The 72,089-nt window shown below is 40.0% G+C and overlaps 1 protein-coding gene across 1 annotated transcript; it reads right to left on the reverse strand.

Annotated features, from left to right (window-relative positions):
• Positions 1-27,080: 27,080 nt before the first annotated feature.
• Positions 27,081-51,244, reverse strand: LOC147615022 (uncharacterized). Its single transcript, XM_086780021.1, has 3 exons — positions 50,458-51,244; positions 27,331-27,387; positions 27,081-27,244 (listed from the first exon to the last, which is right to left on the reverse strand). Exons 1-3 carry the CDS (start codon positions 51,242-51,244, stop codon positions 27,081-27,083), a joined length of 1,008 nt encoding a protein of 335 aa, XP_086636147.1.
• Between the last annotated feature and the right edge of the window lie 20,845 nt (positions 51,245-72,089).

Consider the following 72,089-nt stretch of genomic DNA (forward strand, 5'->3'; position numbering starts at 1 on the left):
TATGTAAATGTATGTATGTGGGCTAAATGTTGATTTCTAAAAGTTATAATTGTTAATCGTTTGTGTAGGAGTTGGCCATGAATCGCCCACCAATTAGGCAAGAGGAGAAGTACGCTCACAAACATGGCCTTGTGGCCTTATTTGAGATGCTTGAAGAAGAAGGAGAGACCGTCAATTGGGAGGCATTACCATGATGTAAGATGACCTTCAAACTAATGGTATATGATCAAAACATTCTTGAGTATTAATGTTTAATTTAATTTCTTGTTTATCGATCTGGAAAATTAAAAAACGAGCACAGTTATTTTTGTACTCTATTTTAGACAGAATGATGCTGTCTGTTTGCTGTTGTTGATCCTGTTCATTGCAGGCAGCCAGGCAACAGCCAGGCAACACTATTTTGCCCAAAAAAAAAAAATTCTGGTACAGCGTCGATATATTCCCCGTTATATACACTGGTATATTCACCGGTATATGTGCCGGTATAAGTGCCGGTACTGCCGTCGGTATAGATGCCGGTGAACGTCGGTATAGGGGCAGGTATACACTCCGATATAAGTGCTGGTATAGTAGCGGGTATAGACGCCAGAATAGCCGTCGGTATTAGCATCGGTGAGACGTTGGTATAGACACCGATATAGGCGCCGGTATTGTTCCCCGACACTTATACTGACGTCGTCATTCCTGTGCATATACCGGTGTTTATACCGATGAGACGGGGCTTTTTTAGACCCCGTTCAATGACGTCGGTATAAGCGCCGGTATTAGGCTAACATGTAGTAGTGATTTCTTCTTGGCCTTATCAAGTTTATGCCATGTAGTCATGCAATCGTGAGCAAAGGCTACATGGCATAACTCAAGGATTTAAGACTTCATCTCATCGCCAACGTCATCTAACACCACATTTCCATCCACTACTTGTTTTGGTAGTGGGAATAAGCCAGATTGGGGGTAGAGGGATTTGTGTCGAAGAGGCGAGATGAGCGCGGGTGTGATGTCCCCTCACAACTAGCAATGGGTGGGCGCTTGCGGTGCTGAGGGGAAGAATTATCCGTGGAGTTACCATCATGGCAACTACAATGATTGGAAGTAGCCGAGAGAGCCGTGGTCGGGATTTTTGTGACGTGCCATAGAGTGTCCGAGGGCATGGCCTATGTAGTGGTGGGCACTGTGATGGCTGTGTAAACCCCCAAAGTAGCTTGTGCCATAGCCCTTTTCTTGCAGTTCATCTGTGACATAAAATGGTAAAATTGGTTTGGATGATAGATTATGAGGACTTTCCACATGCTCCCCACTATTAAAGACAAAGGAAACTTCTCTTTTACAAGAGAAGGATAGTGAAAAGATCGAGGGCTTCCCCTCCACTATAACCGCCTACTCGCTGATAACCACTCCTAACTTAACTTAAACAACATTCTACATGGCCTACAATAATTCCCCATATCTCTATGTATAAGCCTAAAACCTTAACCCGGCATGAGGTTACTAAACATGAGAATTCATGAATAAGAGAGCTTACCTCGACATTGTCAAGCTGAAGGAGAGGACAACAATGCAAGACCTACAAAATATAACACGTGAAAAAGTGATTAGCTACACATTTAAACTTCTAAGAATTAATAGCCTATGCGCATAATGCATAAGCCTATGCATAAGGATTATGCATAAGCCTAATAAACGAGGCAATATGTGATATTAGAACATTGTTGAGACCGTCTACAATACTACTTAGACAAGCGCACGGTGGACAATGCCCCCTTTTGGATGATAGCTTTTGAGGACTTTCCACACACTCTTCACTATTAAAGCCAAATGAAACTTCTCTTTTACAAGAGAAGGACAATGAAAAGAGAGAGGGCTCCCCCTCCACTATAACCACCTACTCACCAATAACCACTCCTAACATGACTTAAACATTCTACATGGCCTACAATAATGCCCCATATCTCTATGCATAAGACTAAACCCTAAACCTAGCATGAGGTTGCACAATAAACATGAGGTTACATGAATAATAGACCTTACCTTGACAATGTCAAGCCTAAGGAGAGGACAACAATGCAAGACCTACAAAATATAACATGAGAAAAAGTGATTAGTTACACATTTAAACTTCTAAGCATGCATAGCCTATGCATAAGGGCTTATGCATAAGCCTATTGCATAAGGGATCATACATAAACCCTAAACCCTAAGCCTATGCATGAGTCTATTGCATAAGGCTTATGCATAAGCCTATTGCATAAAGGCTTATGCAGAAGCCTACTAAAATAAGCCTAAACCCTAAGTCTATTGCATAAACCCTAAACCCTAAGACTATGCATAAACCCGAGATCCTAATCCTAATGCATAGGGGCTTATCCATATGCCCATGCATAAGGCTTATGCATAAGCCTATTGCATAAGGGCTTATGCATAAACCCTAAAGCATAAGGGCTTATACAAGAAACCTATGTTGAAGGGCTTATCCATAAGGGTTAATGGATAAGGTCTAATGCATAAGGGCTAGTACAAGAAGCCTATGCATAAGGGCTTATCCATAAGCCTATGCATAAGGGCTTATCCATAAGCCTATGCATAAGCCTATTGCATAAGACTGTATGCATAAAGGCTATGCATAAAGTCTTGTGCATAAGCCTCAACCCTAAGCCTATTGAATAAATCCTAAACCATAAGGGCTTATGCAAGAAGCCTATGCAAGCTCTATACATGCTCTATGCATAAGCTTCATGCAAGCTTGCAAAAAGCATATGCATAAACCTTGGAAGAAGCCTATGCAAGCTCTATGTGTGAGCTTCTTACATAAACTTTATAAAACAAAATAAGCCTATACAGTATGCTTTATCTACCCACCACCCCATCTTGAGGCCTCTTGTATACAAGTTTTTTTTTTAAATAACAAAAGCAGCAAGGGTTTACGGTCCATACCTAGAAGTGAAGAGATTGTGTAAAAATAGGCAAACCTGCAAATACACACAACATAAGCAAAGTAACAAGTAAATTAAACCATTAATAAATCTTGGGAAGGCAAAAGAAATAAGAAATATCTTTGCAAGAAGCCTAAGGTGAAGGGCTTATCTATATAAGGGCTAATGCAAGAAGTCTACACATAAGGGCTTATCCCTAAGCCTATGCATAAGGCTTATGCATAAGCCTATTGCATAAGGGTTTATGCATGAACCTATATTCATAAAGGCTATGCATAAGGGCTTATGCATAAGCCTAACCCCTAATCCTATTGCATGAACCCTAAACCATAAGGGCTTATGCATAAGCCTAACCCCTAATCCTATTGCATGAACCCTAAACCATAAGGGCTTATGCAAGAAGCCTATGAAACCTCTACACATGCTCTATGCATAAGCTTCATGCAAGCTTGCAAGAAACCTATGCATAGACCTTGCAAGAAGCCTATGCCAACTCTATGCATGAGCTTCTTGCATAAACTCTATACAAGGAAAGAAGCGTATACAGTATGCTTTATCTACCTACCTCCCCATCTCGAGGCCTCTCGTATATAAGTAAAAAAGAAAAAAATAACAAAAGCAGCAAGGGTTTATGGTCCATACCTAGAAATGAAGATATTGTGTAAAGATAGGCAAACCTACAAATACATATAACACAAGCAAAGCAACAAGTAAATCAAACCATTAATAGAGCTTGGGAAGGTAAATGAAATTAGCAATCTCTTTGCATAAACTTGAAGGGAAGGGAGAGAAGAGAACCTTCAATTTTTTTAAGAGGATAAGCAAAAACTGGTTTTCAAAAATGCTAATAGTGAGATGCTGCGGTTCTATTAAAAATCCCCAATATCAAAATATTCGTTAAAATAGCCATCAAAATAACCATCGAAATACGCTTCTAAATGTGCGTTAATAGATAATATTTTTGACGTGTATTTCGATGGTTATATCGATGGTTATTTCGACACCTATTTTGACGGCCACTTAAGTTCATTTTTTATTTCTGTTCACATTCAAATTTTGAATTTTTGGTAGCTCAAACCTTTCCATAAAAAACAAGAATATACCGACTAGGCCATGCATGAAGAGGTATAAAAGAAGCTCCACCTCCCCCTCATTTGAACCCAAATTTTCATGCATATTCAACATACATGGAGCCTGTGAGTGAACCTTTCAAGTTTTGGCAATTTAGAGGAGAAAATGTTATGCCCATGCAGTCATTGCAAGTATCAAGTCACCCAATGTCAAAGAATTTGCAAACGAGCATTCAAAAAAATGGGGCATATTTCTAGTAGAGCACTTGCAACATCTACTTGCTGGCCTCAATGTTCACCTAGACAACAATGAGCCGGTGGATATCCAACCTAAGTGGAGAAAAAGAGCAAGGACATAGGTAACTTGGATAGGATTGGAACACGAGAAAGCTTTTACGAACTCGGATCAAGTTCTAGAACATGACATGGCTAACATGATAGATTACCATGAAGTAGAAGACATCAAACGATGTGTGCAACATGCTTCTCAAGAGGAGAAAGAGATACGTAGGCTTGCCCATCAACCATTTTACCATGAAGCACGTGTTTGAGTTCTTCACACTTGCCTCTCTATATCGAACTTGCCTCTCTATATTGAACTTGCAATCAATATATGGGTAGTCTGATAGGAGCGTTTAAAAACTTATGGGGTATGTGTCCCTTTCCCTCTCCGTGTTTCACATGCTTTTATGAAATCCATTGCATCTTTAATGACGGCATCAAAACACGAGATCCATAGATGACGTTATGCATGTGCCGCCTTGCTGATTCTCCAGCATTGAGGCATATCGAAGAGAAGTGGGTGGACTTTGGGGAAGAGCCTCGTCATATTCATCTCGGACTAGCAACGGATGGATTCAATCCATTTGGCTTACGAAGTTCATCATGGAATATAGGCCCGTTTGCCTAGTGAATTATAATATGTCACCAAGGTTAGCAATAAAGAAGGGGCACCTTTTACTTTCTTTGATAGTTCCAAGGAAGTACAAGGTTAAGAACATGGATGTCTACGTGGCTCCATTAGTTGACAAGCTACGGACATTATGGGATGGTATCCAAGTTCATGATGCATCTAAGCATTTTGGAGAAAGGGCTACAACAGTGCAAGGAATACTTATGTTGATCATGCATGATTTCTCAAGCTATGGAGAGTTCTTTGGTAATTTAATTATTCTAAGATTTCTTAACCTAATTTAATTTTACGATTTCAGTAATTTTTTATTATTTGCATATCTCATCATAATGATTAGCATGTTTGGCAGGGCTTTCAATATCTGGTTATAATGCAAGCCCTATATGTGGGCATGGATTAAAGGCCCGGTACTCAACATCTTTGAAGAAGGTTATCTACGAGGGCCTCAAAAAGTATCTCCCCGAAAACCATGAGTTGCGAGAGAGATTTCTAGGGAGGCCTCCTCGTGTGCTAAAGACAAGTGATTTGGAGGAGGGAATGGGAAGTGGATCCAAGTTGTTCATGCCCCAAAATGAAGCGGCTATCCATCTTCCATCTACTCCCATATTGGAGTGATCTTCTAGTCAATAACCCTATGCAAATTTTCAAGAACATAGCCGATATGCTTTCGAAAACCATCATAGGTGCTAAAGAGAGCAAGGCACAAAGGGATGATCTATAAGAGGTGGATAGCATGCATCAGTTATGAGCACGGAGAAGACCTAATGGGAAGGTGATTCTCCCTACAGCACCTTGGGTCTTAACCAAAGAAGAGCAGTGGCGTGTAAAGAAGTGCATTAGTGAGTTTTATACTCCCACTGGTTATATGTGTTTCTTGAATGGAGCATTCACAAAGGATGGAGAGATTAGTGGATTGAAGTCTCATGACTGTGGCACAAAATCTTACAATTTATGTTGCCAATAGCCGTTAAGGATTGCCTTAGCAAAGACATAAGAGCAACAATATACAGGATTAGTGCAGTGGTACACTGTATATCAAAGAAGGGGATTAGAAGAAATATGTTGGAAGCAGCTCATCTAAACTCCATTAAAGTAGTCACAATGGAGGAGAAATTATTTCCAACAAGTTTCTTAACTCAATTGCACCTACTTGCTCATGTGGTTGATGAGGTTGCTATAGCAGGTGTTGTTCATAGTCGATGGATGTTTTTCCTCGAGAGATTTATGAAGACACTAAAAGATTTTGTTCGTCAAAAAGCTCGCTCCTAAGGGCAGTATTGCAATGGGATGGCTTGTTCAAGAATCTCTTGTATACATAGCAAAATTTCTTAGTATGCCAAACCCACATATGCCACGATTGTGGACACAAGAAGCGGATGATCAGCTCATTGGGGAACAGCCTCAAGGACAAGGGCTTCAGAGAGAACAATGGATATGGCATTGCGAGAGAAGATTAATAAATTTCGCATCCTCAACTCAAGTGCTATGGAGAAATGGATCGAGAGGTATAACCTAGCAAGAGGGAAAGAGACCAAGATATTTTGAATTTTAGAAAGAGTCAAACTCAGGGGGTTCAACTCAAAAAATGTTAATGTACCATGTGAGTTCAACAGGAGGGGTTTTTTAATTAGATACATTGAGAAAAATTAACACAATTACATTAACAAGAGGGGTTTTTTAATTCAATTTTAGAAAAAAATCATTTAGTTCATAGGTAAAGAGGGGTTGTTTTATTGGAGGGAAAATTTTAGTTAAGGGGTTTTTAAAATACCTCTTGAATGCACATGATACCTAGGGTTTTCTAGTAGTGCACCCCCCGAGGAATCAAACAACTAGAGCATTGCCCTACCCAGATTCACTTGCTCAACTTCCAAAATTTCCTTCTAGTAGATGGCTTCAAAAAACAATACAATAAGTAAAATAGAGTTGCAAGATTATAAGCGACGAGGAGGAGAAGCTTGCATATGGCTATGATTACCATGTAAATGAGTTTTTATATGTACACAAGAAACCATAAGACATAGTCTTGTATAAGTTTTTGTTCTTGATATAGTTTCATGATCTTTGTTTGCTTACAGTATCGCAAATTTGGTGCACTTTGGTCCCACGGTCACTTTCGCATGGAGAGAATAGATAAGATAACATTTGATTTAAGTGTCAATGAAAATTTCATGCAAGAAAGTCGTTCAAGTGCAAGTGAAGTTGGCTTGCTTGATTACTATGGAATGATACAAGACATTATCAAGGTTGGGTTCAGAAAGTTTTCTATGTTCATTTTTGATGTGAAGTGGTTCAAGGTAGTGACTCAAGGACCACAAGTGACCATGCATAGAGATAAGAGCGGATTTGTTCAAGTAGACTCCACAAAGATATGCACAAACCAAAGGGACACATTTGTGCTACCAAAGCATTGTGAGCAGGTTGTCTTCAAGGTGGACCCGAGAGATCATGTGGTTTGTAATCCAAATTGATCCATGCAGTAAATAAATATTTGAATATGGAAATTTCAGATGAAGTGGAGGTTGAGAAACCCACTCAAGAAGCACAAGAAATAGATATTGATCCAGTTGAACAACTAGAAGAAGGATCAAATGAAGGTATAGTAAATAAAAAATTAATAGCACTAGAACCAAAAGCAAACACAACAACTAATCCAGAATTCAGAGAAGAAATAGAAGAACAACTTTCAACACAACCACCTCTAATGCCTGAAATAGAAAAGGACGATACAGAGGCTACATCTATTGACGAAGATGCAGATGGAGAGGTATTTCTGGAAATAGATGTATTTGGAGCCATGGATGTAGCTGAGGATGAGAGAGTCGATGATGAGCTATAACATCTTATTTCAATTTTATTTACTAAGAAATACTAGTTTATTGTCAATGTTTTATTTTTTTACACACTTAGTATTTTTAAAAAGTCCAAAATATTAAAAAAAATAGATTTCAACGCTTATTCCGATCCTTATTTCGATGCTATTTGCAATGCTTATTTTGATGCTTGCCTTCGACGGCGGTTATTTTGATGATCATTTCAACATGTATATCGATGGGTATTTTGACAACGCGAAAACCGTCGATACCAGGCATCGAAAATGGGTCATTCTTTATTAGTCCTTGGAGCTGTACTTGGAATTGAAAGGGAAGGAGATGAAGATACCTTGACCCATGTACCACTTTCTTGCTTGTCTCTTGCTTGCCTCTCTTGAGCTCTTCACCACGGACCAGGCTCTGATACCATATAAAGAAATCAGGGGAGAGGGGTGAGCTTGAGCTTCTCATGCAAGCTTGTACTTCACACACACATAAGAGAGAATAGACAAGCACACACGAGAGAATAGACAAGCACACACAAGAGAGATGGATGGCTGAATTTTCTTCTATCTTCTTCTTCTCTCAACACAACATAATAGAAAGAGATAAGATTACATACTATAAGTAAAAGTTTAAAGTACTCAACTAAAACATAATGAGGTTATCTATAGTGTGAACCCAAACTAGTGAACCGGTGCTATAACTATGCGAGACTCTAGTAGTTTAAATAAGGCTGCCACACAACCTATCACCCCACTGGTGCCAAATCAACTGTAATCTGCACCAACCACGCTAGTGACATAAGTGCAACGCCTATCCCCTAGGCAAATCATCAATGTCCACCATGCTAGTTATGGTCCTTATCTCAACAAATGAGACTTAACCACCACTAATTTAGACACATGAACAATTTTTTAAAAAATCCTTGTCTAAATGTACCACATTGTAAATGGCCATGTAAAGTGCTATTTCTGGGACCTTCTTGCTAGAAATCCACTTGCCATTCCTCCCAACTTTAAACACTTTTATTTCATTCCATCTCATAAGCTTATCCAGATTTGAAATTAAATTTCCTATGACTGCTCTCTAAGCTATTCTATTACCTTTGATTTAGGGCACTATGGATTCTCAAGTTTTTAATTTGATTCGTCCACTCTTTCACTCTAAAAGACCATTGTCTAACCATCCTGTGACATAATTGTGACCCTTGTTAGGCCTCTTGTTGAGTATCATTTTGGCCCTTGTCTGCCATGTCGCCATGCACTTTTGTTTTCATTTAACCTTCTTGGACACATAATCTATGGTAGTCACAAGAAACAACTAGTCTCAATCATCACATCCCATGGCCTTTGGCAATCCAATGTGCTCTAGCCCACTATTCTACACATCCATAAGTATTCTGCCTATGTACATACCTAGCATCATGGTCATTCCCCTTGACCCTACTGATACATTTTTGTATCTCCATGGGCATCCCTTTTTCATCATTTGTTGATTTGCCCTCATCCTCTTATTTCCACCATGATGGTGGAGAGTCATATAAATCATTATCGTTGAGTAATCAATCATGCTCCTTTTTGCATTCCCATAGTGGGTTCTCTTGCATGATGACTTTATTCTTCTCTTAGAACTTGTGTCTTTCCTCTTCCTCAAGCTTTTCTTGAATAATATGCGAGTCTTATTGGCTTTTTGACCCTTCGTCTCCTTGTTTTCCACCTATAGCACCATGCACTTGCGACGAACATCACTAAGAGGGTTGTCATATGCTATGGGAAAAGTTTTGTGGTTTGATTGTGGTGTGGTTTCCCCTTGCCTCTCCTGAATTCTCCTTTTGATCTCATCATGGTTATTCTTCTTCGAAGTGTAGGTCCTCTTTCTCTTTATCACTATTCTCTAGCCATGCCTGTGTGTCATCAAACCATTGGTCTTCTTAATCTTAAGGTTCAGGTTCCCTCTTCATTGTCAAGATCCTCTAGGGTGTTTTCTTCAAATAGATTCTCTATTTAGGAGGCCCAAACATTGAACCATGTGCTTGTGTCATGTGTCTTGATATCTCATGACCTTCTTCTTTGAGATCTTCAAGGTCATTTTCCTCTTCCCAGCTTTGTTGTGAGGCCTCTTCACTTATCCCCTCTTGCTCGGAGTCTTTATCTTCTTCTTGTAGGCTTGGTTTCTGTTAGAACTCCCCTTGGTCTCTGCAAGAACTCCCCTTACTCATCAAAACATGGTTTCCATATCTCTTCCTTGAGGTCCCCTTCTTGCTCAATGGGAGCTCTTTCTTCTGGTTCTATGTGTATAGGTGGTGCCACATCCTTATCAAGCTTTGCTTGCTCCAAGGACTGTGTGTACTTGATTATGCTTATCTTGGGGCAAAGATATCTTGATAAATTCTTATTTCAAAACCAAACTCCAAGCTTGTTAAGGTAGAGAATAAGAAAATTATATATTTATGCTTTTATGTTAACAAAATAATGGTAAATTCTTTTAGATTATTTATAAGTAGTTAAAAACTACTTTGATTAATTCTAAATGAGAAATAAACTATCTTATCAAATTGGGAAAAGAGGAATAATGGAATTAGCTTAATTTAGTGGGATAATCATAATTAAATTATGGTTAAAATTACGATTTAAATTCATAGTTAAGATTTAAACTTAAAATTAGATTTTCTATCATATTTTTCATAACAATGTTTTATTTTTTTAAGAAAATTAAAAATTATCAGTAATAGGAGCAGTGAAGCTATGAGAAAAATTTTAGAAAATAATACATATCAGCTGGGACATAGACCCCCATGGGACCAGAACTCTCCGTACCCATCTTGACATAGATGGTGCTAGCTCAAGCAAGCTTTTCAGACACAATTGAGATGAAATGGGTGCAAGGAGCCCTAGATTATCTACAAAGATACATGAATGATAGACTCAAGGAAATGAAAAAAGTGCAATCCATCATCAACAAAGAGAAAGATGTTGCTTTGTAGAACATGATGAGCTAGAAGGAAACTCCTGTAGACTACAGGAGGACATACACATAAGGGAAAAAGTAGCCCAGGCGGGAGGACATGCAAAAGAAAATCAAGGAGCTCCAGTAGACCAACAAAGGAATGAAGAAGGAAATGGAGGAGATGAAGGAAAATATGGCCAAGAAAAACTAAGAAACAATGCAAATGCAAGATGAACTAAATCAAGCCTTAGAAAAGCAGGCAAGGGTGGAAGTGGAGACCTAGAACAAGAGGTTCGCCATCATGAAAGGAGAGGAGAAGAAGCTGGGTATCGAACCAAATGGGAAAGGTAAGGAAATTTTACTATGGGACCGGGATCTGCACTGGACAATATCCTGGCAAATGAACTGAGGGAGCATGCTTAGGCAGCCATGAAGAAGTTAGAAGAAAGAGAAAATGATGCGGCGGCCCTATGCATCCTAATAGAAGAGCTAGAAATACTCATTGAAGAATACAAAGAACATCAAAGGCAAGATGACATGACCATCAAAATGGTGAAGAAAGAACCTTGCAATCATTGAAAACAACAAATTTAAACATTAAGAAGAAGGCTAAATAGATGGATACCATGAAGAAAGCCCATACTGAGGAGATAGAATCCAAAGAAAAGATGATTTTGCACTTTGAATGCTGAGCCAAAAGAGGGAAGAGGGCATAAGAAGATATGAAATGAAAATTGCATGAGTAACTAGGGAAAAAGAGCCTAAGTTCATGGAAGCAAACCGCCCTTCAATGCATGTAGAAGTTGGTGAAATCAGCACAATAGGTAGGTGCCATGAAGCCTTCCAACTAGGATGACATCACCAAATTTATGAACTAGTTGAAAGTGCCTAAGGTTGTAGGACAAGGCCAAGGTAGTTCTCAAGCAAGGTCAAGGTAGTTCTCAAGCAACAGCGTAGACGAGGACAAGGTGGAATCCCCTCCCCCAAATCCATAGCCATGCGGGGAAGTAGTGGGCTCTTATCCGAGTAAGGAGGAAATGGCTCATTCAGAGAGCAAGAGTGCTAGTGCCCTCACCAGTGAAGTCATCTAGTAGACAAAGAGAAGGGGGTTCCAAGATCATAACCATCTTCTAGGATTCCACCCTATGGGTGGAAGTGGAGCGGAGGCCACAGAAGAGGGCTAAGAGAACTGGAGTAGACTTTTTTTGAAGATGATGTTATTGCTCTAGAATAGACAAAGCCCCCATGCCTTCGTGGGGCTAGTATGGATAGTAGATGCTATGAAAAGTGCTAAAGAAAAGTATCGAGATGCACAACCCATCAACGTATAGTTCATACAACAGATGAAAGGATAGGGATCAGGCATGCATCGGTCAGAGTAGAAAAAGAGCTTATGAGTCTGGGTATGGCCAAGATCAGCCAATAAAGTTTGTTTTAGGGGGCATTGCTACACAAGTTGAACTAGAAAAAGAAGGATGGAACATGTCGTAACAAGCTTGGACAACATGATCTAGAATCAGAAGCAATTATGATGCAAAAAAAAAAATCAACATTTTCAAAGAACAACAGGAACAAGGGGCTTCATGGCTATGTTGATGGAGTGTCCACCATCGCCAGGTATTGGTAGCCAACTAGCTCGTCTAGTCACCACTGAGGTCACCACCAGACTGTGCTGTTCGTGTAACAAAATATGATGAGTTAACTAACTTTCTTGTTTTGTAACAACCTGAAATGGTTCCTTGTAAATGGGTTAACTAGCTTTCTTGTTTGTGTAACAAATTATGATGAGTTAACTAGCTTTCTTGTTTTGTAACAACTTGAAATGGTTCCTTGTGTAACAAAATATGATGAGTTAACTAGCTTTCTTGTTTTGTAACAACCTAAAATGGTTCCTTGTAAATGGGTAGTAACCGGATAGATGTAAGAAGGAAGGGGATTAATTCCAGATGTATGGATAGAGAGATAGACTAGTCAATAGAGGGAGTTGAGCTCACAAGTTCATGAGTGAAGTCATTGCTAATGTATTGTATGGTTGAGAGTTCAAGCTAATACTGAAGGAATGTCTCATGGGTTGGCCTCTACTTTGCACTGCATAGTTCTTTCTATTCCATGTCTCTTTTGTGTTAATTGTATTACTGTTTGTACGTTAACTCTTATCAGGATCAAGAATCTTGACTGGACTAGGAACTAACTCCTATCAGGAGAATCAGCAATCGTGAAGTGGAATAGGAACTAACCTGTGTGCAGTCTCAACTAACTCCCCTAGCTTAGGCAGATAGGCAGCACAATGCGCCAATGTTGGCTTGTCACATTAGGCATAGTTTCATTAGTCGTCTCTTCCAGAGCCAACTAGGTGGTCTAGAACCATGTAAGTGTTGGTGCTTGACCAAAAACTGACAACCTTCTTCGGCCTTCTATCAGTCTCCATAATAGTCTTCCATAACTCATAAGAGTCAAGGATGGCCCTAAACTTGACCTTCCATAATTTATAAAGTGGTCCCATTAAATTTACCTTCACAAAACAGGCAATTGAGCTCTTGCTATCATTGCATTTCCTATCGACTATGCCATTTCTAACATTATCCCAAGCTTGACAAAGAGTATTGTGACAAAGAGTACTATCTAGAGCCTATGATATGATATCATGTAAGAGAATAGAATAACAACATGATATTGTAGATAAATACTTAAATCAAGAGATGATTGGAGAAATAAAAAATATGAATTATTTTTGCACTATAGATATTGATGGCAGCCTCCTCACCCATGCGCTCAAGACCTCAATATGACTAGTTTATTTGGCACAAGACATAGAAAGGGAAAAAGAGTTCACCAATTCAACAAGGCAAGATTTCAAGCCATGTAATAAGGATTTTTGGGCCTTGTAGTCTATGCCACCACACATGGGACCCCATGGGGGATGTTGCCAATGCTAGTTCAATCTACTACTTCAAGCCTTGCTCTACCATGATCCCAGAAGAAATAGTTAGCTCACCCAATGTCCGACTCAATGGTGGCCTACCCAATTTTAATAGCTCCATATGAAACTTTGATGAGCTTGGGCACCTTCAACAAACAAAAACTATAGTGGTCACCAGCTTCAACTCAGAATGGTTTGTAAGCATATCACAAACCACATCATCACATCCATACTAGGTGTACGATGCAAAATCTAATCACCATGTCTCTTTAGTGAGAGAGGAATGATGGAGAAATACATGCATTAATTTGGTAGAGACTATGAAGGCCCTTTCCTCCAAGATGGCCTATTGAAAGAAGGATCATACGTTGTGGTCAACATGAATGGGAGAGAACCTTGACCTACAAAGTGTGTAAGATGACTACTCCATAATAAAATGCAAGTATTATGGGAAATTTTACTGCTAGAGAGAATTACTACCTCAAAATGAGGATGGAGAAACGGATGGACCTAATGTTGGGCCAGAGGTTGGTAAATCATCAACCCATCAATAAAAAGAAATACCACCAAAGCCCCCAAGGTTGATGACCTTGATTAAAGTGGTCCAACCAATGCAACCAAAGGACCGTGCCATCATAAGACATATGAAGAAGAGAAAAGGCAATGCTATGGGGAAGAAAGAGGGAATTCCCATGAGAAATCTACCAAATCTAAAGGAGGAAGAAAATTTGTCCAAAGAAGTAGAATAAGCAAACAAGCAATAAGCCCCACAAAAGTTAAAGCCAAAGAAGGTCTATCCCAATTGTTAACCAACCTAGCACATTGGCAATGCCCATCGGTGTTAATAATTTCAAGATCCATTACAAGATAACCCCCTTTTTCCCAAATCTACCTTGGCATAGATTTTGGATGATCTTACCCATTTGAAATATCTAGAAACAACTCAACCTCCATGAGATAGAGTTGAGGAGACGTAGTGTTCAATAAGATTGGCAGGCACATGGATGCCAAGGAAGATGTGTGCTTGAGAATGGAAAATGTGTCTTGAGAATGGCCAATGGGATTATTGTGAATTCCAAGGTCATGGTGACTAATGTGTTAGTAATGGTGGTGGTGGCTGCCAAAGAGGCATGGGTGGACTTTTATATGATTTGTCAATATAGGGCTTTTAATCTTATGATAGCTGGATTACCAGTTGGACCTACCAAAAGGATGGTTTTTTATAAGTCAAGGAAGACAAATTCATGGTACCCACCTACAAGATCAATGATTCCAAAATCAAGGAGAAAGAGCATTTTGCCATGGAAGAGGTAAGTAATGGAATGGAAAGTCATAGAGCTCCCAGGTGAAGTGACATGGATTTCCTTTCAAAAGAGATCAAGTGATTTATTATCCAAAAGGACAAGGTGCCTATGCCAAAAAATGTAGAGGGGTTTGCAATTACACAACAAAGAAGGAATGCCTTCGAGGCCAAGGAAGAGATTTCACAATGCAAGAGAAAATTTCATGTCTAGATGATGTCTTAGAAGATAAGATCTTTGTTATGGATTTTCTTGCATGTAGAAAAGATAGGCCCACTAGGGTTACTAATGTAAAGCCAATGAAAGATGCCATACAAAAAAAATAAGATCTTTTTAGGGACTTTTTTGCATGTGCAAAAGTTAGGCCTACTAGGGATAAAGCCAATTGAAAAGTCCACCTAGGAAAAAGAAGAAGAGACAATGACCCCAAACTCACAAGACAATGAATTTCTTGATATTATTTTATAGGATGAGGTAATTGTCAAAGAGCACATAAAATGGCTTGATAATATTTTATAGGAAAATTTATTTGTCAAAGATCTACATGTATGTACAAACAATGAGGGTAATACGAAAGGGACAAGCTGGCAAAGCAAGGAAGTTCATGAACCAAATCTCTAACGTAGTGCCATAGAGCTTAGTAATGAAGGAATCCAAGAAGCTCCTTGAGAGTGGCAAATGCATTTAGGTGACCCTCCAAGCCAAAGGAAAGGTTACAAGGCCTTTGAAAGAAGAAATAGTTAAATAATGGAAGAGGCAGCATGTGAATTGGGAAAATTGGCAGGTGTAAGACTTTGAATGAAGGAGAAGAAGTTGAAAACCAAGAGCCACCCAAATTAAGCTACTATTGGGTACAAGATGAATCTTGTGAACCTGTTCCAACCTATTATCAATGTGGCACACAATGCCCATGACATCTCAGGTTATGGTTGTGGGTTTCTTTGGTGGTAGTAGCAACAAGAAGTGTCGTGGTTACCATACTATTGACAATGAGCACAATATAACTAGGTTTTGGCTCTCAAATCCAAACACTCTATTTCCAAATGATTGTTCCTGCAAATTGGGCACCAAGCTAATTCTCTCCTAGGATACAAGTGTTGATTTCTTGTGGGTTCACGCACATTATTTTCTTTCAGTCACTCTAGCAATGCACTGGTAACCTCATCGATCGTCATTTTACTCACTAGCCTATCAGTGGAAATCCTTAGGATAGTGCCCTTTGATTTACTAGATTTGGTTGAAATAGAACAAGTAGTTGAATGAGTTTCTTGTTCCTCAATCTCCTTCATATTATTGTCCATTTTTATTTCGAGTTTACCACATTCATCAAAAGTTGAGGGGTCCTTTAAGACTAAATAGTCATGAAGTTTCTCGTTCTAAATTCCCAGTTGGAATTTAGGAAAAATTTGATCATCTCTCAACCATTCACTTAGTTTGCAAGTGAGAGTTAAAGTGTTTTGTGCATGATACGTAATCTTGAATAGATTCTCTTTTATTTTGCTCAAGATTACCAAGTTGAATTGTAGCACTCCACTTTGCACCACTTGGTGAAAATCTGGGAATGAACAACATTTTAAGTGTATCGAAGTCAACCTTCTCCTTAGGTTTCAACACACAATACCATTGTCCCGCTCTTCCATCTAGAGTTGGACTCTCGGGCACAAAGTTTAGTAACATCATCGACTTCCCCGTAGGTTTCACATGCTTGCTCAAACATCTCTAGGTGTTGGTGGATGGGATCACCATCCCTCAGAAATTGAATCAACAATTTTGCAATGTGCACTAGCTAACTTGTGTTTCTCTTGGCTCCCTTGCCATTGCAAGATCTTGTGCAAGCCCCCTTCCTATTCCTCTAGCCATGCCTAAAGGGTCGGCATGTGCTGTGTCCAATGGTGTAACTGTAGGAGGGGGTGTGTATGGATAGTATCCATGCGGTGGGGCAACATATTCGTCAGGGTTCTCAACTACTGGTCTAGAACATGCTCCTATATTTGGTCTTATTGGTCAAATCAATGGAACAAAGGATTCTAGGAAATGTGACGGGCTAGTTCTTGGGGCTAGTTCTCGACCACACCTCTTCTAACATGAGGTGGACGAGTGTTTAGACCTCTAATAATATTTACTATGGGATGTATTACTGGTGCCATTGGTATTGTAAAAGCTTGGTTTCTGATTTCTCTTTGTGTTTCTTCAGCTTGGATAGCTTGCATCATGTGGGTGCATTGACCTCAACCAAGAATTGTAGGGCCTTCATCAACTGTTCAAGGTTATGCATTGAAAAGCCTAGGCGATTCAAGTATTTTTCTTCCCCATTATAAGTTGGTGGGTCATCTAATGCTCAGAAGTAATATGGTCTTTAGGTTCTTCTAGTTCTCCCTCTTCTACTGGGTCATACGTTTCATTCTCTGGTTGTGAGATTTGGGCAATTGGTTCTCGTTTCTCTACTAAAGCGGTTTCAGTTACTCAAAGGTTGTGCCTTCAAGCCCAAGTTGATATCGTAGTATAGATATGGATGCAGGCACCCTTGGTAAAGAGAGGAGGGGTTGGGGACTTCCATACTTTTTTGAAATATCTCTAGGGATTACTTAGCACAGGTGCAAGCTGGCCATTCCCGTTCCTCTTCGTTTTGTACTCCTCACCATAATAGGTTTCAGGCTCTTGGGTCATTCTTTCCAAAGAGAAGAATTAGACATTTCTGCATCAGCAACAACCGAGAGTGGTTTTGATCAGCTACTGGAGCTGTGGTCGAGAAGCTCTTAAGTGTATGATTAAAGGTGCTAGAGGTTAGTGGTGACTTGAGAGGACAACTGAAGCAAGTAGCTAGGTCTAATAGGGAGGTTGGGAGGGTATTGAAGTGTCTGGTGGTGTCAGTTGGAGGACTGAGGACTGTTGCTGAGTTGATTAGTGTCCTTGGAGATGGGATTTCAGTGTCCCCAAATCTGATCCCATTGTGTCTTCTTCTTAGGTGTCTACAGGGTGGTGTATAGAGGCCATGACTTTGCCGCCACACATTGTCCCCCAGATCTGATCCCATTGTGTCTTCTTCTTGTGTTCTTGCAAGTGGTGTATAGAGGCCATGACTCTCCAAGGCCAACACCCACCCCACGGGGCCAAACCCCACTGAGAAGAACATGACGTAGGCATAGATAGCGTTGATCGCACTATAGCAAAGGGGAACCATATTCATGAAAAAATTTCAAGAGGGATTTCTATGAAATAATATTTTGCAAGCTTGTATATGCTTGAGAATCCCCAACTAGCTCATGCACAAAATGTCTTGGTGCATAAACGTAAGCAAGTTCTCTCTCTCTCTCTCTCTCTCTCTCTCTCTCTCTCTCTCTCTCTCTCTCTCTCTCTCTCTCTCTCTCTCACACACACACAAACACACACACACACACACACACACACATCATCATCATTATCATCATCGAAACCAAGTGCACTCCATGCTCTAAAGCTTGCAAAACAAGATCGTTTTTTTTTTAATTCTTTTACCATGTTTTGTGTGAGTGCTTGGGTAGCATCATTCGTGTAGTGTAGAGGATATTTCAAACACTCAAATCAACATGAATTTGAAAGCATACTTGAAAGCAATGCTAGACTGACATTTGCAATCGATCAGCTTAAAGCCTATTCTTATGTTCGATGGGGATTCGAAAATACCTTGCAAATTAGAAAATTAAAAATTCACATTTGAAAATGAGTTTTGTATCATGAATCGATACGTAGGACTCATGGGCGCCTTCAACACTAAAGGTGTTTTGGTCCACTTTCGATATCGAAAGTGCTATTTGGGAAATGGGGGTAGGGCATGTTCTCCTATGTTTATAGAATTTTGGGGAGAATTGTGCCAACTCCCTGCCATACTTTATGTATGGTTTTTTTTTAAATTCACTCACACAAACGAGCACAAAAATCCTATGACTTGATGAATAACGTGTAACTTAGTTTCAAATGTGGTAATGAATTTGGAATTATCTACCTTGCAATGTACTCTGAGATCTTTGTTGATGTCCATCGATTCCTCAAATCCAATATAATCATAGCCTTTATGTTCATGCTCGTTTGATATCTATAAGCTGTTCATATAAACTTGAGAAAGACACGCATACGAAGAAGACATGCTTCAGAAATGGTATGGGTTCTAGTGTCCATCTTCATTCCAGCGCTTCAAGATGTTTATACGTGAATGGAAGGACACACGTTCTTTGAAAGTACGTTAACAATGCATAGGTACAAGCAATCAAGAGAATAAGGGTACCCAAGCATTCTAGTTTGGGTTTTTTGAGATTTTTGCATTCCTAAAGTAACCTCACTAATTAAAAAACTAGTCCGCTTAAGAAAAAATACAAAAATTAAGTGATTTTCTAAACAATTTAAACATTATAAATGCATATCGATGAACCTAATGATATCTTGCACAAGATTATGCAGACAAACCATGCAATAAACTAAGATTATGCCCAAAATTAGAGATTTTTACTCTAAGATTAAGGATAAACACAAAAAGTAGGCAAAATCGAAGCAAAAATGATGCAAATAACCATTCTACTTGAATCTAAACTACTTCTAGTATGTATTGAAAGTTAAAAAAATAACAAAAACTAAATCTACAAAAAAATATTAAGAGAAAACAAGAAAATGACATTCTTTTTACCCAGAGAAAAAAACTATGAACTCACACACCCTTCTCATTCCTTCTCAAAACTCTCACTTTTGGTAAGGAAGTCCACTACTACCAGGATGGAGTCATATCCTCCTTGAACAGTGGGGAGACTTGTGACAAAATCCATACTAATGCACTCCCACTTCATTTGGGGAATATCTAAGGGTTGAAGTTTTCCAGGCATCTTGACCCTTTCAGCTTTGATCTTTTGGCATGAGAGACATTGCTTCAAGTACCGAAGGACATCATTTTTCAAGCTTGCCCAATGAAAGCTCCTTCTTTCGATATCTAATTAAGAGAAATATTACAAAGCTAGGGGCCATTCACTGGCAACATTGCCATCTTAAGACTAACCATATGCTCGGGGCTTACCTTAATTATCATACAGGGACTTGCCAACTAGCCGGAACCGTAGGTCTTAGCTTCCTTTGTAGGAAAGCTTGGCTCCTTCTTCACGCCTCATTGTGCACAAGGGTAGTCTTGAGATAGACGGGAGATCCTTCGCACACGTACATAGATATAAAATCCCTCCCTAGCTCTCGCTCACCTCTCACGCTTTTACTAAATACCTCAAAAAGCTCACTATTTAGCTAATCACAAGAGGGAAATTAGACTCACAAGAAAAAGAAATATAGTATAATGGGGAGAGTGTCCTGAATTATGAGAGAAAATAGATATATATACAAGCCCATAGTGTTCACACTCACTTAAGTATGTCCACTCGACATGCCTAATACAAGGAGTTTGCTACTAAAGCATATTGGACATCTCAACTCTTGTACTTAAGCATGAAGTGCAAACTTAGAGGGATGCCTTATTAATTTGACATAAAATACAAAGATAACTTGCATGAAATACATGTTGGCCAAGCATTGGGTTCTCTTAGTAAAACATAACATATTACCATAAAGTACATCAAGAGTATATGCAAAGATTAGAATGGTAGCCCATGTTAACCGTGTGTCATGAGTGTGTCATGACAAGACGATTAACAAGGGGTGTTGGAGTTTGAGTTGTAGGCATAGGTGACCATGTCCATGAACTAATCTACATGGTATTGGTTGATAGTTGACTAGATTCATCCTATAAGGGAGAGTATACTCACCCTCAGCCTTCACCATGACAAAGAAATGCTCATTATTGAGAGTAATGTAGATGAGTCAAAGGAGGTATGACCAATAAAGAACCATGTCTATGATGTTGTCCACAATGTTGTGCACATCGATTGCTAACATTATCAAGTGCAAATAATAGATTATTCATTAAGAGAATGGAACTAGGTAGACACCATGCAAATAATAGATTATTCATAAGAGAATGGCACTAGGTAGACACCATGCAAATGGTAGTTTGCAAATCTTCTCCAATTAGGAAAACTTAATCTATTTTGCTCAAATGTTTTGTAATAAAGGTATTATAATGAGAATTCCTTCATTATAACTCGTCTCTAATCGAGAAGACTCAATCTATTTTGCTCAATTTTTTTTTGCAACAAAACCATGTGAATATTTTTAATGGTATTATAATGAGCATTCCTTCTATATGCATGGAGGCTTCAACTCTCTCTCTCTCTCTCTCTCTCTCTCTCTCTCTCTCACAATAATTCTCTCTCAAATAAGTGCAAAAGCAATGTTCTTATGTAAATCAATGGGATGAGCAAGGGGAAAGGGAAAGGGGTTGGGATGGCTACTACGGTGGGTGATGGCATTGAACACGGTTCTCATGTGTATCATGTGAGGGAGACATGTTGAGATGATAGGAAAGATTAAAACCTCAAATTTAAAATGCATGCAATAGTATATAAACATTAAGTTTAATATTAAGATATCAATTAGTTTAATATGTACACATCAAATGCTTTTATAAATGATGTAGCATTATTTGTTTCGTTGTCACTATATACTTACCTCATTGATCTTGGGCATTATATTACAAGGAAAAAGACATTTTGATGCTAGTAATTTAGATGAAATACATTAATACTAGTCTTGTAATTGAGCCACAAAAGTGGCTCCAACGGGATTTCATATATCTGATGATAACTTCTACATATGATGTCAAAAAGTCATACTATGACATCATTGTGTGATCTTCTAATAGAATGAAAAAATTTGTAGTTACATGCCACATCATTAGCAATTTGGGGACTTCTTGAATAATCCAAATTTCCCATCATGTTATATATCATTGGAAAGCTTTCAATGAGTAGATTCCAAATGTGAAATCTCCGCCAACTTTTGGTTTGATTTGCAAAAATTTCACCATGAGCCCATTTTTCTAGAGAGAGGAGGTGTGGAAATCCTTAAGGGGAAAAAATGACAGTCCATATTTTGCCTAATGAATACTATATTAGACCCAATTTAGGTTTATTCAAAAAAGTCAAAAATCAAAACGCACATGAAACACCTCACAGCATGTCAACTTTGAGGGGTGGCTCAAGTCATTTTCGTCTTCCATCCAATTGTCCCCATGTCTACATGAATGTATCATACATATATAGAAGTATTTTTGTTAAAAAAAACCATCTTGCTAAAAATTGCTTTGAGAATTTTATGAACAAAAACTCAAAGTCACCATTTTTTTTGAAAATGCCATTAATGATGACTCTCAGAAGCTAGGTTTTTCAAACACTTTTTTTCTTGCTATTGTTTTCAACTACATACTTGTGTAAGGTACAAATTCATAGAAGGACTTTCTTTGAAATAGTACATTCAAAGAGAAATAGAATTTTTATAAGCATGTCCAACTAGCCACAAAAGTGGCTTTTTTTTACAAGATTAATACAGTTCTTCTTCACATAAGTTGACTAACAATTTGTAATCGTTCCATGGTCATCAATTTAAAGAAAAAAAATTGGTAATTTAGTTCATTAAATCCATGGCATTTATATACTAAAGCAATCTCATTGTTTGCAAATGCAATAGATAAAAATTTGTCAAACTGAAGGTCCATATCAATTTTATGTTGACTATCTTTATTTCATTAAGGAGAACCCATTTTCCACTATAGCATGAATATAGCTAGGCTAAGAGGGGAAAAGTAAATTAGCTCATGAGAGAAATGCATGAAAGGGAGCCACAATGCACAAATGTAATAATCCTTGTGTTTTAGAAGAAAAAAGGATGTCCATAGATTTTAGGTGACGTCTACAAGAACCAAACTATGCAAGAATTGATGTTGCTTCCCAGAGTTAGATAAGCTAGACCCAATTGCCATATCACTTGGAAGAATTGTACAATGATTTTGTGACTCCCTGATCACAATAATGTAGTATGCGGCTAAGTCAGAGGAAGCCTATTTGGGAGCCAACCCGCACTACTCGTAACCCAATAACTTTGTTGATGAGACTTCCCTCCTAACTCCAGATATACCCTCACCATCAACACAAATTAAACTTAGGAGTTACACAAAAAATGGCAAAGTAACATAAGAAACTCCCGCAAGTTAAGATAAGTAAAGCAATGACAAGTGTTATAGTGTACACCCTTTGGGAACTAAAATAGGGACACAACCATAGCAGTCGAATTCGCACAGTTGGCTTTGTGATAGGTATATAAAAATTTATTTGTGTTGAAACATCAGTATGCATGGAGATGGATGCCAAGGATTTAACTGTTGAGGAAATCAAGGACTCTAGCAAAGTGTGGCATTGAGTGTAGCTAATCAACATAAAGGTTAGTGGCAAATACAATTTGGTCAAGTTAAAAGTTATTTAGTGTCATTATGTGGCAAAATATAGTGCTACACATGTTTTTAGTCAGCTCAGGTGCTTATATGAGTAGTATGTGTATTACATTGTGGTGGATACATGTACTTAATGTATATATAAACCTTCTAAGGATCTAGAAGCTTCTCATTAGAGTTGTAAAGACATACCTTTGCACTTGGATTATGCAAACCTCTGAAAATGTTGATTTTATAATTAGTTCCTTCATTTGGCATAAGTATTGCTTATCCCTTAATCATTAATTAGCTATTTCAACTACCCACTATGAGTTACCCTATGCAATTAAAATGGTAAGTTGGTATCAAAGCCTTCTAAGCATGGTCATAAGTAAGTGGCTTCCAATATTGAATTCTAAAAGGTGAGGCAGTTAGATAGTTGGTCTCATCTCATGCATACAAGTGTCACTACTCTATTAGTGGACTGGAAGTCATTATGTACTTTCTCACTCAGCTTACTTGTGCCACATTACAAATGGCCACGTGACTAATATTTAACTACTATCGAGTGGGATCATGATCCCATTTGCTTTCTTGTGCCACATTACAGATGGCCATGAGACTACTATTGAACTACTATCAAGTGGGATCATGATCATCCCCCTTGCTTTATTTTTAAGGCAAGGTTCCCACACAATTGAGTTTAAATCAACCACTGTAATAAATGAGCCTAAAAGATAAGAAAATTTAGCCATCATACTCGAATTACAAAAAATTATCAAAATAGTTGTCATGGCTGAAATTTGAGCTATAAAATATAACTCTACCATTTTTGGTGGAGTTACAAAGTTACAAAAAAGGCACATATATAAGTTCAACTCATTGATAGCCATGTGGAAACTCCCCCACCATTCTCCTTACTACATTTTGGCATCCTTATTGTGGACAAACTCCATGTGAGAGAGAGTACTACTTACCTATTGTGTGGAAGTTGGTGTCAGCTAATAAATAATGTTTTGCAAACATATAGTGTGCAAGTTAACTATCACCACACATGCATACTTAGTACATATCCCTACATATCAAGGCTTCCAAGCACTACATAAGCTTTATGTGAATAGTTGAAGTTACTCATGTTAGATTAGGGTTGCAATTTCTTAGTTGCCAAATGAGGGTTTCCTATTGTAGCCCTCGTGGAGTTTATCATGCTAGATTAGGGTATCTTGCTTGCCTGAATAGTTGAATCTCAACATGATTGTGTAGCTTCTAGTCTTACATTGGATTTTCTTGTAGCCTTCATTTTTTGGCTATCATGCTTGATTTAAGCTTCCATTTACCTGGATATACATTGTGTGGTGGGTGATGGCCTCTACTACACCACCGAGGGACACACAAGAAGAACACACAATGGGATCAGAACTGGGGGACACTGAAATTCCAGCTCCAAGGGCACCAACCAACCTCGCTCCTATGCTCAGTCCTCCAAATAACATAATTGGACACTTCAACACCCTCCCAACCTCCCTATCTGATCTTGTTGCCACCTCTAGCTGTCCTCCTAGGTTGGCATAGACCTCTAGCATCTTTGATATTCCACCGAAAAGCCTCTCCTGACATCTAGCTCACCAAAAGAACTCCCAAACACAGGAGTACTCACATTCATCTTCCGAATGGCTGATGCTAGCTCCAGTCAAAAAACTATCCTCTAGACATATGAAATGTCCTCCATCATCAAATAACACCAAATCCACAACCCCAAGACCTCCCTAGACCCTTTCTGACCCTCAACTCACACCCTTGTCACACTGAACTGGCTGAAATAGACCCTTAACTCACACCCTTGTCACTGAACTGGCTGAAATAGACCTCAACTGACACCCTTTTGGTTGAGCTGGCTGAAACAAACCTGACTGATAGAAATAGAGTAAACTGATTTAGATATCTCAACTGAATCAAAAACTTATTCCACCTATCCTCTAACCTTTCCTCACTTAGGCTACTCCAACCTTACAAGATATCACACTCTCAACTAACTACAATAGCAGCTAATTGCATTCTAACCAAACTAACAAAGTCGACTCCCCTAAGTTAGAATTCCTTTCCTCTGTGGCCTCTGAAACTATCAAGCCCTTAAAACATTCAAATCTATAGGATTGAACTTTACAAACACTTAGAGTTGATAGAAGCACAACTGATACCTAGTGACTTTGGAGAACACTCTTCAAACCACTTACCAATATGACTAATGAGGCTGATAGTCCCAAGACTGTCAGACCTCATTCATAAATATTTTCCTCAACCTTAGACAAGCCAAATAAAGCTCTCTGCACACCCAGTTAATCATACATGATCCTCATCTAACCTTGATTGACTGTGTATTCTCTCTTCTGACATAGATTGACTCAATTCTAACACAACAAATTATAGACTTGCACACATAGGTGTTCCTTCTCCATAATCTCAATCAAAACCACACAAGTATAACATCACATCATAAAAACTCATCAAACCACACAGAACTCAAGCTCCACACACTCTATTCTTCATTGAAACAAAACAAAACAATCTTTACATCCTTGAGATTTGGGGCTCTAAGAAAATAGAAGAAAACACAAAAAACTTTCAGGGTCCTCAAATAGACCCATGACTTTAAACTTCACATGATTCAACACTCAGATCTGACACTTTGGCAGCTATAGTTAAGAGGGACTGATCTAGACCAAGCATCTAATAGAGGGGCTACATAGAAGTCCAAGGGCACACACCTCCTTGCTGACTCAGATCTCTAGCCCTTCCTCTACTCTTGACCCAGATAAGCCTTCTCACACTGCGCTATCCTCCGTGATCTTCAACATCTGCACGATCTCCAGCTTACAACCTTAATCAATAAAAACAGATCTGTAGAAGTCCACTCCACTACAGTATGCACTCTCCACACTTTATTCTTGTGGTAACACGAACCACACCCTCTTAGGGAGTCTCATTTCTCTCCTCGTAAACTTCCCAATTTCTTCTTCTTCAAGCCACGTCACTGCCTTTAATTCTTCTAGATTGTAGCACATCATGATTCTTTTACTTTCCCATGCTATTTCTATTCTTATTTGTGCACTTGCATGTATACAGCTGGCTGCCACGCCATTTTTGCCACTGTGGATTCACCACACACCAACTTATATACACCCCATCTATCTATACATTATGTTTGGGAGGGGCTCGGGATTTCCCTTACATATAGCCCAACCCCCCTAGATGAAAACATTCATGTTTTCATACTTTATTTCCTGCAACTCTCCTTCCTACCGACCTACATCTCCACCTTTCCAAGACCACATGCCAAAATGCCATTATAAAAACAACTACCAGCCATGCATAAAGAGATCTTGTTGTAGCCCACCCCGAGGGTCAAACGGCATCAACTTTCCAACCTGAGGTACAAGTCCTTGAAATAAAACACTTAAATCTTCCTCTACATCATGGCCAATCACCTATGCTTTATGACCAAAACCTCATATGTGCTCACACTAATATCATTGTATGCATTATCATTATCAAACAAAAAGAAAGCCTTTATGCTTTCTTCTACACAACAATACATGTGCCATACCCTCCAAACTCTTCATTTAAACAAACCACAACACCTCTTGCATCATCCTTGCACACAAAATATGGCTCACATGGATAAACCATTGTGCCACACTCATCATCATGCTCAACAAATTCATAGAAAAAATCTTCCCCATATTCTTTTTCTCAAAGAAGTCATCTCCCAAACTATCCAAAGAAGACAAATCATCAACATCACACAAAGAGAGAAAATCCTGATAGCACCTGTCAAACCATGTCCATACTCTCATTACTCTAATCAACCATGTCCATACTCTCATCACTCTTAACAATTTCAGACACATTGGTCACCTCACCGCCGCTACTCTCAAGTATCTCTAGCTCTAAGACCTTAGGCATTTCCTCAAAGCTCTCCACACCTTGCACAGCATACTCAACCTCATTCATTCTCTCTTGACCTGACTCCATATCAACACATGCATCATCTCCCACATCATCTAGCAATTGGTCATCATCACTTCAATCAAGCCTTCACTTTCTTCACACTCAAGTAATGAGCTAGCAACAACTTCTTCATCATCAATCTTCAGATCATATGACACTGCGTGCAATATCCAAAATCACAAAAACATGAGACACAACATGATCCTCTACCGGGTTTGACATTCAAACTTTTTATGGTACCTACAAAACTTTTGACACCAAAAATTTATCATAGGCGCATCTACAAACTCAATATCTTGAATAACTAGCGGCAATCGACTCAAACATATAGTAGAACCTCATCTATTTCTCTTTGCTGCAAGAAATCTCAAGAACTTCTTTCAATATCTTAGGTCCCTTATACTCCACCTTCTCCCTCAAGACTGGGCTTAACAAAGTGATCAATGTCTACAACTTGAACATCTTCATATAAGCACCATACAACTCTAGAAAATACATATTTTTAGCATGCATAATTTCCCTCTCCCATGAATGCCATTCCTTTTCAAACCTCAACCAAAAATTAGCTATACATTCATCATAAATATGCACTTCTACCTTCCTCCAAGCTTCCATTGGAGTCAACATTCTTGCAAACCTTCCAACATACCTCTTCACAATCCCTATTCCTCAAAAGGCAAGACAGTTGTACCTATCTCAAAAATCTAGCTGGACCCTCTCCATCAACTCCCCTAAACCTTGGACAGTCCATGATCACATCAAAAGGCTTGAGCTAACTCCCAAGTGGTTTCCTACTTGGTAAACAAGGCCCTAAAGAACCTTATGATCCTCAGTGATCAGAACTAGGGGACACTGAATCCCAGCTCCAAGGGCACCAACCAACGTGGCTCCTATCCTCAGCCCTCTAGTTGACTCAATTGGACACTTTAACACCCTCCCAATCTCCCTATCTGATCCAGATATTGTCCTAGATATAGCACAGACCTCCAACACCTTTGTGATTCCACCTAAAAACCTATCCTGACGTCAGCTGACATCCAACTGATCAAAACAACTCCCAGCAGATGTAGAACTGCTCTGATTTTGTTCCCAAATGGTTGATGTTGAATCCAATCAAAAAACTATCCTCCAGGCCTCTAAAATGTCCTCCAATGTTAGCTAGCCTCAAATCCACAACCCCAGGACCTCCTTGGACCCGTTTTGTTGAGCTGACACCCTTCTCACTGGACTGGCTGAACTGGCAGAAACAGACCCTGCTGACAGAAATAGAGTAAACTAATTCAAATACCTCAACTGAATCAAAAACTTCTTCCCATGTGTCCTTTGACCTTCCCTGACTTAGGTTTCTCTAATCTCAAAGAGATATCACACTCATGACTCTCAATTAACTGCATTCTGATAAAATTGACATAGCTGACTCTCGTGAGTCAGAATTCCTTTCCTTTGTGGCCTATGACACTCTCAGTTTGGTTATAATGCAGCTCACTGCATTATGACCAAACTAACATAGTTGACTCCCTTGAGTAAAAATTCCTTTCCTATGTGGCCTCTGACACTCTCAAGCCCTCAAAACATTCAAATCTCAACATGATTGAACTTTACAAACACCTAGCTGACAGCAGCAGAGCTGATACACGATTGACTCTAGAACACTCTTCAAACCACTTACTAATCTGACTCCTGATAGTCCGCAGACTATCATACCTCACTCATAAATATTTCCTTCAACCTTAGACAAGCCAAATGAAGCTCTCCCCACACACCTAGCTGATCATACATCAACCTCAGCTGACCTTGGTTGACTCTGTATTCCCTCTTCTTCTGACCACATACTAACTCGGTTCCGACATAGCAGATTATAGACTTGCACTCATGGTGTTCCTTCTCCATAATCTCAATCGAAACCACACAAGTATATAACATCACATCATAAAAACTCATCAAACCACACAGAACTCAAGCTCCACACAGTTTGTTCTTTATTGAAACAAAACAAAATAGTCTAAACATCCCTGAGACTTGGGGCTCCAAGAAAATAGAAGAAAACACATGAAACTTTTAGGGTCCTCCATAGATAGACACATAACTTCAAACTTGATAGGATTCAGCACTCAGACACTCTGGCAGCTACAGTTGAGGGGGAGTGATTTGGACCAAGTATCTAATAGCAGAGGGGCTACACAAAAGTCCAAGGGCACACACCTCCTTGCTGACTCTGGTCTCTAGCCCTTCCTCTACTCTAACCAAACAATACTTCTCACACTGCGTTGTCTTCTGTGATCTTCAATATCTGTAGAATCGCCAGCCTACAACCTTAATCAAAGAAAAAACAAATCTATAGGATTCCACTCCACTGGAGCCTACGCTCTCCACTCTTTATTGTGGTAAAACGCACCACACCCTCTTGGGGAGTCTCACTTCTCTCCCCATAAACTTACCAATTTCTTCATCTTCAAGCCATGTCGCCGCCTTTGATTCTTCTAAATTGCAGCATAGCCCACTTCCTTTGCTTTCCCACGCTGTTTCTATTCTCATTTGTGCACCTACCTGTATTCACCACACACACTATTTTTGCCACTATGGATTCACCACACACACCAACTTATATACACCCCATCTATCTATACATTGTGTTTGGGAGGGGCTCTCACAACATTTTTAGCTTTTTTTTAAAGCATCTTTAAAGGATACATGAAGTTATACATGCCTAGTTAGGGTTTGTGCTTGCTCAATAGCGTTTGTTATTTCTATTGAGTGCTTTGAGATTTTCTTCTAAGACTATTGTTGGCAGAGCCTATTAGCCCATTTGTACACTACACAAATTGCTGCTGGACTGACCATTGTGCAACAAACTGAGCCTTCGTGTTTTGTAACACACTTGTAATAGCTTGATGAATGGTTAGTACCTGTGGTTGTAATGGAAGAAAGGGAAATTAGTCAGATAAGGGGAATCTAGAGGGCTTAGAGTAGGGCTTAGAGTAGGGCTTAGAGTGGACCTAGTCTACTTGGCACACTGAGATTATAGGAGTGACTACATTACTGTTTGGATAGAGAGACTCATGTCACGTCTACTCAGGCCCCAAGGAGAGGAATAATACCAAATAGGGGCACATGAGAGTTGAGTGAGCGGTTTTTTGAGTAGAGTTATTACTAAGACATTGTACTGTAAGACTCAAGAATGGATTGGTCCTTGTCTTACTGTTGCTTTCTCTGTATTCATCTCTGTCTATTTAGTGTTCAATCTTGTGCTAAGTTTATTCGTGTCTGGATGTGGAAGGCTGTGTGGAATTTTGATTGCCCCAGGAAATAACCCCCTTTGCATTCATGATTAGTCTTCCCACACTTAAGCAGATAGGTGGCTCAACGTCCTAGCATTGGCTTATCGCATTGGGCACAAGACCACCTAGTTGGTTGCTTCACAGCCAACTAGGTGGTCTTGAACCATTTAAGTGCCAGGTCTTGACTAGACACCGATGCTCTTCGCAGCCAACTAGGTGGTCTCGAACCATTTAGGTGCCAGGTCTTGACTAGACACCGATGCTTTTGGCGATCCTACTGGGAAACGAGTATGCCAGGTAGGGGAGTAGAAAGATAGAGGTTAGTTCTAGGTCAGTCTTGCATAGTTAGTCAGGAGAGTGAAGCTAGTTAAAATAAATGTGGAAAGGAAGTGTACACACACTGGTGTTAGGAATGTTCAAGTGAGAGTCATAAGATTACAATGGAATATGCATGGAGAATGAAGGTAGCTCAAATAGAGAAATGTGGCACCGCCTGCCCTACATACATGCATACAAGAAGACGCATAGAAGCTGTAGAACATGAAGGATAACTGCATCATCCAAGAAGACGCATAGAAGCTGTAGAACATGAAGGATAACTGCATCATCCAAGAAGACGCATAGAAGGGATTCCCCGCCAACTAGAAAGACACATTTAGGAACCAGTGAGAAATCAAGAAAGAGATCACAAGAAGCCCCAAAATAGGAGGCAAGAAGCTCAAGAAGAAGAATAACTGACAGTTATGGGAAGGATGTCTCTCAAGTACCCTAAGTTAAAGGAAAAGAGTGAGGAGGATCCACATGCCCACATCTATGCCTTTGAAATGACATTCTTGGCCACCAAAGCTCCATTTCCACAAAAGATAGAGTATTTTACGACAACGTTGGGTGAAAAGGTGACCTAGCTAGTATGCACAATATGGTCTGGAGCATTTCCAGACATTTGAAAATTTGAAAAAGGCCTTCCTGAAAAAAATCAAGAAAGACAAGACCATAACAGAAGTGCTGGAAAAGCTACTGAGTCTAACTCAAAAGAAGAGGCCAATAGAGGACTATGTAGCTAAACTCCAACAGTGCCTAATGCTCCTAGATCACCCCAACCGACTTACTCAAGCCATGCTCGAAATCAGAGTCCAGTAAGGAGTCAGATGCTGAAGAGCAAAAGCCCTAAAAAAAGAAAGGCAGGAAGCAGGTAGTAAATGTTTAAGAAGAACTAAAGGCCGCCCTAGCCGGAGATTTTCAAAGGCCCCATATGATTTGGACTTGGACCGGACCTCTAGTGCACAAGGTGTAACAATCAAGGTCACATGAAGGAGGAGTGCCACTTACAGAACACTCAGCAAATATACACTATTTGCGGCAAGAACAATCACATTCAAGAAACGTGTTTTTTCAATACTCAAAACATAAATCTAAGGGTGATGGAAAGGCAACAAGTAGCAAGCCCCAGCCACTGTCAACCACGTCGCCCATAGGACCCTCAAGTCAATAGACTATATGGAAGAGGAGGTGGTGGATTTGGGCGAAGGGGAGCTTGTTTCTACTGCAATGGTCTAGGCGCCATAGACAAAATGATTGCCCCATATTTTCGCACCACCACCACGACTTGTGAGAGGCAAGGCCGCAAAGAGGGAGACGAACCGAGTAGGAGCTGATGCAACTGTAAACATGGTAAAAGTGGACCAGGGGGGATGTAAAGAACAAGAAAATCCACTAGAGGTGATGGTTGTGACAAGATCACAAGGACTTGTCAAGACGCTGACAGGTAGGAATGTCAAGCCGAAATAGAAACAGGAGGTAGAACAGTGGGTAGGGCAGTAGAGAGTCTATGAAAAAATCACCAAGTTGGTGTAGAGCACCACATAAGGGATGGTGAGGACAACGTAGGAAAGCCCGCCCCTGGGAGAGCATTTCGAGAGAAATCTACAGACAAACCTGGTCAAGAAAAGAGAAGAAATTGGAGTAGGAAAGAAGCCGACAACTGGGATACCAACAAGATCACACTTAGGAGATGGAAAAAGAAGTTCTGCATTTCAGTCTCACAGAAAAAGATAAGCTGAATCTGGCCAACTGACCAATGCATTCAAAGGGCCTAAACTATTTGAAGGGGTAGAAGATGATGAGAAGAAGAGAAAATCATGAAAGAAAATCTAGATCTGCTATCACTATTTGAGGTGGATATAAAAAGGATTGTACAAACATACGATCTAGAAGTACTGATGGCTAACCCTAAAGAAAGTGCAAAGGAAGAGGAGGAGGAGGACACTCTGGATAGTGTGGCAGCACTGAAGTCTGAGCAAGGAGGAAAAGGCCATGATGGCTCTTAAGAAAGAGGAAGCCCAACTCAAGAAGAAAAACATCAGAGTCTAGGAAGATGAGCTAGAAGAAGTGAACTTGGGGGGACGACTAGGAGCCAAAAACAATCAAAATCAGTACCCAACTAAAGCAGGAATTTAGAGAAAGGCTCTTGGATTTGCTTGTCCTATAAAGATATGTTCATTTGGAATTACTCAGACATGAAGGGGATTGATCCTAGCTTCTACTGGAGATTGATAAGCTACTAAGGGTAGGGTTTATTTATCCAATGGAAAGGGCAAAATGGTTTCACTAATAGTCATTGTCCCTAAAGAAGGATGGGAAGCTGAGGATCTGCATTAACTATCGCAAGTTGAATGCCTTCACTATATTGGATCCATTCCTCCTACCATTCATAGATTCCTTGCTAGATGTAGTAGCTCGGCATGAGACATACTCCTTCCTGGATAGGTTCAATCGGTACAACCAGAAACGGATGGCCTCAGAGGATAAAGAAAAAATAGCCTTCATAACATAATGGGGGCTTTTGCCTCCAATGTAATGACTTTTGGTGGGCTGAAAAATTCTCAAGCCACATTCCAAAGGATGGTTCAAGAAATATTCTATGAATATTTAACCACCTTTATGAGGATGTTTAAGATGAGTTTAGTGTATTTTGAAAGAAATAAGACCACATAACACACCTCACAATGTGCCTAGAGAAGTGCAAGAAGGCCAAACTGAGCCTTAATCCAACCAAGTGCGCCTTTGCTGTAATAACTGGATCCCTCTTAGGGCACATAACCAAACTGAGCCTTAATCCAACCAAGTGCGCCTTTGCTGTAATAAGTGGATCCCTCTTAGGGCACATAGTATCTATAGCAAAAGGGCTAGCTATGGATCCAACCAAGGTAGCAATCATTGTAAAGTTGCAGCAATCCAAGAATGCCACAGAACTTGTAAGATTCCTGGGACTAATCAAGTGGCATAGCAGATTCATGAGGTTCCTGGTGAATCTAGCAGTGCCCTTGTACAATTTGATGATGAAAGATGCAGAATATGTCTGGTCTAGATCCTATCAGGAGGCATTATGAGATCTCAAGCAAATACTGTCGGAGCACCCATTCTCCAGTAGAGCAGCCAAAGCGGTATTTCATGTATTTGTTGATGCCTCTGATTTTGGAACTAGTACTGCTTTGATGTAGGAAGCACAAGAAGGCTGGTACAAACCATTTTACTATGCAAGCAAGAGGCCTGAAAAGAACTACTCCACTACAGAAAAGGAGTCGCTAGGGGGATGATCTACTGCATCAAGAAGTTCAAGGGCTATTTGCTGGAAAAAATGTTTGAATTTCATGTAGATCACAAAGCACTCTCGTACTTGCTGAACAAACCAAACCTGGTAGGAAAATTGGCCAAATGAATGCTTTTTTGTACAAGAGTTTAAGTTCACCATAAGGCACACCCCCAGAAACAAGCACACAATAGAAGATTTGCTATTAAGATTAGAATCAGGAGAAGATCTAGAGGGGGTGGAAGATGATTTCCCAGATGCGCATCTCTTCTTCATAGATGGAGAAAAACCTAGTTGGTACAATGGCCTGCTTCAATTCTTATGTGACTTGTCCTTTCCAAAGTACATGTCCAGAGATCATAGAAAAAAGCTGACTCTCTAGAGAAAGTCACTCATGGTGGTAGCTAAACAGCTCTACAAGATGGTCATTGATCAAATGCTGAGAAGATGCATCCCCAAAAATGAGCAACAGGATATGCTTGGTAGAAGCCCACCAAAGAATAAGCGGAGGGCACTTTTTTGAAGAGTTCATGGGGTGGAAGGTGTTTCAGGTAGGATTGTAGTGGTCGACTGTATGGGAAGACGCACACAAGTTTTCAAAGGAGTGCGATATGTGCCAAAGGCTGGGGCAATCGAATGATGCAGAGACAAAATACCGCACATCCCAACATTGCCCCTAGAGTTGTTCCGAAAGTGGGGTATGGACTTTGTCAGCACATTCAAGCCAACAACGTAGGAAACAAATACATTTTGCTGGCTTTGGATTACTGCACAAAATTGGTAGAGACCAAGGCCCTGAAAGACTATAAGGCATTGTGAGTAACAAAGTTTTTCTATGAAGCTATCATGACAAGATTCGGATCATATAGAGATAGTTAGTGACCAAGGATTGACCAGAACACTAACAGAGCAACATATGATAATACATAAGAAGTCAACAGTCTACTACTCATAGGCAAATGGGCAAGCAGAGTCCATCAATAAAATCTTGAAGGGAATACTAGTCAAGACAATGAATGAGAACAGGACCTGACTAGGACACAAAGCTATACTCAACATTGTGGGAATTCTCACATAAGACTACAACAAGACTTACACCTTTCAGCATAGTACATGGATTGGAAAGCAATAGTGCCCATGGAGTTCCTAAAATAGAGTCTCAGGATAGCTCTAGAAAAAAAGGCTCTCTCCTGAAGAATGAGAGGTGAACAAGATCGAGAAACTCCTTAAGTTGGATGAAAGAAGACTATATAGTGCATGGACAGCCAAAATTTTACAGAAAAGGAGAAAGTTGCAGGTGGATAGGAACACGAAATTTAAAATCTTCAAAGAGGGATATGCAATCTTGTTCTTCTCATCACGAATGGGACCCCACCTAGGAAAATTAAAAATGAGAAGGATGGGCCCATTTAGAATTGTCAAAAAAATGGGGGCAGAAACATTTGAGATGGCAAGTCTGGATGGAGAAAGCCTAAGGAAACTGGTGAATGGGCATAGGTAATAAGGCTGAAGCCTTATTACGGAATAATGCCAGAACTAGAAAGACAAGTATGTCTAGAAGGAAAACTATGTCCAGATCTAGATCCGGATCCGGAGAACATAAAAAAAGGGATTTGGGAAAATCATGTAGATTGTGAACCCTGGTCAAATTGTGAAAGGGATTTGGGGAAATCATGTAGATGTACAATAGTTATGGTTGTACCTAGGGAAGGCGTACATCATGACAATGTCTAGCTACCTCTCCATTAAAAGCCTAATTTGAAAATCACTGTGCAAAAATTTATTTCTACCCTATGCTCTAAGCTCTACTATTTATAAACTTTTCTTTCACCCATGCCTTCTATCACTCAACCCCAACACACCCATACCAGAAAAAAGGTGGAATTTAAGTACCTCTCATCTGCCTTATATAGGGAGGCAAATAAGCATGCCCGGTTTGTTGGAAAAGATGGGATTAAAGGAGTTTGCAAAGCTGCCCTGGGAGGAGATACACAAAAACTTCAAGGCTGCAGAGCAGCTAGAGAAATTGTAAAAATCAAATATCATTGCGCTCTCATCAGGTGAGAAAAGAGTATTCAATCCTCTATATGTGGCCAAAGTATTCAAAGTGTCAGTGGGCTAAGGGGGAGGCTAAGGTCAAGCTAGCTAATGAGGAGGATTTAATTAAGGATTTCGACCCACTCGGCCAAATAATTCAAGATCACGGGCACTCCGGATGAAGACCAACATAAGCAAATGCGCGCAAGAACAAAGGGGCTCAGGTGCTATATAATAACGTGAAGGACCGAATTGGAAAAATCAACCACCCAAACACAAAATTGAAGATTGGCCCATACTTGACAACCCTGTTCAATGAAAAATTAGGAGCTAGAAAGGAAATGAAGAAAGACCAAAAAGAAGATGCAAGGCCCAAAGAGGATTCAGAGCGGAGAAGCCCCAGGAACACGTAGATTCCAAACAAGAAAAGGAAAAGACAACCTCGGAGAAGAAAAGGGTCTCTGGGTTAGGTAAAAACAAGATTAGCAAGAAGGGGAGGACTTCCAAGGACAAGAGCAGTGGCACAACTGAGCAAAAAGAAGCAAACAACTCAAAAACGACTTGGCCGGCATTGGCAAGTCCATGCTATCACAGCAACTAGAGCACCACAGTAGGTAGGAGGCCGCAACCAACATAAGTTTGCTTGTGGGGCAAGCATAATCTAATCTCCCTAAGACTATTGCTATAAATTTTTTGAAATCCATTGACACAGACTGGGTACAGGGAGCTCTCATCTACTTACAACGCTACACGATGATAGATGGCCTAAAGGAGATGGCCAAACTGCAGGCATCAATAAAAGATAAGGATGCTATCACCCATACAGTGAGGAATGAGGATAGAGGCAGAACACCTCGGAGAAATGCAGAGCTAGATCCATGCCCTCCACAAGGCCAATGAGGAGATCAAAGAGGAAATGGGGAAGATGAGGGAGGCAATGGCCCGGAAGGAGCAAGCATATGAGTGATCACAAGAAGACCTGGATAGGGCTAGGGAAAGCTAGGTTACAACAAAAGTCCATGTCACCTTGATCAAGAGAAGAGCATGTCAGGATCATAAAGAAGGTGTAGGCCAAGGCTAACAAAGACAAGATTGAGCTGGTTAAGGTAGAAACCAGGCTAGTTATCTTGGATGCTGATGAATTTATGGAAGTGTATGAACTGGAAGATGAAAAGATGGAGCAATGGGAAGGGCAGGCCATCTAGGATCTAAAGGAGGTGTGGGGGGAATATTTAAAGAAACTAATAGCTATAATGCATTCCCCAACACCTTCTTGCAGATAGATAGTTCCCTACCATTCATAGGACAACAATCCGGAGGGAGGATCTAACTAGTACAAAAGTTTTTATCAATTCTGGGGTAGTTAGCAACACCCAACCAAGAGGGCAAGGAGGCTGGAGCCAGTGCCAGAGGTACCAGTAAGGAAAAGTAGTTGCAAATGGAAAATGAGCATTTAAAAAATGAAGTGGAAGTGTAGAAAAGGAGATTCACCCTCCTTAAAGGATACTGAAAGAAGCCAGTTGCGCAGACACACGGGAAGGGGAAAGAACTTGTCATATACAAAGGGTTATCAATGGACCTAATCCCCGACTAGGAGCTAAAAGAGCATGCATGGGAAGTAAAAAAACAAAACTGGAGGAGAAGGAGAATGACAAAGATGTGCTCAGGGCACAAATCAAAGAGCTGGAGGCTCTAGTGGAAGAGTTCAAAGAGTAGCAGAGGCAGGACGGATAAACTATAAAGGGCCTCAAGAAGGATGTAGAGGTTGCCACGCTATTAGGGTGAAACACATCCAGCAAGAGATTACTTGGTGAACCACAACTGTCGTGAGAATCTTTCCAATGACCGAGCTCATAACCCTTGAGGTCTCCAAGCTCTACAACTCCTTGAGAAGCAATTCCACCGTGCCTCCCGGGAACGTTGTCACACCACCACGTTGCACTACGAGTACTCGTCCCTCCTCTCACCTTACTTCACTTACACATACTCACTAACATTAGGGAGAGAGATTAGCAAGGGCAAGACTCAATTGCACAATGGGAGAGTATGTTGTATTATGAGAGATATTCACTTATATACATGGCCATAAGTGTTCACACTCACTTAAATTGTGGCCAGCCAGGCACTTTAGGCTTATAAGAGGCCTAACGCTTTTACAATGACTACTCTCATAATATATCCATGAAGTACATCACTTAGGACTTTATCCTATCTTGCTACCACATGCTCTTGAAGTGGGAATCGCCATAAATACTCCATCACACCATTACATGTGCCTGTCCAAGTTGTAGTTTTGGACACTATTGCTTCATATCTTGAATGTATGACCCTTTGGTGTATCTATCATGACTTGATGTAAGATAATGGTGGTAGATCTTGTTAACCCTAGAATTGGGTTAACATCCCCCCCTTCCTGTGATCGCATCCTCCTGATTGTGTTGAAGACCTTTGTGTGGGGAGAATGGAGAAACTTTGTCGATGGCTTTGAAGTTGATTGACGCTCAATAGTCTTTGTCCCTCTCCAGAAGGAGCTAGTTGGTGAATAAAAAGGTGAGTGGTTTATTGGGAATTCCTAACGGGGTGGGGGTGGGATTTTTTATATATACTAATGATTGCATTTTTATATTTGTGTGTCCTTTTTTTTTCTCACTTTGTTTTTGGCAATCAAGGGTACATGTAATTTTTGTTAGTGGGGATACTAAGAGATGTTAATAATGAGAGAGAAGAGAGGGAGGGATCCAGAGGAACGTAGAATTAATCATCAAAATGCAATGGTGATTCTCAGTTCCTCATGTGAATCATTGAAGCAACATTCATCATTTGAAGAATTTGTCCTTCGATGATGTCCCTTTGTGTGGCAGGATTCTTGTCAATTGTTTTTAAGTAGGACTTGTTCCTATTTTCTTCTGCCTATGTGCTTTTTATGTTTTGATGTATAGTTAAGTGCTCTTATGAAGTAGATATACATGAAGTATGAGAATTGAGTCATATAGACTCTTATTGAACGACTCTGTGTTGAAGTAGCCACTTGTTAGTGAGGATTAAAAGAATTACATTGAGTTGTGAGGCTTATATAGATATCTTCACTCAGGATTGAAGAGCATTGATTTATGAAGATGGTTTTGTCTTTTGGAGAGGTTTGGAATTGAAAGGAAAATTCAAGGTGATGGGTTGTACCATTGACCAGGCTTTCGCCCACCATGGCGGGGGGGCCCCCATCCAGAGATGTACCTGGAAGTTGTCAATGGTGAGGCTTTGGTGCAAATGTTCTCCAATGCATGAGTATGGATATGTACTCATGGATCAGCTGCTACATTTTTATAAAGCCAAAAGAATAGTAAGAAACAAGCTTAACAAATATATAATGGCTATTGAAGATCGTTGGGAAAGTGTTAATGCATGAGATGGTTTAATCTGTGAGATGGTTTAATCCGTGATGTGGCTTAAATCATGAAAGTGCAGGTTCTTAAGCCATGAGTCTGTTAATTTGTGTGAAACCTGAACTCGTGATATTGCAAGTTTTTTAGCCGTGAAGGTATATTCCATGAAATGGCCTAATCTCGTGAGATTGCAGGTTTTTTGACCGTGAGATGGAATTCCGTGAAGTGTAATTCCGTGAGATGGAATTCCGTGAAGTGTAATTTCGTGAGATGGAATTCCGTGAGCGGTGATTCCATGAGATGGAATTCCGTGAAGTGTAATTCCGTGAGCTGGAATTTCGTGAGTTGGAATTTCATGAGTTGGAATTCCATGAGATTGCACGTTTTTTTGGCCGTCGTGAGATGGAATACCGTGAGAGGTAATTCCGTGAGATGGAATACCGTGAGAGGTAATTCCGTGAGATGGAATGTAAGATTCATCCCTCTAGCTTTTGTGTTGTAAAAGGTGTAAGAACCTCCCCTTTAGTCTTTGTAATCATCCCCTATTTCAAAATGCAAGAAAACATTATTTTCCCTTGTTTTTGGTCTAGAGAGAGAAAATATTTTAGAGAGACATAATACAGTTTTGAAATATTTTTGGATGAGTATTTTGTCCTAGTCAATAGGAAGAGATCCCTTGAAACAGAATCTTAAAAAGAGTTTTTCAATGTGCATTAGAAATTAATTGAATATGTGAATTGGATATCTTGGCCTAGGGGTATATAATTTCAAAAAAATTCTTATTAAGGTCCAAAGAGTGTCAAGAAGGGCCAATAAGGTTAATTCAAGTGTTGGGATGAGAAAAATGCAAAGAATAAAAGAAAATACCCCAAAAATAAGTAAATTCTCACATAAGATGAAGAGTTGACTAGTACAGGGTTTATTAGAAAAACAATTAGATTTTTTAGTTAAAAAATGAAATTTTTGACACCTCAGAATGGGGAGAAGGGCATATGAAGAAGACGCCTAGAAATCACATCAAGAGGATATTTTTTAATTCAAAAAAGTGAGATATTTTATCTCTCCTCTCTCCTCCTTCAAACCAAATCAAAAAAGTAAGCCAAACTAGTCTAAAACTTGTCCAAAATGGATCAAACTAAAGCTGAAAGCCTCTAGATTCCAGTTGGACTTGTTTGGTGGCCTTCCTCACCTATAAAAAGACCCCCATTCCTTTGTATTTTCATATTGGAGTAACTCTATGCTAGTGTAATTTTTAGTTTATTATATTTCTATTATTGTGAAGCTTTGGAGATTCATTAGTCCTCTTCTTCTCTTGGAGATTACCCTCTTTTACTTGGTGGCCAAGCTTCTTCTTGTGGGCTTCACATTTCCCTAAAAGAATCAAGCCAAAAACCAAGGGTAAGCCTAAACAATGGTGCTTTATCTCTTCTAAATGGTAATCTTCTTCCCAACCTCCCTCATGCTTGGAAAGCATTTTAATCTATGGGTTTTTCTTTTAAAACCATGTTTTTATTGATTATATTGTTAAAATGGATTAGTACTAAGCTTTTATGCGTAAAAGTAATGTTTTGATTTGTAAATCTCTCTTCTTGTAAGAATACTTACCTTTATTGATTAATCCTTCTTGGAAGGATAGATCTTAGTCCTAATCTCATTTTCAAAACCAAATCTCTAGGCCTAACAAGCTAGAGATAAAGATTAAGCATTTTTTATGATTTTTAATCCAATGAAAATGAGGATTAATTCATTCATGGTTGTTTTATGTTAGGAAAATTCATATTTATTCATTCTAAAGTGAAAGAAAGCTTAGGTTTATACAGAAACTAATTTTTATGTTAAAAGTGTAATTTTAACCATTTTCATTTCATAGTAAATGTGGGGAGGCTATGGTAAAATTTTATCATTAGAAAATGAAGGATTTGCATAAACTAATTTTTATATTAAAAGTGAACTTTTGGGCATTCTCATTTCATAGAAAATGCGAGGAAACTATGGTAAATTTTTTATTATTAAAAAAATAAATTTTATGCATAATTAAATTTTTATGCTAAAAGTGGAATTTTAAGCATTCTCATTTCATAGAAAAAATAGAAAAGTTATGGTAAAATCTTTATGATTAGAAAATGAAATTTATGCATAAATAACTTTTATATCAAAAGCCAAATTTTCAGTATTATCATTTCTTAGAAAATGTGGGAAAGCTATGGAAAAAATTATATCACTAAACTTTGCAAGCATGGGGGGGGGGCGACCCACCCCCACATGCTTGCAAAGTTTGGTCAAGATGATCGGAGCATTTTGGGTTAGTGATTATTAGCGCCAAGTGTAAATTTTTTAAGTCTCTTGGTGCTTAAGAGGCCATGAAAAATCCAGGTCTTCCCCATACCATCGTACCCAAACATGCTCCGATGGGGACCAAACTTTGCAAGTATGTGGGGGGACCCACCCCCACATGCTTGCAAAGTTTGGTCATAATCGGAGCATGTTTGGATTAGTAATCAGCGCCCCCCAGTGCGGATTTTTCAAGTCTCTTGGTGCTTAAGAGGCCATGGAAAATCGGGGCCTTCCCCATACCATTGTACCCAAACATGCTCCGATGGAAACCAAACTTTGCAAGCATGGGGGGGGAACCACCCCCACATGCTTGCAAATTTTGGTCATGATCGGAGCATGTTTAGGTTAGTAATTAGCGCCCAATGTGGATTTTTCAAGTCTCTTGGTGCTTAAGAGACCTTGGAAAATCCGGGCCTTCCCCATACCATTGTACCCAAACATGCTCCGATTGGGACCAAACTTAGCAAGCATGTGGGGGCGGCCCACCCCCAAATGCTTGCAAAGTTTGGTCATGATTGGAGCATGTTTGGGTTAGTAATTATCACCCAGTGTGGATTTTTGAAGTCTCTTGGTGCTTAAGAGACCTTGGAAAATCCAGGCCTTCCCCATACCATTGTACCCAAACATGCTCCGATTGGGACCAAACTTTGCAAGCATGGGGGGGACCCACCCCCACATGCATGCAAAGTTTGGTGATGATCGGAGCATGTTTGGGTTAGTGATTAGCGCCAAGTGTGGATTTTTCAAGTCTCTTGGTGCTTAAGAGGCTATGGAAAATCGAGGTCTTCCCCATACCATCGTACCCAAACATGCTCCGATGGGGACCAAACTTTGCAAACATGTGGGGGGGACCACCCCCACATGCTTGCAAAGTTTCATCATGATCTGAGCATGTTTGGGTTAGTAATTAGCGCCCAGTGCGGATTTTTCAAGTCTCTTGGTGCTTAAGAGGCCATGGAAAATCAAGGCCTTTCCCATACCATCATACCCAAACATGCTCCAATGGAAACCAAACTTGGCAAGCATGTGGAGGGGACCCACCCCCACATGCTTGCAAAGTTTGGTCACAATCGGAGCATGTTTGGATTCGTAATTAGCGCCCAATGCGGATTTTTCAAGTCTCTTGGTGTTTAAGAGATCTTGGAAAATCCGGGCCTTCCCCATACCATTGTACCCAAACATGCTCTGATGGGGACCAAACTTTGCAAGCATGTGGGAGGGGGGTGCCACCCCCACATGCTTACAAAGTTTCGTCATGATTGTAGCATGATTGGGTTAGTTATTAGCGCTTAGTGCGGATTTTTCAAGTCTCTTGGTGCTTAAGAGGCCATGGAGAATTGGGGCCTTCCCCATACCATCATACCCAAACATGCTCCGATGGAAACCAAACTTTGCAAGCATATGGTGCGTCACACCCCCACATACTTACAAAATTTGGTCATAATCGCAGCATGTTTGGATTAGTAATTAGCGCCCAGTGCGGATTATTTTCAAGTCTCTTGGGTACAATGGCATGGGGATTTTCAACAAACAATATGATAGCCAAAGTGTTAAAAAAATTAAAAAACCAAGAATATCAAATAAAATGTAATGATACTCAATAATGATATAAACATCAAATAAGTACATCAGAATGTGAGCTAACCCAACTACTCTAGGTTTAGCCACTAACTCAAGAGATCAAGGTATAATGAAAATGAGCTATCCCAGCTATTCTGAGGTTAGTCACTCCCAAAAAATCTAAGTACGATGTAAGTGAGCTAACCTAGCTAGTCTTAGTTTAGTCACTATCAAGATAGAGATCTAGTCTCAACAGCACCGTCTCTAGCTCTCAAGAGATCAAGGTATAATGAAAATGAGCTATCTCAACTATTCTGAGGTTGTCACTCCCAAAAAATCTAAGTACGATGTAAGTGAGCTAACCTAGCTAGTCAGAGTTTAGTCACTATCAAGATAGAGATCTAGTCAGCAGCACCCTCTCTAGCTCTCAACTGCTCTAGAATGCTCTCATGGTCATCCACTCGAAGCCGAAAACGAGGGCGAGAACTGTGTTTTTGGCTCTGTACTCGATCAAGAGTGAGCCTGGTAGCAACCACTAGATGAGAGAACTAAAATGCCTCTAAGTCCCACTTCCATTGTTGGAACTCAAAACTCCGCTGATGAAGTCGAATCTGGTGGTAGAACCGGCTTGCCACAATCATGCTATGGGCATCAAAAGAAAACCCATGATCATCTAGTGTATCCTAGTCAAGGATGCACTTTGGCCTAGTGCAACTCATCAGATAGTAGTCTACGCCCTCGCTATTGCCCTCACCGACAATAACAGCAAATACATCACCCTCCTGTCAGGTCATCATAGCTGGCCATGAAGGCAGGACCTGTGTGCTCATTGGACAACACTGATGTAAAGGATGCTCAGGGGAGAGGAATGTCTGTATCCATGCATCTGCCCATCCTCTCGAGGCACAATGTGACCAATCGCCATCCATACATGCTCCACAGAAGCATGCAAACCGTCGTGTGTAAATTGTGGGGGCCACGTGCCAAAAAAATCTCTTGACAATTTGAGCATCACATTTGGGATACGATGATGCTACACTCCCAAACAAATGTTGGGAGCACCACTCGACTACGTGGCCCGCATCTCTGAACCGCTTAGCATCCTGCCGCCGCAGCTGATGATGCCTCAAGGCACGTTTCACACATGCGCCCACACCATCATGCTCTCCCTTTCGGTGACCAGTCTCAAAGAATGACCAAATCGCTGGGATACTAGACTGTACATGCCACCTATAAATCCATAAAACAAAGTCTTAATTATTGTTTTCTTTAAGATGTTCTAGTGAATTTAGTTTAATTTGTGAATATAAGAGAACCATAAGTACTACCTGTAGAGCCAATAGAATTGTCATGGTGACTTGAACTGTGCGCCACAACCATCTGACCAAACCCATCGCTGGCCACATATGATCCCACAATCTCGTAAAAAATCGTCATGGAGACGAATACAGTGTTGCACAAAATGTGCATCATGTGAACGATCATAGAAATGATACTCTCGAATAATGACACGCATCTCGTGGGTACTTGCTTTCCCATCTACATGGGCCTTTGCATGTTGATAGCTAATGTGGACCATAATAACAACCTAGTGAGGTAAGCAATAGAGAAGATTAGGACACAAAAAATCAAATAAGTAATATAGCTCAAACACAAAACAAATATTATGAAATATAACCATTACCTGCTCCGAGAAGTAATACTCAGATTGTAAGGTGTAGTTCTTTGCAAAATCAATCACAGAGATGACCACACCAATAGGAAACTCTACCAGGCAGGCTCGAAACTAACGATCATGCCACTTGGCACAATGACTGTGGCGTATATAGGGGTAGATCTGCTCCCTAAATGTGGCTCTGAAGTGACAACATGGTGTATGTTTGTCCACAAGTTGCAACTTCCTGGACTGTCTACCAGTCTGGAGCTAGTGTGTCACATACTCATAACGTTGCCATGGCACTACCTATTGGTCACTTGCATCTTATCTATCATCTGTAGATGTGCAAGTGAACCACATGATGTGTAATTGCTCTCCACACAAGGCATCCTATGGAACTGGTATCAAAGTTAGGGCGCATCGTCGTGCCCATGCAATCTTCCATTCCTATTTCAAAGACCTCATGCCTTCATATCACATGCATGCGTGCTTGATGCTTTGATCGATCTGCCCAACATGGCCAACTGCAAGGCGCTTTCTGACATTAGAGGTCGAAGAGAGAGGAGAGCTGGCATGGCGGTGCTACAAAGTGTTCGTCGTTCCTATACAATTAACAAGAAGAGGAACTCTACGGATGCTTTGGCTGTTCGACGGGCTATTGTGACCATAAGTAGCTCCCAAATGAAGGGTAAGGTGAGTGCCACATCTCGTATCCTTTCCATAGCACCACACGCACTTAGACTTGGGTCTATTAGACGGCAAAGTTTAGATGCCAATGAGGTTGGTGCTTTGTGGGCGAGTAGTGGTCGTGTAGTTAGGCATGATCGCTTACTAGATGAAACCACTAGAGCCTTGATAGAAAGTTTTTGGGAGGAGAATTGTCGTGCCTCACTAGTTTTCAAGAAAGCTTTGCGTTGTCGTGACGTGGGCGGTGTCGCTGGGAAAGTGCGAAACTTCTGGCTGTGAGAGTTGTTTTCAAATCCCACCAAGACCAAGGTAAAAGATTGAGTTCAAGTGAATCAAAATGTCATGATATAAAGTGAGCATGGAGCCGTAAGAGAGTGGTGGGATTTATTAAAAAAAAGTAGAGAGAAGAGCTTTAAAAATTTGAATTAATACCCAGCTCTTGTAGGCTTCTCCCTCTTTTGAAGTATTGATGACCTCTGGAAATTGTTAAGTAATTTCAACCTCTATTCTTGTCAGCTTGCATGAGCTTCAGCATCAACAGTCGCCTTCATATAGAAGCTTGGATATCACCTTGGTAGTATAAGCTTTGTTAAGTTGAGTTTCGATCAGTAGAAGCACATCCGAATTCGGAGCTCGGAACTCACTCTGCCTATGGCAGGTACTATACTCAATTTTTCCTTGCCATGACAAGAGCAGCAAGGTAGCCAAGATTCACTAAATTCTCTCTATTTCTTCCCCCTCTCTGACTACAGGTTGAACCGGTTTTAATGGCAAGATGCAGAGCCTAGACTAGTGCCAAGTAGAAAGCATGACTCTCCTTCTCTGTCGCTGGTCGGAAGGTCTCCACAGGATCACTCTAGAGCTTCTCTTCAGCCAGCGTTCCCCCCCCCCCCCTGATGCTTCACACACACCAGGCGGGCGGCTGGCTTTCTTTTTCTGGTCCCCTCACGACCCTCGCCAACTGCTTTTTCCACACCATCCCTTCTCACCAACTGCAACCTTCTCCCTAGTTCCCGCAGTAGTACCAGCGCACACCAACTGCGCCTTAGAGCCCCCCACCCGCTCTTTCCCAGGGCGATCACTGTCTTTCCCTTCGCTTCCCCTTTGCTCTCCCCAGCTTTCTCTTCTCCAGGATTCCGGCTCCCTTTTCCCTGGTTGCAGCCCTCACCAACACGACCACCTTGTCTTTGCTTGCGTCAGCACTTGTAGGCTGTTTAACTCACGCAAGCCCTCACACAGCCAGCAAACCTTGCGCCTATGGCTGCAGCTAGCCATACAAAAAACACACATCCCCCCCCGTACTGTCTTGCCCTCTCCTCCGTCTGCCGAATCCCCGCGATGCCTAGCACAAGGCGGACACTTTTTCTTCTTCGCCAGCTCCCACGCCAACTTCTAGAGCTCTGCGCTGGCAGCAAAAAAGGCTTCCATGTGGCCATTCCCAAGTTGGCCACTTGTATTATTATTTTATTATTATTTTTAAAGCTCAATGATGGCCACACTAAGAGGGCTGGCTGCTCCTTTTACTTCGGGTTAACACGCGGCGCCCATAAGTGCCACAGCTTCATAGCAGACTCCACACTCCATGCCAGACAGCTTCTCTCATTCGCTGCAGCCAGCGCCAACTTTGCTTTAAACCCAATTTGGCATCCTTTATTCACGACCTCGCCATCTTTGGCAAAAGCATGTAATCATGACCACGACCATTATATACCATAAAAGTTTTCTGCCTCAAATAAGTGTTAATATCAACTCAATCATGATAGGCACGGCTTATGAGCATTTCACCATCTCAAAGACCAGTAAAAGCAGTCAAACCCACAAGCATCCAAACCTATGTACAAAGGCACAGGGACTTCTGCTAGCCCCCAAAGTTCACCATAAGCATAAAAACTCCACAATTCACACCACACTCATGTACTGAGGCTTCGAGACCTGGCTCAGCTTCAGCTCGTCTTATTGAACCTCATTTACAATATGAACATACGTACATGGGCATCATATAATGACTCAAGTCATGGCACTTAATCCCATGCATCTGAATTTGCATTTAATGGCCTCACATGCATGGTTTCACACCATAGATGTGCCGTGGCACGACATCCACCCCCTCTAAACCTGCACATCCTCTGGTATGTGCCAAATCATCATCAAGATCCACAGATAACTGGATGTCGTCTTCATCTTCTACATTACCAGGAAGATCATCCTCTTCCTCTTCAACCATATCCATACTATCAGTGTCAAGCCTCTCATCCTGAGTCTCCTGTGAATCAAAAGGATCACTGTCATGCTTTCTTTTAAACATCTTGATTCTTTTGCCTGCCACAAGATTCTTTATCTCTGTTCCATCAAGCTCACACAGGGTATACGTGGCATTTCCATGCACATGCTTGACAATGTAAGGGCCAAACCATCTTTTTGCAAACTTTCTTTGAAGAGTGAACTGGTTGTCAAGGCTACTATCATACATTAGGACCCAATCACCTTCTTCAATAGGTTTTGGCCGGAGTCTGTGTCTTCTATCAAATCTTTCTTTATTTTTCAACCTTGCATCTTTCAAACGAGCTTTAGCAAGCTCTACATCTTCAGGCCTCCTCTCCAGCTGCCTTATTCGCATTGCAAGGAGGTCTTCCCTGTTCAATCCTTCCACCCAGGGCAATACATTCCAAGTTGGAACTACTTCTTCAACTAGCATTACTGGCTTCTGACCACCACTCTCGCATTCTTTCTCTGCATGCCTTAGCCAAAGCTTTAATGATTGGAGGATGTCCTCGCTCACTTTTACCATTTCCCTCAGGGTTGTAAGCACATGTTAGGGATAGTTTGATGCCAATCTTAGAGAAGAATTCCCTTGCTTCTTCAACATCTAGCTCACCCCTATCAGCTATTATTTTCCCAACACAACCATACCGGCAAATCACATCTTCCAAGAGAAATTTGTATACTGTTTTCGTACTCTTTGTTCTAAGAGCACGCCCCTCTACCTGATTTGTCAAATCTTCTCTTGCAAGTGCTATGTACCGCATCTGCCAAATTCCCAAAGGCATTGTAACTAGATCCACTACCCATTTGTAGTGCATGGTAGGTGGGTAGGTTGGTTGCAAGCCATCACGATGTCGCACATTTGAGTACATTTGACATACCATGCATGTTTCCACATATTGGGAAATATCCTTGTACATTCCTTTCCACCAATATCTTTCCTTTATTTTGGTAAAGGTGGCCCACACACTTCGATGTCCAGCCCAGAGACTCTCATGGAATTCTTTCATGAGCTTCCCTTGAGTCTCTTTATCACACATGACTCTCTGTGGCATAGCATTCCTCTGCTTAGGATGCTTCCACAGGTACCCATCCTTTAGAAAATACCCATATGCTTTTCTGCGGATCCTCTTAAATTCTGAGTCAGACCAATTTTCCTGTCTTGTCAGAGTACTCAAGTATTGACCAATAAGCAACCAATCTCCTTCATACATTTCCTTAGTAAAAGACTCAAGTACATTTGATAGGCAAGTATGGTCCCCTTTTGCATATGCAGTAGTATAGAACTTTGTACCTACATCATCAATGTCACTAATCATCTCTTTTTCATCTTCATACCTGGCTCTTGATATCATATCTGCAACAACTGGGTTATCTTTTCCTACAATATGCTCAAACTCAGGATTTAGTGACTTGATATAGGCAATCCACCTAAGCATAGCGATATCTGAAGTGGTACACCTTGCTATCATCCCAAGGAGTGGCAAGCAATCAGTTTCCACAAGTACAGATGCCCCAATAAGATATTCTTTTTCACATTTTAAAGCAGTGACTATTCCCCATAACTCTCTCTTGATCTACGGATATTTTCGTTGACGAATGCTTAATACCTTTGCTCCAAATCTGATTACATACCTGTGATCATCCTCATCATCTTGCCCTACTGCCCATCCTATCCCAGTAGAACTAGTATCAACTGTAACAATCACAGGCCTGCCACACTCATAATCTGCCTTCCTTAGAGTAGGTGATGATTGAAGCAGATATTTCAGCTTCCGCATAGCTTTAGTATGTGCTGCACTCCACAAAAATTTTTGATTTTTCCTCAAAAGTTGATAAAGAGGATCTGCTACATGTGCATAATGCGGGATCCATATAACATAAAAGACACATGCACCAAGAAATCTCCTCAGCTCTGTAACATTAATGCATATCTCTTTCATTCTTTGTATTGCATCTATCTTGGCTGGACAAGGTCGGTGTCCACTAGTACTACAAAGATGTCCCACTATTAGCACTTCACCAACCCCAAACACTGATTTCAGTCCAGACAAAGTAAGATTCACCTCTTCAAGCCTGGATAGAATCATATCACAATCCTTTATATGATTCGCCACAAACTTGCGGCACCCCTTCGAATCCAAATCCCCATCTTTGTCTTTCTCATCACAGCCTTTTATTGGCACATCATCCAGAAAAGGCATAGTTATTTGTGGTATGAAGTCTCGCAAGACTTTATTCATTCCATTCATCATATGCGCCACTGAGTTGGTGGCTCCCTGTGGTAAGGTACACATCCTTACCAATCCCAAAGGAGTTTTCATTGTGGTCAAGTCCCTGCTTTGTATATCCAGCTGGAACTGATCATATCCCGAATACAGATCACCCATAGAGTATATAGCTTTCCCTGCAAATGCTTCTGCAAACTCGTCCACAATCGGACCTGCTCCCACATTCCTGATTATGACTTTGTTTACAGGTTTCATGTCTTGAATGAAGCGCAATGTTCCATTTTTCTTTGGCACGGTAAACCATCTGTTGGAATATGGAGCGCATGATGGCTCCAAAATTCCCATCCTGATCTTTTCTTTTAGTAATTCCATCAGCTTTGGCAAGAGAGCCTTTGGTACTAGAATCGGCCGCCGCAGGTTCCAGGGCACATGTGGAACAGTGAAGATCACCATTGGCGCTGTTACACTTGGATCAACACAGCCTATCTCATGCGGCTGAAAAGCAAAGGCTTTCCCATGTTTTACAAGCATCTCCTCAAAGCATTCCTTTTCAACTGGCAACAGAAAATCCTTTTCACCAATCTTCAGCTCTTTTAGGGTTTCCTGTGTAAACTTATGCCCAATTTTCTTTGGATCTCTGAGATTCGGTTGCATAGAGGCTTCATCTATCTTCTCCTTGCTTTCTGGTGGCAGGGGCAAGGCAACTGGTTTCACCTTCTTTGCAACCGTTTTATACTTTGTAGCAACTCGAGCATCTGTCCCACAATACATACCTTTGCATTCCACTTCTTCAAATTCCTTGATTACATCATACATACCCACAGACGATACTTTCACCATCTCATTCCCACCCTGCAAGCATGAACTTTCCATGGCACAAAGCTCACCCATAGTATCCACAAATGACACCTCATCAAGGATACCTGATATAAACTCATCCTTCTCCAAAAGACCACACTGTTCAAAACCTTTTTGTACATTCTGTACATATTGACGCATACCACGCTTCAAATCCTTGCTTTTTACAAAGACCAGTGACCCATAGCTAGAAAATCCTTGAAAATTTGCTGAAAAGTTATTTACATTGATTGAGTCCTGCGAGAACTCATTTTCCCTTGTACCATTGGAATCCCGCTTTACAATGGCACCTGGCCAAAATCCCTCATCTCCTTGTAGTTCATGAATTCTTTGTTTATCTTTGGGAGTGATTGTGCTCAAAGAGACTCACGGTTCCTTTCATGGTTAATGCAAACTGTCAAGAACTGAACAGCTTTCTTGCCATCTTTACTCCTTATTCTTGCATATGCCGAGCCATCATCCAAAACCTTTGTTTCCATCCTCACAGCTGTAATGTAGGGTTGCCCAAGGATAAGGGGATACGATGACATCTCCTGAACAAAGAAGTTCTGATCATCTTTCACATCTCCTATAGTTACCCTTACATTTGGACAGGCTGCATAGAGCTCTCCAGATGAGTTATTAGCTGCTTTAATCATCCACCCATGATCTACATCCATTGGCCACTTACATTTGTTGTAGAGATTTTTAGCCATAAGATTTATCTCAGACCCATGGTCGATTAGAGCGACATACGGCTCTTCCAAGTCACCTATCTCAGACCCATGGTCGATTAGAGCGACATACGGCTCTTCCAAGTCACCTATCTTGACAAGGGTTTCAGTGGTTGCTCTTGCCCAATGGCTCCTGGAATAATGACTCTTTGTAAGAACTTCTTTTTCATCATCCTCATCCACAAAGCGCACTTGTCGTGCCCCTTTAGCAGAGTGATTACATTCCACCACATTTTCTCTCTCTTCCTTTTGCTGTACCTGTACTCCATGAGTCTTGGAAGTGCTTGCCTCCCCTTGTGATGGAATAGATTCAATTATGGACTGCCTCTTCCTTCGTATAATATTAATTATCTCATCATGGAATTCTTTCTTTGCAATTCCCAAGACTTCCCCTAGTGTAAATTCCACCCTGCTGTTTAGAATCCTCTCTTCAAGCACCTTTTTGAGATCTGTTTGCGGCTTCAATATCAGATTGAAGTTTGTAGAGTGGACTTTTCCCTTTACCCTTCTCCTTCTCATGCTTCATTTTTGCTGGCACTTCTTCCATTGATACTTCCTGTGGAGGTTTGCTATGCGGTGGAGGCATATGTGATGGCCCAGGATCCTTCTTTTCACTTCCACGGGTAACTCTTTTTGATGACCCTCCTTCCTCATTTTCCCTTTTACGCTTCTCCTCTACCTTTGCCTCATTATTCTGGCATTTAGCAATGTAGGCATGAACAGATAAAGAATCCACAGGCTCCTCCCAGCCAGTCTCAAGACGTATACAGTCACCTGCCTCATGCAAAGCTTGCTTAGACACCTTCTTTGACGCAATTAATTCCATTGTTGATGGCCAAAAATCTTCATTCTCATAATCTTCATCATTCTCAGATTCCTGCTTTGATTGACCAACCTTTAACCCATAGGTTGCTGCCTCAACCATAGAGATGGCATGTCCAGCAGCCATATCCTCAACCAGCTTTTTCATCCCTCCTTTCCCAAAGTTTGTGCTAAATGGAAGACAGGTCTCTGTAAGGTGGATTTTCCCATCTTTGAAAAACACAAGTTGATTTCTGAGGGCTTCCTTATAGCTAGCACAGTCTTTCTTTGCATGTTCTGGGTCATCACACCATATACATCTGAATGTAAACCCTTCTTTGCTTTGAGGCCTTTGCATAGAAGCCTGCCCTAATGGTAGCCCTTTTTCTTCAATCCTGGACATCTTCAATTTTAGGTCTCGCATGCCCTTGATAAGCTCTTCCATCGGCCCTTCTACCTTTGGGATTGCAGCAGCTGGTTTTGGTAGATTCTCAGGGGTAACAGCAGTTATAGGAGTTGCCGAGCTCATCACCATTTTATCCCTCCTTCGCTGCCGCTTTGCTAGCATGGTGACCGCATCCTCGACATCATTCCAATCACTCTTTAGTCCCTGCTCTGTATCCTTATCTTCAAGGAGGATTTCCAGTTTCTCTTGAAGATCTTTCCCAGCTGCTTGTAAGAAGAGCTCTGGTTTTTCCCTGTCCAAGGTTCTGCGCTCAATCCTTGACAGCTGGGCATAATGCTTCTCAAACTCTCTTAGCAACTCTGTGGCAGAAATTCCCATTTTGGGTTTTGTGACCCATTCCAAGAAAGTTTGCTTGGTCACCCGCTCAGAATCCTCCATGAAATAATCATCCTTCAAAGCAAGCTTGAACTCCTCCCAATTTCTGCCACCATGTGCTGCCTGTAATCCTCTTATGCGCTCTCTTATTTCAGGAACACATACCAGCTCAAAGCTTCGAACCATATCCTCCTCAGTCACCCTGTTTAGCTCCATTTCCTTTGTGTAATTGCGCAGGTACTTTGTGATGTCCTTACCATCAAATTGATCCACCTTTTTCACAATTGACTGCAGTGCTTTAGTCGTGGAAATTTGTCCCCTCTCAGCAGCTTGCTGCTGTTGCATATACGTAGTAAACATCTGAAACATTTGCATAACCCCGGGGTCAAAATGAACCCCCTGGCCCTCAGGATTCTCAGCCATAGCTTCCCTGTGTATTTCACCACACTCTCACCCCAGCAGTTTCACGTCGGGTTCACCAAAGATGTCGTGACGTGGGCGGTGTCGCTGGGAAAGTGCGAAACTTCTGGCTGTGAGAGTTGTTTTCAAATCCCACCAAGACCAAGGTAAAAGATTGAGTTCAAGTGAATCAAAATGTCATGATATAAAGTGAGCATGGAACCGTAAGAGAGTGGTGGGATTTATTAAAAAAAAGTAGAGAGAAGAGCTTTAAAAATTTGAATTAATACCCAGCTCTTGTAGGCTTCTCCCTCTTTTGAAGTATTGATGACCTCTGGAAATTGTTAAGTAATTTCAACCTCTATTCTTGTCAGCTTGCATGAGCTTCAGCATCAACAGTCGCCTTCATATAGAAGCTTGGATATCACCTTGGTAGTATAAGCTTTGTTAAGTTGAGTTTCGATCAGTAGAAGCACATCCAAATTCGGAGCTGGGAACTCACTCTGCCTATGGGTGGCAGGTACTATACTCAATTTTTCCTTGCCATGACAAGAGCAGCAAGGTAGCCAAGATTCACTAAATTCTCTCTATTTCTTCCCCCTCTCTGACTACAGGTTGAACCGGTTTTAATGGCAAGATGCAGAGCCCAGACCCACTAGTGCCAAGTAGAAAGCATGACTCTCCTTCTCTGTCGCTGGTCGGAAGGTCTCCACAGGATCACTCTAGAGCTTCTCTTCAGCCAACGTCCCCCCCCCCGATGCTTCACACACACCAGGCGGCTGGATTTCTTTTTCTGGTCCCCTCACGACCCTCGCCAATTGCTTTTTCCAGACTGTCCCTTCTCACCAGCTACCACCTTCTCCCCAGTTCCCGCAGTAGTACCAGCCCACACCAATTGCGCCATAGAGCCCCCCACCCGCTCTTCCCCAGGGCGGTCACTGTCTTTCCCTTCGCTTCCCCTTTGCTCTCCCCAGCTTCCTCTTCTCCAGGATCCCGGCTCCCTTTTCCCTGGTTGTAGCCCTCACCAACACGACCCTTTTGTCTTTGCTTGCGTCAGCACTTGTAGGCTGTTTAACTCACGCAAGCCCTCACACAGCCAGCAAACCTTGCGCCTATGGCTGCAGCTAGCCATACAAAAAACACACATCCCCCCCCGTACTGTCTTGCCCTCTCCTCCGTCTGCCGAATCCCCGCGATGCCTAGCACAAGGCGGCCACTTTTTCTTCTTCGCCAGCTCCCACGCCAACTTCTAGAGCTCTACGCTGGCAGCAAAAAAGGCTTCCATGTGGCCATTCCCAAGTTGGCCACTTGTATTATTATTTTTTTATTATTTTTAAAGCTCAATGATGGCCACACTAAGAGGGCTGGTTGCTCCTTTTACTTCGGGTTAACACGCGGCGCCCATAAGTGCCACAGCTTCATAGCAGACTCCACACTCCATGCCAGACAGCTTCTCTCATTCGCTGCAGCCAGCGCCAACTTTGCTTTAAACCCAATTTGGCATCCTTTATTCATGACCTCGCCATCTTTGGCAAAAGCATGTAATCATGACCACGACCATTATATACCATAAAAGTTTTCTGCCTCAAATAAGTGTTAATATCAATTCAATCATGATAGGCACGGCTTATGAGCATTTCACCATCGCAAAGACCAGTAAAAGCAGTCAAACCCACAAGCATCCAAACCTATGTACAAAGGCATAGGGACTTCTGCTAGCCCCCAAAGTTCACCATAAGCATAAAAACTCCACAATTCACACCACACTCATGTACTGAGGCTTCAAGACCTGGCTCAGCTTCAGCTCGTCTTATTGAACCTCATTTACAATATGAACATACGTACATGGGCATCATATCAAGTCATGGCACTTAATCCCATGCATCTGAATTTGCATTTAATGGCCTCACATGCATGGTTTCACACCATAGACGTGCCATGGCACGACAGCGTAAGAGAGTGACAAGAGGAGTGTTCATTGAGCACGGTGCTTGCTTTCTTGAAATGACCCAAACAGAGTTGTATTCTTAGTTTGTTGCATGGTATCTAGAGCTTTAAATTGGGCAAAGGCCATTTGAGGGGTCTAAGCCTTGGTTTGTGAGGTACTCACGTCAGCGTGACACATGTTGCTGTTGCTACCATGTTGAGTTCAAACTTTTTTATGATGTGTTCCGTTCTCTTAGTGGGCAATAAGAGTTGCCTCGTAGTCCTCGTGATTTCATCCGTTCTCTTTTGTGTGCATGCACGGAGGATGCCAGACAAGAAGCTAGCCTGGGTGGCTCCTCCGAAACCGGGCCCGGAAAAAACCCCCCTCGCCCGAAAGGCACGGGCGATTCCTCCATGGGAAAAATCTTCTAACGGGGGAATTATCCTAACGAGTCAAAATCTTAACTAGTTAAACTGATCTGATGACCGAACCTAAAGTCACATGGTTAGATCAAGAAGAGACTTGCAACACCATATTGGGGAATATGGGAATTTCCTAGTAGTTTGGGACACGTGGTCAAATCTTTGGATTTATCATAACTTGAGCACCGTTACTCCAAATTGAGCGCTCTATAGCTCACTAGATTCCATTTTCCAAGCGCTTTCCAACAATAGGTCACATGATATGGTTTTGAGAAACTTATAGGCATGTTATCCAGGTCCCACCTTTTTAGTATTCAAAAAATGGGAGTTGGGAAATTCCCAAACTCATGAATAAAGTGTTTTGCACTTAGTACATGGAATCGCTGCTTTTTTCCTCCTTTAACGAGGCACAGCCGCTGTATCATAAAAATGAATTATTGCCCCATGATAAGCACCATTCCGAAGAATGGCCTTACACACACACACGCATCTCTCGTGTGGCAGACCACCCACATCTAGCCGTGCACTGTGACTGTGGGCGGCTGCCCGCACGAGTACACACTACCCACATGCAGATAAGACATTACCTGTGTGTAAACAGCTGTCAAGTAATAAATCCACAAGGGACCCCGCGGGCTTCATATATATAGAAATATGTTGCCCGAAGGGAATTCTGACGGCCCCGGCGGTTCTCGCTGGGTTTTAATTATACCCGACGGGCCCGTCGGGTTTTTTTTGAATCCCGGCGAGATTTTAGTCGGTTACCAAGTAACCAGCAACCTGCTATTTTGTGAACGTGTAATCATGTAAATATGTTATTAACATGTTCACATGTGTTATTAACAAGAAAAAACTTGTGATCACGTGAATATTAAATCCCTGATTTGCAACCATCCCCACAACTAACACTTCTCAGCTTCTACCTCCAGTTTGAAGGGAGCCTTGGAGTGGGGGCACGAAAACTGTGAGATCCCTGCCCCTCCGTGCACCAGAATCTAGGGAGCTAGCAGCGGACGTAGCAACCTTACGCACAGGGCAGAGTTTCCCACTCGAGGCCTTGATCACCAGGAATGTACAGACAAGAGACTAATCCCTCGGTTCTTCCAAACCCGAACCCGAAAAAACTTCCCTCGCCCAGAAAGCATAGGCAATTCCTCCGGGGGAATTATTCGAACGTAGTCAATGGCCTTAACTTCCCTTATTCGTTTCGACCGAATCCGCGGATCACATGACCGGATCAAGGGAGGAACTTGCACTTGGAACATAGAGACCAATGCTTTTTTCCTCGTCAAAGAGGCACAGCCGTTGAATTCTTTTCCATAGAACAAGGATTATTTGTGATTTACTTCAACTATCATAACTTGAACAGAATTGAATTTTAATTACAGGGATCCATCAGTCCAGCCACCCAACCACTGTATTTATAGGATCCATTATGAAAAGTTTTGTCCTGGGTACCAGGGGAAAGAGTTCCCAGCAGGCCCCCTAGCTTGCACTCATGCAAAAGTCAATTTAGATACACCACTTACGCACCTAATATGAAATTACCTTTTACAGATTCAACTGTCTTTAAAGCAGACTTGAAATGAAACCATAGTATTTCAAATCATAATCCTCTAAAATATCCAGATCCAATTTCCACTTTTCCACTTTCCAACCATAAAATCCAATTTCAGTCATTCTTTCCTCAGCGTACCTATGGGATCCTCGGCAACCAGAACGCTTACCACTTGCTCACTCAGGGGCCTTTTCGATAGTTCTTAGCCCATATTACCTAGGAGTTTAATCACATAAAACCCCTATGGACTCTCAGTTGTAGATCAGCAAGATCAACCAACAATATCCATGTAAAAAAGCCATGAACAAATCCGTTGAAGACTAACAAGGCCAATCAACCAGATCCATGCCCGTGTTCAGAAAATAGCTCCAACTCATTTTCTTCCCCGATGCATGCATGGGTATCTTCGGTGACCGAGAGCCCGAGCACCGTATGGTCAGCACCCTCTAGGCTCCTTTGCAGGTCACCTAGCGCTTCACTCATAGGCTGCTTCCTTGGTCCCTCATCCACCGTACCGGAAGTTCACCATTTTAATCAAACCGAGGCTGGTCAAGACCTCGGCAACCGACCTTGCCACATGAGACGTCCTTCATTGACTCTCCGTCAGTTGTTGCAACTTTTTCACTTAGGTCCCCACGACCTCATTCACAAGATGTTCAAAATGCTTCCCCAACATTCTTGACATAAAATAATCTTAAAAAAATAGGTTTCACATACAAATACAGTTCCAAATAAAATTCCCATCTTTCCTCATCATCCCACATCCTTTTACATTATTCCACATCATTTCTGATCTTCCCATTCCACCTCATTTCTCATTATTCCACGTCATTTCTCTTTATTCCACGTCATTTCTCATTATTGCACATTTTCTTCATTAGCTGACATCCAATCACATCATTCCTATATCAACTCACAGCCATTCACACCCATTCACATCCATTCACATCATTCCTACATCCATTCACATTCATTCCTATATCAACTCACAGCCATTCACAGCCATTCACATCATTCCTACATTCATTCACATTCATTCACATCATTCTTACATCCATTCACATCATTCCTATATCCATTCACTTCCATTCACATCGTTCCTATATCCATTCACTTCCATTCACATCGTTCATATATCTATTCACATCCATTCACATCCGTTAACATCATTCTTACATCCACTCACATCCATTCTCATTCATTCACATCATTCTTACATCCACTCACATCCATTCTCATTTGTTCACTTCTTTCTTACATCTATTCACATCCATTCACATCATTCCTACATCCATTCACATCATTCCTATATCCATTCACATTCATTCATATCATTCCTATATCCATTCACATATATTCATATCCATTCTCGTCATTCCTACATTCATTCAGATCCATTCTCATCATTCTTACATTCATTCACATCCATTCACATCCATTCTCATCATTCCTATATTCATTAACATCCATTCTCATCATTCCTACATTCATTCACATCCGTTCACAACATCCATTCTTATCATTCCTACCTTTATTCACATCCATTCTCATCATTCCTACATTCATTCACATCCGTTCACATCCATTCTCATCATTCCTAATTTCATTCACATCCATTCTCATTATTCCTACATTCATTCACATCTGTTCACATCATTCCTACATTCATTCACATCCATTCTCATCATTCCTATATTCATTTAATATTTTCACATTGTTTCTCAAATTTCTCAAAATAAAATATGCTCAATATTCTTCTTTTTGAATAAAAGATTCATGGGATTGACAAAATAAATTATACCCATGTTTTTCCTTTTAGTATAAACACTAATCCATTTATCTAAATAAATTATTTCTATAGTTCTGATAAATTGAATGATTCTAAAAAATCTGTGTATAACCTTCTTTATTTTTTTAACTATTGAATAATGCTCAAAACTCCTCTTTTAGCATAAAAATATCTATGCCCAGAATCTGATAGGAATTTATCTTTTTGCTTTATTGAAATTATGCATAAAAATAAGATTTATCTTTTTATTGGAAAATTTTACCATAGCTTCGCTGTGCAATTTCTGAGAATGTTCAATTTTCTAAACTTGATTAAATATACACAATTGATTTATGATAGGAACTCCTCTTTTAGACTAAAATTTAATTATGCATACATAACATAATTATAAGCATAATTATGATTAAATCTCTTGATTATTCTAAAGTAACCGTTTCTCATTTCTAAAAATGTTAGCATAACCCTCTTTCAATTTAGAATGAGTTAATATGATTTTTTTAACTCATAATCAAGCTAAAAAGAATTAACCATCATTTTTACTAGATTAAAAATCATGAAAATATCTAATCTCTTTCTGTATCTTATCAAGCCTAGATTTTTGATTAGGATAAAGAGATTATCATTGAGAATCATCCTTCTACCAAGGATCTAACCATAAAGATGATTAATCTTTCTAAAAGAGAGATTTATTAACAAAAAATACTATAATTAAGCATAAAATTTAGCATTAATCTAATTAAACATTATGAATCATTGGAGATCTTGATTGCAAGAGAAAACCATTCCATTAAAAGGTTCTGAAGCATTAGAGCTGTTGAGAAGAAGAAAATCATTGAGAAGAATAGACAAAACCATTAAATTAGGGTTTACCTTTGATTTTGGCTTGATTCTTTGGATAGAAGTGAAGCCCACAAGCAAGTCCTTGGCCACCAAGAGGGGGAGGGTAATCTTCAAGAGATGATGGAGAATAGAGAAGCTCCAAAGCTCCCAAAAGAAGAGGCAAAATAGAGGGATAATAGAAATTACACTAAAATGAAGATAATACTAGCATGTAATTACTCAAAGATGAAAATACAAAGGAATGAGGGTCTTTTTATAGGTGAGGGAGGCCACTAACCAAGTCAAACTGGGTTCTAGAGGCTTCTAGCTTCAGTTTGATCCAATTTGGACAAGATTTGGATCAGTTTGGCTCACTTTATGATCCAGTTTGCATCAGGAGAGAGGAGAGATAAAAATATCTCATTTTTTTGAATTAAAATTCCAATTAATGATGATAAAATAGGCACCTACTTGATGGGGCTCTCCCTCCTTTTTGAGGTGTCAAAAAGTTATCATTTTTACTAAAATATCCCAATTTTTAACTAATAAATCCAGTCCTTGGTCAACTCTTCATCTTATGTGAGCATTTACTCATTTTTGGGATATTTTATTTTATTCTTTGTATTTTTCCCATCCCAACACTTGGATTAATCCTATTGGCCCTTTGGAACCTTATTTGGACCTTAATTAAAATTTTTGGAAAATGTGGACCCTTAGGCTAAGGTCTCCAATACACATATTCAGTTAATTCCTAAAATGAACATTGGAAAATTCATTTTGAATTTCTATTTTAGGGGAATTCATCTCATATTTTAGGAGGAATTTTGTATCCAAAAATATCTCAATTTTGTATTATCTCTCTCTAGAACATTTTCTCTCTCTCTAGGCCAAAATCAAGGAAAAATAATATTTTCTTGCATTTAGAATTAGGGGATGATTACAAAGACTGAAGGGAAGGTTCTTACACCTTTACATCTCAAAAAATGGGGGGAGGAATCTTACATATCCTACCCCACTTGAAAAATGGGGGGAGGAATCTTACATCCTACCCCACTTGAAAGATGTGAGATGTCCTTATCTCACAGCTGGAGGATAATCTCTTTCTTCTTCGATTACTTCTAGTGTTACTGCCTTGGAAGTAGATGGCCAATCTGGGAACATCTCTCTCCGACTTCCCCTCTTTTGAGGCGGAGGTCTTGTATTACTTTACATTGAAGATAAGGGTTGGTTAGGGGGTCTACCTCTGGGGTTTCCTTGATTTTTACGGTAGGGACCTTGATTACTCTGGACGGAAGGAGCTGGCATCTAGAATCTTGGTCCTTGACTTCCTTGTCCCCTGAAAACCTTGATCCAAAATGAGTTGGGCAATCCATACTACGATGATCATATCCTTGGCAGTTAAAGCATTTAACTTCTTTGTTCAAGGGTGAAACTTTTGAAGTTGAATTCCAGGGGATTGTGTTCTAGAAAAAAGACCTTTCTTCCATTCTGGAACTTCTCGTATTCTCACTTAGACATTGTTGTCTCTTAGGAGGTGGAAAGTTGGAATCACCTTCCGGAGCTAGGAATCTTTTGAAAGATGATGGTGTTGGCTTCGATGGGACCTTGACATCAAAGGCCTTGGCGAAATCCTTTGCCATCCGCACTGCTTTAGCCATAGAAACTAGCTTAGCAATCTTTACTAGGGTATCCAAGGCTTCGTTCATTCCCCGAATGAACCTAGCCATCAGCTATTCTTCATCTAGTAGTGGTGGTGGCGAGTATTTAAGGAGGAGAGCGAATGCCTAGTGATATTCCTCCGTGGTTTGGCTTCCTTGGGGTAGCTTCAGGAACTCGTTCATCTTAGTTTCTAGGAAGTTGGGAGGACAGAATCTCTTCCTGAGGCAACTTTTGAGATCATTCCACGCTTGGGTGTTTCGATCCAAATGGTTTGTCTCACAGTGGTTCCTCCACGCTACCCTGGCTGTTTCTACGATCTTTAGCCTGGGAAGAGCCACCTTACTCTAGTTCATTGTACCTTGTGACATCGAAGTATTCCTCCATAGCTTCGATCCACTTCTCTACTGTTTCTCCCAAGTGCTCTCCTTCACCTTTGAAAGGTCCAAACTAAGATCTATGAAGAGCTTTGCAAACATCTGGATCGAGATCTTCCTCATCGAGTTGAGGGTTAACATTCCTACCACAACAACCTCGATCCATGATCCTATCAATAAGACAATTCTTTGTTAAGTCCCTTTTTTCCAACTTAACCAAGACGCTCAGGTGAAAAGACCACTTTATTTATAATTCAAATCCAACTTTAGATCCAACTGATTGTGGGGTTCCATAAAGTTTCATCAACCCCCCTCACAGAATCTTGGGATAAAGATTCCTTCTACAAGAAGAAACATACAGAAGTCATTATGAGAAAATAGTTCATTCATATCCTTAACACACACAATAATGGTCCATCATACTAGTAATTTCATCTGAACACTTCCCACGAAAATTTTAGTTATTTAGGTTCTTAATTTGTCATTCCTTAATTAGGTCTACTGGGTCAAAGTTCAAACTGCGAACAATCTGTCAACACAATCATCTCATAGTGATCGGCTAAAAGTCATAATCGTTTTCGAGTTACTAACATCATCATTGGGATTCTCTCCATTCATCCTCATTATGGCTTTATTCAACTTATCTTCTTTCAACCACAATTGAGAAATCATTATCTTTCAATCAGATTCCAAATCAATTCATCAATTCTCAACGTGAATTCTAAAATCATATCAACTAGCATTTGAATTCATCATCTGGGATAGCATTTTTGCTTATAACTTCAAGGTCTTAGATTCACTCGTATATATTGTCTGTAAAGAGCTATAGTTATACCCACGGTATATACGGGTAGTCACAGTCCTTCGAGCCTATAAGGTAAATACCATGATGTCTAGGCCACAAACAATTCAGGGATTGCACACAATTGTAGTACTTCCTTTTAAAAACCCAATTCATCAACTAAAAGTCTTCATTAATGAAGCTTAAGGAATGAGAATACAACATGTAAATGCTCTTTCTGAGTTTTTTTTTAAATATTAATTTCTTATAAAATTCATTTTTCCTTCTTAGCCTTTTAACAAAGCTTTGATACTAGCTGTGAGACCACTGCTCCCTCCGTACACTATTGGAATCCAGGGAGCTAGCAGCGGAAGTAGCAACCTTATGTGCAGGGTAGAGTTTCCCACTCGGGGCCTCGTCCCATGAATGTCCGGACAAGCGACTAATCCCTCGGTTCTTCCAAAACCGAACCCGAAAAAACTTCCCTCGCCGCCCAGAAAGCATAGGCGATTCCTCCAAGGGAATTATTCTAATGTAGTCAAGGGCCTTAACTTCCCTTATTCATTCCGACCGAATCCGCAAATCACATGGCCGGATCAAGGGAGGAACTTGCACTTGGAACATAGAGACCAATGTTTTTTTCCTGGTCTCAAAGAGGCACATCCGTTGAATTCTTTTCCATAGAACAAGGATTATTCGTGATTTACTTCAACTATCGCAACTTGAACAAAATTGAATTTTAATTACAGGGATCCATCAGTCCAGCCTAACCATCCATCAGTCGAGCCTAACCCCATCCATCAGTCCCATGGGTTAGCCAACCCATTGGTTAGCCAACCGCCCAACCACTGTATTGATAGGATCCAATATGAAAATTTGGTTATGTTTTGTCCGGGGTACCAGGGGAAAGAGTTCCCAGGCCCCCTAGCCTGCACTCATGCAAAATGCAATGTAGACACACCACTTACGCACCCAATATGAAATTGCCTTTTACAGATTCAGCTCTCTTTAAAGCAGACTTGAAATGAAACCATAGTATTTCGAATTGTAATCCTCCAAAATATCGAGATCCAATTTCCACTTTTCCACTTTCCAACCATGAAATCCAATTTCAATCATTCCTTCCTCAGCGTACCTATGGCATCCTCGGCAACCAGAACGCTCACCACCTGCTCACTCAAGGGCCTTTTCGATAGTTCCTAGCCCATAGTACCTAGGAGTTTAATCACATAAAACCCATTTGGACTCTCAGTTGGAGATCAGTAAGATCAACCAACAATATCCATGTAAAAGAGCCATGAACAAATCTGTTGAAGACCAACAATACCAATCAACCGAATCCATGCCTGTATTCAGAAAATAGCTCCAACTCATTTTCTTCCCCGATGCACGCGTGGGTATCTTCGGTGACCCAGAGCCTGAGCACCGTATGGTCAGCACTCTCTCGGCTCCTTCGCAGGTCACCTAGCACTTCACTCATAGGCTGCTTCCTTGGTCCCTTATCCACTGTACCGAAAAGCAACCCCATCTAGTCCCATGGGTTAGGAATTTGCTTAGGTTTTGTCCCGGGTACCAGGGAAAAGAGTTCCCAGGCTCCCTAGCCGGATATTCATGCAAACTTAAAACTAGTCACACCACTTACACACCCAATATGAAATTTCCTTTTTGAGAGAGTCAGTTGTCTTTAAAATAATCATTTAATGAAACCATAGTATCACTGATCATAATCCTCCAAAATATCCGGTTGAATTCTCATTTCCAATCATTCCTTCATCGATGTACCTATGGCATCATTGGCAACCAGAACACTCACCACCTGTCCACTCAGGGGACTTTTCGATAGTTCCTAGCTCATAGTACTCGGTAATATATTCACTTATAAAAATCAAAATGGAATCTCCGTTGAAGATCAGCAAGATCAACCAACAGATCCATATAAAAGAGCCATGGACTCATCCGTTCAGGACCAGCAAGGTCAATCAACCAGATCCGTGCCTGAATTTAGAAACAACTCTTACTTTGTGTTCCAATATCTCCCCCAATGCACGTGTGGGTATCTTTGGCAACCCAGAGCCCGAGCACCGTATGGTCAGCACCCTCTAGGATCCTTCGCAGGTCACCTAGCGCTTCACTCATAGGCTGCTTCCTTGGTCCCTCACCCACCGTAACGGAAGCTCACCATTTAAATCGAACCGAGGATGGTCAAGACCTCAGTCGACCTTGCTATGTGCGATGTCCTTCGTTGACTCTCCGTCAGCTGTTGCAACTTTATCAGTTCGATCTCCACGACCTCATTCACAAGACGGTCAAAATGCTTCCCCAGGATTCTTGACATAAAACAGTCATTTAAAAACAGGTCATAAATACAGCTTCTATAATGAACTCTCGTCTTTCCACATCGTTCCACATCAATCCACATTATTTGTAACGTGCCTCATGAAAACTCTAATACCATTTGTGACGTCCCTAGAATACACTCATCAAAGAAACATAGTCCGAATATAAATGATACCAACAAAATCATAAACCAACTCAAAATATAGTTTATGATATTACACATGATATACCATCTATACAATATTCACACTACATGACTATTCTCAAGGTACCACAAAGACGTAATCCAACATACCAATAATAATCAACAATCTACTCTAAATTATAATCACCGTGATGGCATATAAATTATAAACAAAAAAGAACAAAGGAAGAAGTCAATCTCAATCCCATCACTATGGAAACTTCATGTTTTGTTATGAAGATTCTCATGAAGTAAGAATAAGGAAAACAAGAACCCATAACCTGTCTAATGAAAGATGTCTCTTGTCTGTTATCCTGTATGCTGCCCTACCACAGGTTGCAACTTGATTTGATCATAAAATCTTCATCTGAAATCCGTTTGGGATCATCTAGGTACTCAAAACAACACGAAGCTATCTGGTCGACAAGCCGAAGCGGGCAGAATGTCCAAATTCTTCTTATTTTGGTCAAAAATTGTGTTTGTAGTAAACGCGCTTCAAAAATCCCTTTGCTTACTTTCCAGCAACTTTTCAACTCTTTTTAGCTTCTCCCATGCATATATATATTCATGCTTTGAGTACAAAACTTTTAAATGGCATTGTGTGTGGCATACCTTACTGCTGTATTATAGTTGGATTTTTATTACTAAAAGATTCGTTATGTTATATATATATTTATTTATTTCATATATGTCAATATATGGATTATTTTTTTTTCCAACTCTGAGGACAGAGGTTTTTTTAAGACGGGGAGAATGTAACGACCTTTACTCTATCATTGAAATATTTGAAACATATTTCCAAGTTTGTAAATTAAATTAATATATAGGATTTAGAATGTTCGCATAGTTTCTGACATTGTTTTGAGTAAAACTATTTCTAAAGAGAACGGAATGGACGGATTTTTTAGCACATATGACCATAACAGCAGAGACTGAAGCCATGCCTGGAAAAACATCAAGGAGTAGCATGGTTTTATTGTTTCTCTCTCCTATTCTATATTAGTGGCAGTTTGTCCCTGCGCATATTGAAATAGTTTTACTCAAAACAATGTCAGAAACTATGCAAACATTCTAAATCCTATATATTATTTTAATTTACAAACTAGGAAATATGTTTCAAATATTTCAATGATAGAGTAAAGGTCGTTACATTATTTAGAAATAGTTTTACTCAAAACAATGTCAGGAAAAAATGCAAACATTCTAAATCCTATATAGTATTTTAATTTACAAACTAGGAAATATGTTTCAAATATTTCAATGATAAAGGTCGTTACATTATTTAATCCACGTCCATTTCATATTTATTCCCATTCTCATCTAATCACATCATTTTTCATCTCATCACTTCTTTCCTCATTTATCCTCATCAAATCTCATCCACTCGCATCTACCCATATCCACATCTCATCCACTCGCATCCACTCGCATCTACCCATATCCACATCTCATCACATCACATTCATTCACATCTCATCCATTCATATCTACCTCGATCCACCTCACATCACATCCATTTCACCTCACATCTCATTCATTCACATCTATCCCGATTCACATCCCACATCTCATCCATTCACATCACATCTCATTCATTCACATCTATCTCGTTTCACATCTCATTCACTCACATCTGTCCATTTGACATCACATCACCTTCGTCCATTCACATCCATCACATCACATTCATTTATATCCATCACATTCATTCTTATCACCATCTCATCACATACATTCTATCCATATTACATCACATCACATCTATCCACATCATATCTCATTCATCCCATCCACATTACATCACATCCACATCATGTCTCATTCATACACATCTCATCTCATTCATCCACATCCATTCTTTCACATACACATCCACATCCATTCTTTCACATACATCCACATCCATTCTTTCACATACACATCCAAATTCATTCTTCACATCCATTTTCATCACATACACATCCACATCCATTCTTTCACATACACATCCAGATCCATTTTCATCACATACACATCCACATCCATTCTTTCACATACACATCCACATCCATTCTTCACATACACATCCACATCTATTTTTTCACATACATCCACATCCATTCTTCTCATACACATTTACATCCATTCTTTACATACACATCCACATCCATTCTTCACATACACATTCACATCCATTTTCATCACATCCACATCCACATCCATTCTTCACATACACATCCACATCCATTCTTCACATACACATTCACATCCATTTTCATCACATACACATCCACATCCATTCTTCACATACACATTCACATCCATTTTCATCACATCCACATCCACATCCATTCTTCACATACACATTCACATCCATTCTTTCACATACATCCACATCCATTCTTTAACATACACATCCACATCCATTCTTCACATACACATTCACATCCATTCTTCACATACACATTCACATCCATTCTTCACATGCACATTCACATCCATTTTCATCACATACACATCCACATCCATTCTATTCCTCGAAACTCACAAAAGAGTTTGTTCTTGGTCATAGTCTGATTCACGGTTCGAGTTTGATAAGATTTTTCATGAACTATTTTTCTCGAAAAGGTTTGATAATTCAGTTACTATTTTACCAAATTTCTTTCTTTGAATATACACTTAATTGATTTCTAAATTAGTTATGAATTCCAATGAGGAATAAATTTATCATTTATTTGAATAATTCGATCTTGATAGATTTCCTGAATTTTCTTTTTACAAACCGTGTGAATATAAAACGAAAGAAATTTCTCTCTTAGAGTATTTAACTATTCATTTATCAATTACTCATAGAATTTAAACATAAAATTTAAGAGAATTCTAATTTTGATATAAAAATTCTTTATGCATCTATTTATGCATAAAAATCAACTTCAATGGGAATAACACTTTTATATAAAAGAAATTCCTTTTATGCATAAAAGGAATTTAATAGGAATAACACTTTTAAAATTCCTTTTATGTATCTATTTATATAAAAGAAATTCCTTTTATGTATCTATTTATGCATAAAATCAATTTAATAGGAATAACACTTTTAAAATTAAAAAAATTTCTTAATGCATCTTTCTATGCATAAAAATTAAATTTAATGAGAATAACACTTTTATAATAAAAAAATTTCCTTTATGCATCTTTCTATGCATAAAAATCAAATTTAATGAGAATACCACTTAAAAAAAAATCCTTTATGCATTTTTCTATGCATAAAAATCAAATTTAATGAGAATAACACTTTTCATTTAAAAAAATTCCTTTATGCATCTTTCTATGCATAAAAAATAAATTTAATGAGAATAACACTTTTATAATAAAAAATTCCTTTATGCATCTTTCTATGCATAAAAATCAAATTTAATGAGAATAACACTTTTATAATTAAAAAAATCCTTTATTCATCTTTCTATGCATAAAACTCAAATTTAATGAGAATAACACTTTTATAATAAAAATTTTCCTTTATGCATCTTTCTATGCATAAAAATCAAATTTAATGAGAATAACACTTGTATAATAAAATAAATTCCTTTATGCATCTTTCTATGCATAAAAATCAAATTTAATGAGAATAACACTTTTATGATAAAAAATTCCTTTATGCATCTTTCTATGCATAAAAATTAAATTTAATAATTAATATCAGTGATATCCATGCATATTCATAGGTGAATATGTACATGGAGTAATTAGAATATTTCTTTTAGATGCAAAAATGGTGGGAATTACTCTTTTGGAATAACATTAAAACAAACTTTCTTTTCCACAAAATTTTAAAAAATTTTGCCATAACCTCCTTTGACTGACCATTTCTCATTTTTATCATTCTTTATTTGACTTTAATTAACCCAAGTTAGATTTATAGAACTCTAATCTACATAATTTTCTAAATTCAATAGAGTAAACAATAATAAGAGTTTAATTAATCCCTTAGTTAATCTTTCTAGGATTAAGAAAGGCTGGAATATAAAGAAGAGAAGGGGGTGGCCTTTTCATCAAGGCATAGCATTTGAATTTAATTCAATCAACTGTAAAACATAAAAATCAAGAAAACCATAGATGTAAGAAAATTAGCTTACATGGGGCTTGTAAGCTCTCCTTTGGCTTGAGGGATTGAGGGTTCTACTCTTGTTTGAAGCAAGAGTGGCCACCAATTCACTTTAGAGAGGATTAGACCGAAAACAATTGAATTATTAAGAAATTCAATGTAGATGGCTCAGGACAGGAGTAGAGTAATAGTGCATAAGCACCATTAAGCTTGTACAAAGGAGAGAGGCTTCTGTTTATAGGAAAAAGTGAGCCTCTAACCAAGCAAACTGATTCTAGAATTTTCTAGATCAGTTTGGTCAATTTGCATCAGTTCAGCTTACTTTTTGGATCTAGTTTTGAAATAGGAGAGAGGAGAGATGAAATATCTCATTTTATTGATTTAAAATTGGGGGTAATGTGATGAGAAAAAAGGTGCCTCCTTCACGAGGGGAGATCCCCACTCTGAGGTGTCAAAATTCAGTTTTTTAATTGTTTTCTTTGGTCCTTAGTCCATTCTTCATCTTATGTGAGCATTTACTTATTTTTGGGGGGTTTTTTTTAATTCTTTAATTTATCTCCTCCATAAATTTGGATTAATCTTATTGGTGCATAGGAACCTTAATCCAAAATTTTCAGAAAATCTGGACCCTTAGGCTAAGGTCTTTTGTGCACATTATAATTTATTTCAATTGCACCTTAGGAATTTCTTTTTGAACTTTTGTTTCGTGAGAATTTATTTCAATAAGAAGGGGATATTTTTTCATCCAAAGACATCTAAAAACTGAATTATCTCTCTCCAAAACATTTTCTCTCTCTAGGCCAAAATAGATAGAAACAAGATCTGTTATTATTCTGAAAAGGGGATTGATTACAGGGGGAGAAATTGGACATCTTGAGGGGCTGGGGAGGAATCTTACACAAAGCATGTCAGCTACAAGAGGTCAATAAAGCACAAAGAGTGGGTTGCACCATCATTAAGGTGTACATCTTCATCGACATCAAATAAAGACTTAGATGGCATCATTGTATTAGCCTCTAAGGCTCTAGAAACATAGTTATAAGTCCTAGATAACCACACCACCATGAACATTCTTGTAAGCCTAATGTTATAAAGGGGGTATTAAGATATAGGCCTTGGAGCCTTAGTGAACAAGGGTATAGAAGGTGTGTGGGTGTGAATGGTCCTAAGGCAGACACATAACCCTAGGCCGCTATAGCAAGCCTATTGAAAGGCACATTCCAAAGGCATTTGTATGAAGCATGAAGCTTAGTTATATTTTGAGCAACTTAATAAGCAAGAGTCATTCTTGCATTTTGGGTCTATCTCCTCCACATCTTTTTGATCTAGCATAAGCACCACCTTTTCTCAAGAGTTCCTATATCCATTGTTGCATGACGAATGAAGATCAATACAAGGATGCAACAAAAAAAGACACTTAGGGCTCTTGAAAAGAGTTCCAAGTTGTAGATGAATGGGGGAGAGGGCTTGACAATAATCCCACATGGGAACTTTTGGGAGTTCTAGAGTTTTTGTATAAAAGGTGTCCCATTTGAGAGCTAGAGAGGACTCTTTGGTCATTTGGTTGAGAGGCTCATAGAGAGAGCTTGCTCCATAGCTCCTTCTCATGTGCTCTCCCAAGGCTCTCCATCTCCATTCATGCTCAAATCTTGTACTCTCTATTCTCTACATTTTCAATGATATGAGGTTATGGTCTACACACTTGCTAATCTAGATTTCTTAATGATGTTTTGATGCTAAAATCTGATTTGTAGAGTGCATGTGATGAAGCTTGTGCATGAAATGATGTGTAGTTGAGGCTTGTGTGATAGCTCTTTGCATGTTAGATTCTTTGCACAAGTTGCATTTTTATGCTTAAGTGTAGCCTAATCTTGATGCTTTGATTATGTTAGATTGATTGCTTGAGTGTTGAAGAAGGATTGAGTAGGACTAGAAGTCATTAGTGTGTGGTTAACTCATCTTCTCCCATTCGGGATAGCCTCTATGCGCTAACCGGGTTGCATTCACGGATTGACAAAGTGTGTGGGTTGGAGTGTAGCCTCCGCTATGCTATGATGTCCCAAACAATGGCGCCGCTGTCGGGGAACGCACACCTAAGTTAGTGAAGGGTGTTAACCATTACTTCTTACTAAGTGCTTCATTGATTGCAAAATCGTGGATTAGGGTAGATTAGAGTAGAGTTTGCAAGGGCATTGAGTGTGTGATCTCAAGGGCGCCTTGTGTGTTTTCGGTTTTTTGATTAGAAGCAAAAAAAAACAAAATTAATTAAAACCTCATTGCGGTAGAGAAATCCCGCCACTAATCAGATTTAAGTACTTTCTGTTGTTGCATCTTTGACGAGGTTGGCGAGTGGTAGAT

The sequence above is a fragment of the Cibotium barometz genome, chromosome 41, assembly GCF_041138505.1.
Source record: "Cibotium barometz isolate CiBa-2024 chromosome 41, ASM4113850v1, whole genome shotgun sequence".
In the NCBI taxonomy this organism is placed as follows: domain Eukaryota; kingdom Viridiplantae; phylum Streptophyta; class Polypodiopsida; order Cyatheales; family Cibotiaceae; genus Cibotium; species Cibotium barometz.

Bases quoted from the DNA above. Each gene is read 5' to 3' on its own strand.
- LOC147615022 (XM_086780021.1), bottom strand. From the start codon at position 51,244: ATGCGTCAATATGTACAGAATGTACAAAAAGGTTTTGAACAGTGTGGT. The intron at 27,388-50,457 runs GTCCGATTGTGG...TATTGCACGCAG, and splicing joins AATCAGGAATGTGGGAGCAG to TGTCATATGATCTGAAGATT. The intron at 27,245-27,330 runs GTGAAGAAAGTG...ATATGGAGTCAG, and splicing joins TGCTAGCTCATTACTTGAGT to GTCAAGAGAGAATGAATGAG.